The 52,708-nt window shown below is 39.8% G+C and overlaps 3 protein-coding genes across 9 annotated transcripts; 2 read left to right on the top strand and 1 right to left on the bottom strand.

The window, feature by feature from the left end:
• The first annotated feature begins 18,512 nt into the window (after window positions 1–18,512).
• On the top strand, window positions 18,513–20,901 carry UPM1 (urophorphyrin methylase 1). The gene is made up of 5 exons (XM_088953628.1): window positions 18,513–19,242; window positions 19,471–19,548; window positions 19,627–19,696; window positions 19,823–20,100; window positions 20,227–20,901. Exons 1-5 carry the CDS (start codon window positions 18,703–18,705, stop codon window positions 20,374–20,376), a joined length of 1,116 nt encoding a protein of 371 aa, XP_088809754.1. The 5' UTR covers window positions 18,513–18,702; the 3' UTR covers window positions 20,377–20,901.
• Window positions 20,902–26,292: 5,391 nt separating this feature from the next.
• Window positions 26,293–29,110, bottom strand: LOC148844702 (pentatricopeptide repeat-containing protein At3g62890-like). Its single transcript, XM_088953429.1, has 2 exons — window positions 28,015–29,110; window positions 26,293–27,896 (listed from the first exon to the last, which is right to left on the bottom strand). The coding sequence occupies exons 1-2, from the start codon at window positions 28,708–28,710 to the stop codon at window positions 26,700–26,702; spliced, it is 1,893 nt and encodes a 630-aa protein (XP_088809555.1). The 5' UTR covers window positions 28,711–29,110; the 3' UTR covers window positions 26,293–26,699.
• Window positions 29,111–31,473: 2,363 nt separating this feature from the next.
• Window positions 31,474–44,864, top strand: LOC148844701 (outer envelope pore protein 16-3, chloroplastic/mitochondrial-like). 7 transcript variants are annotated; one of them, XM_088952787.1, is made up of 4 exons: window positions 31,599–31,703; window positions 31,884–31,935; window positions 32,265–32,618; window positions 44,354–44,864. In XM_088952787.1, exons 3-4 carry the CDS (start codon window positions 32,288–32,290, stop codon window positions 44,497–44,499), a joined length of 477 nt encoding a protein of 158 aa, XP_088808913.1. In that variant the 5' UTR covers window positions 31,599–31,703; window positions 31,884–31,935; window positions 32,265–32,287; the 3' UTR covers window positions 44,500–44,864. The 7 variants fall into 7 exon arrangements, with proteins under 7 accessions (XP_088808910.1, XP_088808911.1, XP_088808912.1 ...); XM_088952789.1 differs by having other exon boundaries at window positions 32,254–32,618; XM_088952788.1 differs by having other exon boundaries at window positions 31,601–31,703; window positions 31,839–31,935.
• Window positions 44,865–52,708: the final 7,844 nt, after the last annotated feature.

Raw genomic sequence — 52,708 nt, 5'->3', positions numbered from 1 at the left:
ACCTCGGTGGCACACCCTGAGGCGAACGGGCAAACAAAAGTAACTAACAGAGCGATACTTCGCGGATTGAAAGCTCGCTTAGCCCGAGCCAAGGGGTTGTGGGTGGACGAACTGCCCAGTGTCCTTTGGGCCTACCAAACTAATATTAAGATGGGAGAGACCCCTTTCAACCTCACATATGGTATAGAATCGGTGATCCCGGTGGAAATAGAAGTGCCCACATTACGATTAGATGCTTATGATGAGGAAACGAACAATGGCGAGCTCGGTACCAACCTAGACCTGGTAAAAGAGGTACGAGACCTAGCTTACATTCGGACCGCAACTTACCAACAAAGACTAGCTCAGTACTATAATGCCCGGGTCAGAAAACAACACTTTCGCTTCGGTGACCTGGTTCTTCAGAAGGTTATGGTACCTGAGCCCGGCGTTGGTAAGCTCGGGCCGAAGTGGGAATGTCCATACCAAGTAAAACGGGTATTTGGGGAATGCACATATGAGCTCAAGACTTAGGAAGGGAAGCAGGTACCTCGAGCATGGAATATTGATAACCTAAGAAGGTATTACTTATGAACCCATGATTTTAGGGCAAAATTTCTCTAAGACTATGTGAATACCGAACTAGTCGAAAAAGACGACCTACTAGAGAGAGGACGGCGAGTCACTCCTAAGAGCCTAAGGGCTTTGGCGCCGAACTAACAAAAGACCTCAGCATTATAATTAGTCATAGTCGCCTCTTCGGCATAGGCAGAACAAAGTCCTAGTCGCCTCTTCGGCATGGGAAGACAAATCCTAGTCGCCTTTTCGGCATAGGCAGACAAATCTTAGTCGCCTTTTTGGCATAGGCAGACAAGTCTTAGACGCCTTTGAGGCATGGAGAGCTTAGGTGCAAGCCTACAATGTCTAATTCACCTCGTGTACAACAACGTAAGGTTAATCCCACCTGGAGTCAAGCTCGTTAGCTTGACACTTAGGGATAACCGACACTTAGGTAAATGAGTGACCGAGGCATAAACAGATTGGGTATGTACCTTACAATGTTTGTTCGCCCTGGCATACAATGGCAATTAGATTATTCCTACTATTGTCGAGCTCACCAACTCAGGAATAACCTATACTTAGAAAAAAGTTCACTCCTATTTGGTTTAACTCACCAGCTCGGGAGCAACCTATACTTAGAAAAAAAGTTCACTCTTATTTGGTTTAATTCGCCAGATCGGGAGTAATCTACACTTAGAAAAAATTTGCACACAAAGATTGCAAAAACACTAGTATTTCATTGATATAGAACTTCAAGTACAAAAAAAAAATTACAAATGACCAAGCTCGAAGGCTTGGAACATTGAGCATTACAAAAGAGAAAAGAGGGGGTCCAAGAAAAGAGGCTTCAATCACTTCGGGGCTCTTCATCCTTATTGGAGACTTCAGCAGAGGACCTGTCTCCATATGGTCCTCACCAGCACCGGTCTCCTCTTCCTCATCAAGCAGGTCATCATCACTCTCCGCTTCAGAGTCCGAATCTTTGGCAGCTTCGATGGCCATCTCTTGGTGATCTTCGATGTGGTTATGGCACTGAGGTTGAGATGGGGAAATTCACGTCGGGTCAACCACCTGCTAAGTTTGAATCCCTTGCGGTAACCCGTTGTCCTTGCCTTGACCAACCTTTCCCGAAGCTCCACTGAGAACTTGTATTCCTCAACAGCCTTAACATTGGCCTCCTCCATCGCCTGAAGCAGTAGCTCGGTTCGTTCCTTCACGTGGGCCTCGAGGTTCTCGACCTCCCTCTTTAATGTCGTTTCACGCTCCTCGAGCTCCTTCTTCTCTGACATAAGCAGAGTTAGTAGCTCCTTCTTAGCTCGCACGTCGTTCTTCAGCTGGTTGATTTCATTGTGAGCTAAGTTTAATTTGGGTGGGCATTTCGGGAAGACTCCTTGGCTTCAAGAGCCCGCTTCAGGTTCACCTCGGACTGATAAGCCAAGGCATGGATGGAGGGGTTCACTTGCCAAGAGAAGAAAATGAGTATCAGTATACAAAAAATCTATGTACAAGATAATTTGAAAGACAAGTTCAAGAACGTACCACCATACTGTGCGTATCCGCACGGGCCCCGAGTTGAGCGACTGGCAAGTCAGTCCAACGAGCGACCTCCTCAGTGAACACCGCATCCTTGCTCTTGAGAAGGCCAAACATTGGAGTCAAAATGCTCCAAATTGGAGCATCGCTGCCCGAAGAAGCGGCGGCCACCGGGACATAGCCTCCTCAGGCATGCGGGGCGGGGTAGGTTTGCCCAAGTCCTCCTCGACTAGATTGATCACAAGAGGCTGCTTGGGCTAAGGAACGACAACCTCAATTCTGGTTGCTTCACTCTCAACGTAAGCCTTTTTGGAGGCTCTCTTCTTCTTCTTCTTCTTCCCCTTCTTCATGCTTCCGAAGAGCTCATCGGCAAGGATGTCGTCCATGGAAGTTGTGATGAAAACGAGCTAAGTCAGATACAATACCAAAGTAAAATGAATAGAAAAAGTATAGCAAACAACAACCACCAGGAGGACTCAAGCCAGCCTGCACGAACTTCTCCTCGGTCACGAAGCCTTCGAACTTCAGGCCGAGCTCCGCCCAAGATCGGACCTCCTCTCTTGTCTTCAGGTCTAGTCTACCGTCGGGGTCTTGAATGGCTGCCCTCTAATGAGTTGGGAAGGGTCACCCCTTGGTGTTGCGGACCATTAAGTAACGCCTCTTCCAGGTTGGGACCTTATTAGGGAGCTCGTGCAACAATTTGTATCCAGGACGAGGTGACAAGTAGTAAGTTCATCTGTGCTCGAAAAGAACATAGGACAAATTTTTCTTAATGGAAAGAATTGAAGAAAATACGTCGAGGTCAAGGGGACGGTTGTAATCATGGAAAATAGAAATGGTCCCTACGATGTTACAGATAGAGTTCGATGTAGCTGATCTATGGTAATGTTAAAGAATCTAACAATCTCAATTATAAGGGGGTGAAGTGGAAGACGCAAACCACGGGCTGCTCCTTGAAGATCATGATCCCAAGGAAAGTTGCCTAAGGGGATGTTATATGCAAGGTCGTTAGGGAGTCTGTACCAGGCTACTAAGGCTAGGAGCCTTCTGCCGTCATTATCAACGGGCCGAAGTTGTCTGGAATCCGACCTCAATGTGAGGTGGAAGCCGAGTTACCAGAGGCTTCTCGCTCTCACCGAGATGAGTTCACCCTAATTGGACCAAAGACCGTATCCTGTCCCGAAGTGACCATCTCGGTAGGACAAGGATCTAAGGTCTGAGCCGAGGTACCTACATCAGCCCCAGTGGACTCACTGCTCCCATCTAAAAGACTATCTAAGCTAAGGCTAGACATATTAAAGGAAAAGACAACGTAATCAAAAGAAAAAAGCAAAGGAAGGTGGACTCACCAAAAGGAAGACCAAAGAAAAAAAGGCAACCTCGGACCCAAAAAAGGCCGATACCAAACTGGAAGACTTGAGCGTGACCTCAAAAATTGCGGATTTGCAGACTTGTGGCGAGTAAAATGGGCCCTTTGGCCCCTATTTATAGCTAGTATATCCGAGAATCAACGGTTAAGGTCAACACGATCCGACGACTCCTAAGGAAACTGGTTGCATGCCCCCTGAGGTTAAAATCGATTTAACGTGTGTTTTGACATCCGCAAAGTCTATAAACAGTGTGACGTTCGCACGTAGATGAGACGTGACCTGGGTCATTTCATGGTTGAGCTAGGTGGTTGAATAGGCCCGACCAACGGTTCGCCCTTCAAATCGTCTAGACTTTGTGTCAAATCCATCTAGACTCATCATGAACTCCCCGCACTGGGTTGGGACCCCTAGCATGAGGAGTGGGGGGCAATTGATGAAGGGTGATTTGGCACGACCTAGCAAAAAGGGGACACGTGGGCACGATCTGATCGAGGGGTGACAACTCAGCCAAGCGAACCTAGTTTGCAACATTCAGAGCTCGGGTATTCAGCCACCTCGGCCCAAAACTCACCTCGGTTTAGAGGCACCTCGACACCTAATCCAGTTCGGGACTAAAGTATCAAAGTTTTAGCTCAGAGCTAATGATCCGAAATGCTACATAACCGACTCCAAAGGCCTCCCCAACAGATCCCGAATCTCTCGAGATCACGATGAGCCAACAAATCTCGAATTTCCCAAGATCACGATGAGAACTCATCCCGGCTCCGCCTAAATCAGAGGTAAACGATAAACTTTATCAACATATTACTCCCCTTCAAAAATGGAACAAACCTTATCTCCACAGCCCGGAGATCCCGAAGCTCTTTTGTAAGGCATGAAACCTCAAGGCAAAGGTACGCGTGATTATTCTACTCACTAGCACTCAAGTTCTTAAGCATTCAATTCGCATTTACAGTATAAAGTACCGACTTAAGCATCAGAGCGACCTTGTTAGGTTAGCTACCTCAAGTTCTCTAATCCACTATTTTGCAAAACGGTCCAACTCTCCGCTCAATTGAAGTTCAGATTGCCTTTCAGCTAGAAATAGCCATATCGCTCACCATTAAGCATCAATCCTCTTCTTCTAACAACAAATATTTTATATTAACAAAAAATCGAGACAAGCAAACTTTAATTTAGAAGCATATAAAATATAAAATTAAAGAAAAACATGGAGATTACTTTGAAAATAAAACATTAATCCATTTATTCCCTTTATTGGATGCATTCTATCTCACAATACCTCCTTCAAGAATACTAAGTATCAAGGTTTCCTTCGAGGATTTTACTATACGGCACACCAAGACTTTTTAGGAGGCTTTTAGCACTACTAAGACTCGGTATGGTGTCCAAATGTTAGGGCCAAACATAGCAACACTGGTTTGGATTGGGAGTGGCAATAATATGGTGTTTCCCAGGTTTATCCAAAATAATTACTTATGTTCATGGATGAAGGGGCTAAGCAGCAAAGTAGTATGGTCATGCATCCCTTAACAACTTTTCATTAATTTGGGAAGAGGGTAATATGTTTCATAGCATATCATTTTCTCAATAATGTATTAAGGAGGGTTGTAAGAGTATTCTGCTCTTTCCCATTCATCGGAAAAGAGTTCACCGAAGCTCTTCATGGCTCATATACAAGCAGAGATCAGATTAGTACATATGCTTGATATACAGATGGTGTTAATCATATTTTGACTCTTCTTTTTTGCATGATAATAGATATCATGCTTTATTTTTTTTTTTTTAGAAAAAATAGAAAAAAGGTCATGAAAAGGTGAAGCAATTGGCAACAAAAAAAAAAAGATGATTGATTTATTCGTCCACCTCTATTGCAAAGCACAGTTCTATTAGGGTTTGAGATGCCTCTATTTTTTCTCTTGCTTACTTCTTTCTCTCAGTATATATATTGTGTTTTTGTACCTTTTTCTCTCAATATATTTGTGTTTTTTTTTTATTTAAAAACATTAAGGATAAAATCAGCCAAAAATGTTGAAATAAGATGCAAAATTAAGATACTATGTGGTTTTTAAATGTTTTATATCATCTGAACTGATTAGCATGTGTGATACAAGGAATGAGTTTTGAGTGTTTTATATCAGCTAAAATTTTTGTTAACTATTTAAGTGTTTTCTGATATAAGGAATGAGTTTTGAGTTCACTTGTGATCAATCATCCTATAGAGATCTAAAATATAGTCCAATGTTTTGTCATTAGAGAAGGAATTGTATAATTTGAGTGTCAAAGACAACTTAAAATTGGCATAGATTGTTTTACACTTGTCCTTCACACGTTTTATGTTTGTGATAATATTGGTTTTTGAATGATGGCGCTACTTCATCCATGTAGGCAAACAAACCAAACGAGAAGCGTTGTGATTATTTTGAGGATAATGGAGTCTTTGCTATCTTCCCACCAATTTCATACCGGAGGGATGAAGACCATGATTGGGCTTATTCTTGTGTATATGTATAAGTGGTCCTTAAGCGTATGTATTTGGACCCTTGTTTATGTAAATTTTAAATTTCATAGGTTGTGTTATACACTTAATAATGGGGTATCTAGTAAAGTGGACTATTTTTTACTCTATACTATTCTCTAGAAATATGGATAGTACACAGGGATAGTGCTTAGGATTGATTTATGCTTGGCTAAGATCGGTAGCTTGTTTCTTGAAGAATATGTGCTTAGGATTGATTTCCTATTAATCCTTGTAGTCTAACCTTGTCCTTAGTTTCATCAATGTGAATTGGTGAATTGTGCAACCAGGACATGGATTTAAGGTACATGGTTTGTTCTTTTCTTGGCAAGGAGGAACTCCAATAAGGACTAGGAGATTCTTGTGCAACTTTGGACTGCGGGCTCTCCATGGGCCAGGGGACCTTAGATGTACCTTCTTGTGTCCCTATCCCACCTGGTAACCTCTTTATTCCTATACCCCAAATGGAATCAGCACTAATCTGCTCACTAGTTAGTTACTTATATGGGTAAGGGATACTTGAGAAGAGAATTCCTTTAAAGAGTAATTATTACACACATGGAAGTGCAGCATATCTGGACCCTGTAGTACAAAAGGGTCAAAGAAAAGCCTAAAAGAATAATAAAAGCCATAAAGGAATTGGTATTTGTCAAAATGTTTGATTTCAGAATTTTTTTTTTTTTTCTATCAAAACAGACAAAAGACATTAGAAGAAAGAAAATGTTTGATGCAAATGCCATCCTAGTGAAAAACTAATATTAACCAAATCAATCACATTGAGATCAGTGATCAATCCATTCTCAAGTTCAATGTATCACTAGCTAAGCTAAAAGTAGAATTAACCATCTCAACTTGAGTAAGATGAAGACAATCTCGATTATAATATGTCATTGTTGAGTACAATTCCATGAAGTGCATGGCCACCAATATCTGGAATATCATCATGTCAACCTTTGTGGGTACCTTCATCAAGTTTATGAGAAGTAAAAAACCAATGTAAGGATGATATAACAAAGGGAGAAAAAGAAGAAACAATTTATAAGTCAACATCAAAACCAAATTTGTGTTACATTGATAATAATGACTGTTCGTTGTTTTAATTGATTAAATAAATCTCTTTAGGTATGTTAGGTCCACACAGGTAGGGGTTTCAATTACACTAGATTTGGTCCAATCCGATCTAGTTCAGTGTGAATTAATTACAAATGGACCAGGTCCAATTGAAACCCAGTTCAATCTACTCGATTCGTTTTAATTTATATTGATTTCAAACCAAACCCGATTCATTACTTAGAGGAATGATAAAATATCAAAGCTCACAAGCATGAGAAAAGGTTAAATCTGCATCATCTCTAATGCAAAAGGTTAAGTCAGCATCATCCAGTCCAATCCTCCCAAGTTCCCAGATAGCTTCAACCAACTTTGGGTGATGACCTTTTCCCTGATTAATTGACATATATGAACAAATAAAACACTATTAAGCAACTTTTGAAGAATGCCTTTTTTCTAATAAAACACTATTAAGCAAAAAAAAAAAAAATCCTAGACCTTTTAAAGGATGATGTAATGTTAGAAAAAAAAAAAAGTTTTGAGGATGGAAAGAAAATATAAATTCCAACCCACAACCCAAAGTCCAAAGCATGGAAAGAAAAACAATAAGTTTTGAGCAAAAGCAGTAAAACGCAGCTCTGTATTGCCTAATGTCTAAGATTCCAATAAATTGGAATAAAATAGAAAATTAAAAATGATGAGATAAAGTGCAACTAAGTATGCTATCAAATAAGGCCTAACCCAAGCTACCTATATTTAGTATCCAATAGGTGATTTGTGAATCTAAGATGTTAAAATGTATGTAATGAAATATGATTTATCAAATTGGTTTATCGGTGGAAGGTGTAACCTTTGTTAATGAAATGGGTTAACAAAGAAATCGTCGGTTGATTTACACTTGTCACCGGTTGATTCCACGCTGCCGGAGGTCGGTGAAACAGAGAAATCACCGCAGGCGGTCTGTACTCTGTAGACGGGTAGAATATCAGATTTGGGGGTGTAATAAACAGGTTAGATAGGACAATGAGGAGAACGGATACTTATCGTCGGTTGTCTCCACGTCGCCGGGCTCGCTGAAATCACTGCCGGTGGTCGCTTGCTCCTGAGATAGGGCTCGGTGAAAATGAGATGGGAAATAGGTTAAAAACGAAAGAGGGGACTCTCGATCGGGTTTTGTTTTAGATGGTGAGTTGAATTGAGCTGAAAATGAAAACGAAATGGGGTCTGAACCGAGTTGACTTACGCTAATATGCCTGTTAATGTAACGGAATTGTTAGATTGACAGAGGGCGACATGCGCACCTCTCATTGGAGGGTTAATCGCGCCCTGTAAAGCTAGGGGTCCACTGAATCCAAACTTGTGTCTTGTGGGGTAAGAGAATGTGATAAAGGTTTGTGGGTTGGAGATCCAAAGTGTGAAACCCCCACCATTTTTCCAACAGAAGAAAGAAATAACAGTTTGTCCGATGCAAAACAAATGCCATTGAGGAATGAGGGTTTTACACCATGCACATTGAGGAATGGGGGTTTTCTTCCAAGAATGATCATTTTCTCAATTGTGTGCTTCTGGAAACACATATGATGCAGCTTAGATAAGCATGGAATTCGCATAAATTTGAATTGGAGCTTATCGATTTCGGGGATTTTTAAGCTTGCTGCATAAGCTTTTTAGGCGGCCAATTTTTTATTCAACAAAATAATGATATTTAAATTAAAAGAGATTCTTTACACCTTAGACTTACCCAATCTAGCATCTCTTCCTTTCTACCAGTCATTCATCACCCAACTTGTTTTGGGTTTTCATTGATATGAATTTACATTTAGTATTTTCAAAGGTGAAAGTCTGTTTCTGTTTTTTCAAGAGCAGTGAATGAAAGCAAGTTTCAAAGTATCCACGTATCGGTATTTTTTTAAGTTTTATTTATTTTTTTTGAAATCGGTTTAGAGGGTCAGTTCAAGGCTTGATTACTCTCTGAATCAGGGTTTGACCTGATACAACCTTTGAAGGGGCGTATCAGAAAAGGATACATTCCTTTGGCTTACAAATGAATTAAAAATAATAATTGACGCAATAGATTAGTGGAATGGTTCTTCTTCACTACACTTGGCTTAGTTTTCTTTCCAAGTAGTCTTCCACTCCAGACACTTCGAAATTTAATTGAACACATTACACGATGGCATCAACTTTTTTCAACTTGGAATACTTAATTCATTGCATGCATGATGGGTTGGTCATTTGATAAAATACTTCCTTTGACCTTTAGGCTATGTTTACTTTGGTAGAAAAGTCACAGTAGAGATGGCAATTCCAGATCCTTATCCTTGTGGGAATCCGCCCAAAGGGGACTAGGATGGGATTGATTTTTTTCATGTGAGGATAAAGATGGAGAAATTTTAATTTCTGTTGGTAGGGATTGGGCAAGAATAGAAAAAAATACTTCCTGTCCCATGGGTCATGATTCTTACTCATGTGAAGATCCTTGCTTATAGTATGTATGTATATATGTATATTAATTATTTTAAAAATATAATTGAATATGTTTGAATACATTTGAAATTTTACTATGATTATAAATTTTAATTATTTTTTTTAATTTTTAAATAAAATAAAAATCAAAAACAAAATGATTGATGTCATAAAAAATCACGAAAAGTAGGAATCTCAGAGAGGATAGGGATGGGAATAACCTTGTACGAGGATGGGGAGTGACTCCAGTAAATGTACAACATTCAAACCAACTTTATTAATAAATACAATATATAAGCATATAAATTTAAATGGAATCAAATTAGATAATTCCATATCAGATAAATAAATGTGGATTCTTAGTTGATATAATTATAAATAGATTGGATTCGAATAAACCTTATTGAGATAAAGTTATGATTTGAATTTTGACAATTGGATACTGATGAAGGAAGATTTGGCCCGACCTCATAATTACGCAATGCATGGCAAAGGCAACAGCTCGGCACAACAACGCGCCTAAGGCAAGAGCACCAAAGGGAGGAACCAATGGTTCGAATTCCGTACCAGCGGTCCAAACTCCCTACTAGGAGCCCGAACTCTCCCTTTGGCCCCGAGCCACTCAAAGGATAGTAACCCGAACTGGCCTGCCCTATGGCAGTTCGGGACACTCTTCTCTGAACCGACCTGCCCTATGGCAATTCGAGACACACCTCCGAACTCAAGACTTCACCTTGCTCACCACTCCAGCACTTCGCCTCTGGGATGCCAAACTAAACAACCGTATCATGCCTGACACCGAGGAAGTTCGTATCCAGGGGCGGCGCACCTGACTGACTTGGGATCTGACGCTTGACAGCCGCACTCCAAACGACCACCTGCCACCGTCATCTCTAGTTACAAAGACGACTCTCTTTTGGTTAAGTGTTGGTTGTTCTTTCTCCCGAACTGAAATATTTTCCGAACTGATAATATGCCCGATTTTTTTCTTGCCCGGGTTATTGCACTCGCGCGACCTGTTTCAGTGTTTAACACTTTTCCGCTTCGTCTAAGTCTTTTGGCTGATTTTTCTTTGCTTGCCTAGTCCGAGGATCCTCTGTTCGCTCGACATCCTGGCCCTTTGGCTCTTGTAGCGATTTCGTCCACCTTGCTTGGCGGTTTATAGGTAGTATCGCCTTAAGTTAACGATGTTCCACGCTCGGGGTACTTGTTTGCCTTCTAAGGTTTCGAGCTCGTATGCCCCTTTGAGCGCTCTCTTTACTCTGTAGGGACCTTCCCAATTTGGTCAAATTTTGCCCACGCCGGGTTCGGGCACCATAATCTTACGGAGAACCAGGTCGCCTACTCAGAAGCTTTGCTTCTTTACTCTGGCGTTGTAGTACCGAGCTACTTGCTACTGGTAGACCGCTGTCCGGATGTGCGTGAGGTCTCTTACCTCGTCCAGTAGGTCGAGGTTTGTATGTAACTCATCTCCGTTTGTCTGATTGTCATATGCTTCTAGTCACAATGTAGGTATTTCGATTTCTGCTGGAATTACCGCTTCAGTGCCGTAGGTGAGGTTAAAGGGGGTCACTCCCGTGGCGGTTTTTTCTATAGTTCGGTGAGCCCATAGAACACTTGGTAGCTCGTCCACCCAAAACCCTTTAGCTCGGTTTAGTCGTGCTTTCAGTCTGCAGAGGATGGCTCTGTTCATTACTTCAGTCTGACTGTCTGTCTGCGGGTGTGCGACCGATGTGAAGTTCTGACGATTCCCATGTTTTGGCACCATTCTTGGAACTTGATATCCTCAAACTGTTTGCTGTTGTCGGAGATCAGTACCCGAGGTAGCCCGAAGCGACATACTATGCTATTCCAAAAGAAATTTTGTATGTTTCGCGCTATAACTGTTGCCAGGGGTTCAACTTCTATCCATTTTGTGAAGTAGTCTACTGCCACCACTAGGAACTTCCTCCCACCTGTTGCTGGCGGGAATGGCCCCAGGAGGTTGATGCCCCATTGCGCGAAGGGCCATGGGCTGGTGACGTATTTGAGGTTCGAAGCAGGCTGATGGTGGATATTGGCGTGCTTCTGACACTCGTCGCATTTTTTGATGAGCTCGACTGCTTCTACCTTCATCGTTGGCCAGTAGTATCCTTGTCGAAGTGCCTTTTGGGTGAGGGCTCTGCCCCCCAGGTGTCCGCCGTAGAGTCCTTCATGAGTGTCGCGAAGTACGAGCTCGACTTCAGCAGGTCGCAAGCAACACAGGTAGGGGAGCGTGTAGGACCATCGGTACAACCGTTCGTCTATTATGACGTATTTGGCTGCATTGCGATCCGCAGGGAGGGCTCCGTCTAGCAAGAAGCTCGCGAGTGGGTTGATCCAGCTCGGCTCTGATTCAAGGACAGGAGTGACCTCCTCTGCCCCATCGAGAATGCTAGGCCGAGGTAAGTCTTCTTTGTACACGGTTCTCATGACGTTGTGACTCGTGCTGGCTAGCCGGGACAGGGCATCGACCTCAGCGTTCTCTAACCTCGGGATTTGCCTAATGAAGTGTGAATGGAAGTTGAGCAGAGCCTCCTTTACTTTCGCCAAGTATGCGATAATAGAGAGCTCGCGTGCTTTGTATTCGCCCGTAACTTGGTTCACCACGAGTTGGGAATCGCTGCAGATAACTATGTGCTTCGCTCTTACCTTTTGCGCTAGGTTCAGCCCGGCTATCAGTGCCTCGTACTCTGCCTCGTTGTTGGATGCCACAAACTCAAAGCATAGTGCATATTCCAATTTTGTGCCACCCGGGCCACGCCCCGCTGCCCTGCTGGTTCGAGGAACTGTCTACATGAAGGATCCAGGGCTCCTCATCCCAGTTCGCGCTTGGCCTAATTAGGAGAGATGTCACACTGACTGTTACTTCACAGGGTTCAGACTCTATTGGCTTGGGAGCTCAAGGTTCATCAAAATTGGGGATCTCGGGCTCAATGGGCCCAGAGGCTTCAAGGCTGAACGTGCACTCGGCGATAAAGTCTGCTAAGGATTGGGCCTTAATAGCAGTTCGTGGCTTGTACTGGAGGTCGTACTCGCTGAGCTCGATGGCCCACTTCGTCAGCCGACCGGAAACTTCAGGCTTGAGTAAGACTTGTCTTAGAGGTTTGTCAATCAAAACGGAGACGGTGTGAGCCTGGAAATATGGGCGGAGTTTTGGAGCTTCAATTACCAGTGCGTATGCTAGTTTTTCTATCTACAGGTATCTTGCCTCTGCTCCCTGTAGAATTTTACTAACATAATAGACGGGCTGCTGGACCCGATCTACTTCTTTTATTAGTACCGAACTAACCACCTCGTCGCTCGCCGAGAGGTACAGTTCTAAGACCTCACCCTCCTCGGGCTTGACTAAGGTTGGCACAGTGGCGAGGTAGCTCTTTAGCTCATCGAACGTGATCTAGTAGTCTTGGGTCCATTCGAACCCTTTGCCTTTGATTGCCTTAAAGAAAGGCAGACAATGGTCAGCCGATTTGGACATGAAGCGGCTCAGAGCGGCTATGCGGCAATTTAGCCATTGAACCTCTTTTACCTTTCGGGGTGGTCTCATATCTAGGATAGCGTTTATTTTGTCCAGGTTGGCCTCAATACCGCACTGGTTGACAATGTACCCTAGAAACTTACCCGAGGTGACACCGAAGACACATTTGTTGGGGTTTAGTTTCATGCTAAATTGACGCAGAATTTGGAAGATAGAATCTAAGTCTTGTATTAATTTCTGTGAGAACTGTGTCTTGACGACCATGTCGTCTACATAAGGCCAGGGTCCGGGGCTAAGTTGTGTTTCTTCTGTCTAATGGGTCTGACTACAGGGTCAGTGTTAAGTTTGTGAGTTATAAGGCCAGGGTCAATACCGGGCATGTCGGCCGCGGACCATGCAAAAATATCTAAATTTTGAAGTAAAAAACTCACTAGTTCGGTTCGTAGAGGCTCTTTGACGGAGGCACCGATCTGGAGCATTCGAGCCGGATCTTTAGCCGAGGTTGGGATCATGACCATTTCCTCTGTGGGTGAAGCTCGTTCCTCACCCTGCTCTGTAGGCCGCTCCAGTTCGAGGTCGTCGACCGCCTTGGTTTTTCCCTTTAGGGCGGCAACATAACACTTGCGGGACTCAAGCTGGTCGCCCCACGGTACCCCCACACCGAAGTCCGTGGGGAACTTCATTGCCAGATAGTAGGTGGAGACTACTGCTCGCAGAATATGAGTAATTGGCCACCCTATTATGGCATTGTATGGGGAGGGGGTCGCGACCACTAGGAAATCGTGGTTGAGTCTGACCGCGGAAGGCCATGTGTCGACTTCCACACGTACTGTTATTTTCTTGAGGGGCCCGACTTCCTCTCCGCTGAAACCCACCAGAGGAGTGTTTGTGGGCTTCAACTCACTTCTCTGCAATTGTAGCTCTATCTCGTCCCGGAGATTATTACATTGTTCAGTACTATGACCGTGATCTCTATGAAAACTACAGTATAGATTTTTATTTCTCTCGTTTGGATTACTCTTTAGGCGAGGTGGTCACTTTACGTAGGGGGCGTCCTTGATTGTCATCAAGATCTCGGTCTGCCTTGTGTTTAACGGCGTGTAATCCGTCCAAACTGCTAAGGGGGCTCGGGACGGCTGGCTTGGCTTCGCCTCTCGGGCCTGGCTTCTTCTCTCGCCTGGGTTGGAGGGCTCACCTTCCCTTTTTCTTTTCTCGACCCCGCCTTCGGTTCTTTGGTTGATTTCTTCCTCTGTTCTCATGAACTTGTCCGCGAGCTTGAGGAAATTGGCCACAGTCGCTGGCTGGCTAGCCACCATGTGCCATTTGAACTCCTTGTGTGTTACCCCTCTCTTGGCCGCTGCGAGCTGTACCACGGGGTTTAATCGTGGTATCTGCAAGCATGCTTCATTGAACCGCTTGATGTAGCTCCGGATGGATTCTCCTTCCCTCTGGACTACCTCGAAGATACTTTCCTCGGTTCTGGGGCACCGCTTGCTTGTAACAAAGTGTGCGGTGAAGATCTGCACGAACTGGGCCCAGCTTCTTATTGACCCGGGGGCTAGGTTTCGGTACCAGGTGCGGGCCACCCCCTGAAGGTGGTAGTGAAGGCCACACACATGCACGATTCATTGGCCCTAGCGAGGTGCATTTGGGATTGGAAAGCATCGATGTGGTCGTTGGGGTCAAATGACCCATAATACTTGTCCAAGGGTGGGAGCTTGAAGTCAATGGGCATGGGGACTACCAGGAGTTCTGATGCGAGGGGGGAAGGAACTGAGAGAATTGGAGCAACTTTTACCTCGTCCGAGCTCATCTCTTCCTTTCCTCTGAGTTCGGGCAGAACACGAGTGGCAGTTCGGCAACTTCGTCGGCGCCTTCGTTGAGCGGGCCTGGTACTAGCGCTGCTAGCGCTGAATCGGTTCTTCGTGAGCTGGAACTCAGGCTTGGAGCGCCGAGGTGCTGACTTTGTGGGCGAGGTTCCCGACCCACCTGCGAGCTGCGAGGTGGGGGTAATTTTTCTTTCCTTTCGGCCTAGGGATGAGGCCTGACTATTAGGGGGTTCTGGAGTTGGGAAGCTTCTTCTCGGTGAGGACTTCCACCTTGAGGGGAGGCCTTAACCGGCTTCGGAACATGGTGCTGAGGTGGAAGCAGTGACTGGTTCAGGGGTAGCTAAGGGAACTGTTGCTGATAATGGTGTTGGGAGAGGTGGTGTAGTACCTGGTGCTACTGGAATTGTTGCATTTGAGCTTGCATTGCCCGCATGCATTGCATTAGGTCATCCAGCTAGTTTTGGCGGGTCGCCAATGGGATAGCAGTTGGTTCAGCGAAGGTTGCTTCAATAGGGAGTGGAAGAGGGACGTTCAAGGCAGGAAAGTTCAGTGACGCCACTGCTTGTGGCGCATTCAAGCTGGGGATCCCATCCACTGAAAGATGGATGGTGAACTATCCGATGCACACCACGGGAACATGGAGTTGTTCCCCAGTGGTGTTCGTTTCTATGCCACGTCTGGCATTGTTGGAGGAAGCCATGGGTGTTGGGAGTTTTTTGGGAGAAGAGGAGGTAAGAGAGGTAAGAGAGTTTTAGAAGGAGGCTTTTAGAAGCGTATTCCCACAGATGACGCCAATTGATGGTGCACAATCCGGCCGGTCCTAGCTGCCAACGACCTTGCCTCTGACTGAAGCAACGGGGATCCTGAAATGGAGAAGATGAGGGAACTCCAGGGGGAACCCGGTGAGATTGCTCTGAAGCTAAAGTTAACATTCTCTCAAAGGCAAGATAAAACCAGATGGCACAAAGTTTGCATACCTTGTTGTTGGGGGTAAGGGGCCTTTTATAACCACTTCGTGCACTCATTCCGAGGCTTCTATCAGGTTGGGTATGATTACCTCTGTGTTTCTGCCTGTTCGGGTGTCATCCCTTCTACTATTGTTTTCCCTAAGTGATTGTTCTTGAGGATATTATTTGATGATTCCCTCTCCAAGAGCCACTTTAGTCCCAATATACCCAAATTTCTTACAGATAATTTCATCATCGCACTTTATTGCTTTATCGGTTGAAGGTGATGGTAATATATTTTATTAAACCTAAAAGTATATTTCATAAAAAGTGAATCAAGTAGATTAATTTTAACATGATCAGTTGAATTATGAAATTAGCATGCAGCCAATGTTGTGAAGTACGATAAACGACTACTTAAAAAATGTTCTTATAGTTCTTTTAATCTTGATGGCAATGAGATTTGATCCAAAGTGTTTGATACAACTAGTCAAAAAGCTTAGCATTTAAGTTACTATCAAGATTTTCAGTTTTTGGATTTACATGAATACCTCTATGATGCACTGCTTAGACTTTTTCTTTGATGTTTTTGTTGAATGGTTGTGCATTTCCATGAGAAGGTTCAAAGGAAGCTTCCAGCATATGATATTTTTAACCTAGGTTGGGTTAAACTTGAGCCTTCAAATCTTAGATTTGTCAATGGGCTGGGTCTATTCAATAATTGAACTGATCATATCGTTTATATTGATTCTGGTTTTGTGATTTGTGTTCCAATTAATAATTGGATGGGATTGGTTTTCTCGATTCGCAATTTGTCAAGTGCGACTGCAGCACTGTTGTGAGTTGTGCGGTGGAAATTAGAGAAGGAGCTTTCCTCAGAAGCTTCATTTTAACTCTCCCATGAAGAAGAAGCGTCCTTTTTTGTGGTTCACCGTGAACCATAAGAGCTATATATGTGCATTAAATTAAGGGTCAATTATAAATAACCACTGTACTATAGGTTCAGTGCTCCTGAACTTTCGTTTGCACAATTAATTTCTAAAAAGATTCTCCTTCAGATGTTTAAAATTTATAAATCACTAAATTATCATTGTTTTATTTATTTGAACTATTTATGATTTGATTAATTTTTTAAATATAACATTGGAGTCCTCTTATTTGTTCCAATAGATATTTGTAGATTTCTGGCCCGATTCAATATTCAAATGAAATGGTAGATGTTTCTTTCTAATATATATATATAAATTTATGGCTATTTTTTTTTCTTGATTTATTGGAGAAAGGAGTAGATAATGATTTTTATATTTTAAGATGAAAGAGATACATTCATGTCATTGAAAATGAATGAAGAATTAAAAAAATATTTTATCTAATTTTGTTTGAAGGAAATGGAAGTCTTTTTTGGGTTAAGAGAAGAAAGCGAGGAAAAGAAATTAAGGAAAGTTCATGTGGTGATTTTGATAATTCCATCATCTGAGTTAATGGTCATGGGGTATCTGTGGCAAAGTGAAAGTTAAGAAAATCTTTGACCTAACAATGAAGACTTCAAAGTTACAAAATTGCCCTTACACCTTATTAGAACATTTTTCAATATAATTCAATATTCCAGATTTTCCGTTATGAACTTCACTAGACCTAAAATTTTCGTGGGATAAAATTACTTGAATTTTGTAATTAAAAGTTAAAAGTTTTTTAGGGTATTTTAATAAATATCCATTTGAATTGATAGATATAAAGGTAAAATGCATACTAGTGGCACTTCAACAACAAAAAATTGATTTCCTAATCTAAAGCGCCATTTTCTTTCACTTTAACAAATGCAAAAAATAATTGGTCTTGTTCATTTTGCATTATCCAGGTAATGCATTTCCTCGGGCAAGTGATTCTTTGGGGAAACACTGTCCGGGTACTTAAAAACACATTCCTCTTGAAAGCACCATTTGCAGCCTGGTCAGAAGGGCTCGTATTTCAACGTCGTAGCTACTGATGGCCCAACAGGGTCTCCCTTCTGCATAGATGGATTGCTCATTGGCCTGTTAGAGGATGAACCCACGTCCTGTGTGACCTGTAACTGGATCAAAAGAACCATCATAATATGGTATGGGCAGATTATTGCGATGAAGTTGATGGTCTTGAAATGATAATTGTGTAGACGTCTTACACTCGAAAAGGAAGTTGCTTGCTGTCTTAACCACCTGTAAAGGCTCTTGTCTAGTATTCTCAAATATCTATTTGTTTCTAGTTTCCATATGCAATAAATGATTATTGCAAACTTGCTTAGACTCGTTGATGCTTGTTGCTTCCCTAGGTTTTGAGCCAATCTAGGGATTGTAGAAGGATGATGTGAATGGGTGACTGTGGAATTGTAGAAGGATTTAAGCCAATCTAGGCTCCGCACCATAAAGCCCGTGCAAATGGGCATTGAAAATAGAGGTGGTGTGTGGTCTCCCCTTGACTGTTGCAAAATGCACAAAGTTTGTCTTCTAATAATCAGGGGCACTTACTTTAGTGACAAGTCCATCCCAGAGGGTCTCCCAAAGATAGACTTGGAACCGGAATGGAATTTTGAACTTTTGAAGTTTGATTTTTGGCCCACTTATAAAATCTCCGTGGCAGAACCCATTTGGCATATAGCGAGTCCCATCTTCTTATTACAGGCACGTGGTGTGTAAAAGATGACAATTCTTCAGTCTTCACCGTAAAATACGCACTTCAGATTTTCAGAATTTCAGTATTTTACCCGTTTTCCCGTCCAAGTACCTCCGCATTTCCACCAGCGAAGTGCGAACCCCACAAGGATATTCCGCCTCTCTGAACGTCCCAAAAGCCGCCTCGCCTTTTCAGTTTCTCAAAATAACACTCTCAACTCTCAGCTCTCAGGATTCATCTTCAGTCCATAAAATAAGAAAGATCCCTGCTCTGCTTTCCCTTCCTTGGAGTCGTTTGATCCAACATGGCGCTTGTCAAGCGACTCCCACATCTCTCTCCTTTCTGCTCGCCCCGTCCTAGCAAACCCAGACCCCTTAATCTACACCCCTTCTCCTCCTTATCCTTTTCCCCTTCCTCTTCTTCCTCTTCCTCCTCCTCTCCCTTTACAGAAAAACACTCCCTTGAGAGATACCAACGAGATGGATGGTTGTACAAAGACGCACCTTTCCACGCTTCTTGTTCTCTCCCAACTGATTCCAGCTCCATCCGGGAGAACGATATAGCTCTGCAACTACCCGAGCTTAAGAAGCTGCTACAAGTCCTGAGAGAGAAACGAGGGACTGAAGGTCCCAATGGAGGAAATAGAGGACCTGGAAATGTGTTCTTGGTCGGGACTGGACCTGGAGATCCGGAGCTCTTAACGCTGAAGGCATTGAGGGTGATTGAGAGTGCTGATCTTCTTTTGTATGATCGACTGGTGTCCAATGATGTACTAAATTTGGTGAAACCAGATGCTAGGCTTCTCTATGTCGGGAAGACTGCTGGGTACCATAGCCGAACTCAGGTTTGATATACAAATCCAATGCCCATTTTTTTGGACCTTCCTTAATTACGGATTGCGCGCTTTTCCTAGTTTTATTCTGGGTTTCAAAAATGAAGTTTATAATTTTTTTGCTCTCCTCTTTGTTTCTTATTATTTTTTTTTTTCTGGAGATTTTGTTTTGCTTCTTATTCGAATCGGATTTTAGGTATTGGTTTGTTCTGCATTAAATTAAAATGTTAGGTTTTGCAGATGGAGATTCATGAGTTGCTTCTGAGTTTTGCTGAATCTGGCGCCACAGTCGTGAGGCTAAAAGGAGGGGATCCATTGGTAACTTTTTGTTGTTAAATGCTATTTAGTCTCGGAGGGGGTCTCCTCTGAAATGTTGCGTGGGCTTATTATTTATAGGTATTTGGAAGGGGTGGAGAAGAAATGGATTTTTTGCAACAACAAGGGATTCAAGTGAGCGTTGTTCCAGGTACAGTAGAGTGAGATTATCTCTTCTCACGGAATTGAATTGAAACTGTTAGTTGATCACTGTAGCTGAAGCAATGGACACCAAACTGGGAATTCAAGTTTGATATCTGTCTTTATTATCGTTCAGGTATCACTGCTGCTTCAGGAATAGCAGCAGAGCTGGGAATCCCGTTGACCCATCGTGGTGTTGCAAATAGTGTTCGATTTCTGACGGGGCACTCAAGGAAAGGAGGAACTGATCCTCTTTTTGTAGCAGAGCATGCAGCTGATCCTGATTCAACTCTGGTTGTCTACATGGGCTTGGCGACTCTACCTTCTCTCACCCAAAAACTGATGCATCATGGACTACCACACAATACACCTGCTGCTGCAGTAGAGCGAGGGACTACACCTCAACAACGGATGGTGAGCAAACATGGTTACATTTTGTCTTCCTTGTCCAATTCTGTTTCTGTGCTTCTGAGTTTTCTAAAGGTGACTGCCTGAAATTTGCTAGTCATTAACTTTCCACTTTCTTTTTCCTGGGTATAGGTGTTTTCTGAATTGAATAATCTTGTTGATGAAGTTACAAAGGCGGAGCTTGTATCCCCAACATTGATCATCATCGGGAAAGTTGTGGCATTCTCACCATTTTGGTCCTCTTCTGAAGAAGAAGCACCTCTTATGGTAGAGACCAGTTAGTCACCATGTTGGAAGTTTTGTTTTAATGGATGATGCTCTTCAGTCATGAGTAAGCTCAATCCTTCAACTAGGGATAATTAGTTTTATCCCTCATTTTCAAAAAGGCCGATGCTTAGCTGCTGTTGACAACATTTGGTTGGGTTATATTTCATCTGTTTTGGCTGGGGCTGGAGAAGAATTGGTTTCATTGGTCATGTGTGTAACAAACCAAGAACTGTACTGATGAGTTATGGGGAATAGTTTGGGGCCTGTAAGGCTCTAAAACCGAAAATGGATGTGGTTTGCAAGTAGTGACAAGAGACTGGATGATCTATTTTAATAGAAGATATGGCCCTACAGGCCTAGTGGAGTGGCATTTGGTAAAGAAGTATTCTTTAAACTGGTTCCATTGTTTGGGACATATCAATTTTTTGTATGGATCCAATTACCTTTTGCTGCTTTAGTAATTTAAACTATAAATTGCTAATAAATGTTGATTTGACTCTTCCAGAAAAGGAAGAGTTTACCATTTTGAGGATTCAAAAATGGCTTTGTTTTATCTACTCTATTCTGCATTTCTGTTTTTTGTGAACTTTGCACTATTCGTTTGCAATGCAAATTGCATCTGGTTCAGACCTGTGCTTTTAAGTTGTAAGTTGTAACTATAATTTGCACTCTTGCAATCTTGCCTCTTGCAAAGTTTGCATCTTAAGCTGCATTTGGAAAGAGTACAAATACAAATATATACAGTCCAAATACATACAAAATACAAGGATTTGCATTCTACATATTTGTATTTGTACTCTTTTCAAATTGAGCCTAAAACTGACTACTGTAAAATTTGCACTACCTTCTGCCTACCTTTCTTTCCTTTCACAAGTGGGAATTGCATCATTTATACTTCACATTTTACTTCTCCCAAATAAACAACCTTTCTCCTGCTTTCGGTCTGTTTCATAGTGGGGACTTACATCATTTTACTTCACATTTTTCCTGCTTTCAACCTGTCTCATAGTGGAGACTTGCATCATTTTGTTTCCCATTTTACTGCTGTGTTTGGTTACAGTGTAATTTTATTTGCAGTAGTACAAATGCATGGGAGTGCAAATGTAAAAAATGCAAATTCTTGTTTAATTTTGTTTTGGATTTTACTTTATTCTGCTTCACGTCTTAGTTACTTCATTTACACTGCATTCAGATAAAATAAACTAAAATTTGAAACAAAAGCATGTCAAAACTTACACTCAAATCATTTGCACTGCCATGGTCTTGTATCAGTGCAAATTTATTTGCATTGCAACTAAACACAGTAGAAGCAAACTGAACAAAGTCAAATCTGAAGCAAAGTTACATTAGATCCTGATGATTTTTAGCCTTCTAAATTTGAATTTACGTTTTTCCCTGATTTTGCAATGAAAATCTTTTCTTATTTTTCCTTGCTCTCATTCCCTTGATTTTCTGTAATTGGAATATCAGGTTTCTATTGATTTCTTAGGCTCTTAGTTTTCTTCAGCAATGAGTATTTCTTTCTTTCACTATTTACCTTTTCATGCCCCTTCTCTCTCTTTCTTAATCATTAATAAAGTTTTTGGAAAAGTACGGATAGGCCCATGCAGATTTCTGAATTCCAATGCAGAGCTATAACCAATCAAAATGTCAAAAACCCCACTTTATACACCAATGTCCACTCGTGAATTGGCATAGAAATTCTGACCCTGGGTTGAACCATCATTTTCCCTAAGGCTTCGATTGGTTTGTGGGATGGGGATGAGAAAAAGAGAATATTCTAAAAATATTCATTTTTCTCTTGTTTGTTTCAAGGAAAACAAGGGGATGGGATGAGAAAAAAGTGGGATGTGAGATCCCAATTTTGTGTAATCGGAAAAACTCGAGAAAACTCAAATTCTCTTCATCCTCATCGCTGCCACCACCACTGCTGGTAATTGCCGTTGTCGGTAATTGTTGCTGCCCTTCTACCTTCTACCTTTTGCATAAGGTAACCGACAAAACATCTGTCGTTGTTGGTTTTGTTTTCATCCTCTCTCATGCATATGCTGGTAATTGCCGTTGCTGGTAATGCCACTGCTGGTTTCGTCTTCTACCTTCTGCCCTTCTACCTTTACCAGATCTGCCACTGCACATATGCATGAGGATGAAGAGGGTTTGAACTTGATGGTTTCAGGAACCCAGATTTGTCGCTGCCCTTCTACCTTTTTTTTTTATAATTGAAATAATTTTATTAAACAACAATAGACAATAGTACAAAGTCCCCAAGGAAAGGCACGAGTTGCAACATCTCCAGGCTAGTTAAGTACAAATTTCCAAATTAATAACAACTTACATAGAAGCACAAAAAAGATCTTCCTTATAAACCCCTTGTTTGGCTAAAGCACCAGCCAAAGAATTACCAGACCTACTAACCCATTTTACCTCAACTCTCATATTGCTGGTTAACCACTTTACTTTTTTGATGAGATCTTTGTAGCCCCAAATGGTGGTATCCAAGTTTAGGAGCCACCTTGTTACCAACCTGAGAGTCCCCTTCAACTAGGAGATGCTCCACCTCAAGCTGGTTGGCGATCTGAATTCCTTGTACTGCAGTAAGGATTTCTGCCCTTGTGGAATCCCCCACTCCCACCGGTCCTGAGAATAGGGAAATTATGTTGCTGTCCTTATTTCTCAAGATACCCCCTATACTTGAAGGCCCGGGGTTGCCTTAGTTGCTTCCATCAAAGTTTAGCTTGATAACACCTTCTAAAGGCGGAATCCATTTTGATAGAATTCTATCATTCTTTGTTGAAATGTTAGTTATTACTAGCCAATTCCTCTACAAATCATCAAAGGAGAAGTCATCAAAGATGTCCACAATTTTTAGCCAATGGGTTGCTCTTGTTAGGATACTATCCTTCATTTCATTTAACCCTCTTTTCTTCTCTAAGAAAATTTTTGCATTCCTTTCCTCCCAAAGAGCCCACCAAGTGGCTGCCCTGACACATTTCCACATGACCTTACCTCTTCTAGTGTGCCAAACAAAGACAGATGGGTTGAATAACATGCTTAAATCAGAAGGCATAGACCGCCTACCTCCAAATAAACAAAGGCTCCACCTCCATATAGTTGTAGCAAAGGAACAGGAGATCAACAAATGGACATAGTCCTCATTCTCGGCCTTACACAAGGAACACCAATTTGGGGAAAGACAAAGCGAGGGTCTCTTTTTCTGTAAGTTTTCCAAAGTATTGATTTTCCCATAGAAGACTTCCTGGCAGAATGCAACAATTTTTGGGGGAATAGGTCATGCCCAAACTTCTTTGACAGGGAATCCTTGGGAAATGGGGTTAGAACTGAGGGATTTTAAAAAAGAAGAGCAAGTAAAAGTACATTTGGAAGAAGAGTCCAAACCCTTTTATCAGAAGAAATGGGGTCCAAGCAAACGGATTCTAGTAAATGAATTAGCTCAATAACACAAATCGACTCACCATCCCTTAACCCTCTACGAAACCCAAAGTCCCAGTTTAAAGATAAAGGGTTTAACGGGCTCGGGAGAAAAGTTGCAATTGGCTCAAATTTGTGAAGGAAAATGGAATAGAGCGAGGGGAAACAATCTTTGAGAGGTTGAGTACGCACCCAAATATCCTCCCATAACAAAATAGCATTACCAGAACAAGCATCATACCTGATGAATCTGAGGAAGCGAGGGAGAATACCATGTATAGCCTTCCAAGGTGTAGTAAGGATAGCTTGGCGAGATATTCCAGAATCCCAACCATTTCCTGCACAACCATGAACGCTTGCCACCACCTCATGCCATAATATCTCTCTCTCTCTCTCTCTCTCTCTCTCTCTCTCTCTCTCTCTCTTTCAGGGCCATCTCCATAGCCACTTCCCTAGAAGGGCTATATTCTTCAGCACTATGTTCCCTATCCCTAAACCCCCCTTCTTCCTTTGGTCTGTTAACTATCTCCCATATGATCAAGTGGTCATTTTTCACTTCTCCTGGTTCCCATAGAAAGTCCCTCATTCTCTTCTCCAGTTTCTTAGTCTCCCTTAGAGGAATCATGAACACTGAAAGGAAGTAGGTTGGAAGGTTGGCAAGTGTAGCCTTAATTAAAGTCAGCCTACCCCCTATTGAAATGTAATTCTTTTTCCAAGCCGCCAAGCACTTGTCAAACTTCTCCACAATAGGGGCCCAGAAACTACTTTCTTTAGGGTTGGCTCCTAAGGGTAGCCCTAAGTATGTCAAAGGCCAAGAAGAAATATTGCAACCTAAGCATTCTGCAATGGATTCAATCTCCCTATTCTCCAAGTTTACTCAAGCTACACAACTTTTATCAAAGTTTACCTTCAAGTTGGAGACCCTCTCAAAAGTACTTATTAAAATCTTAAGGTTCTCCACTTTGCTCAACTCATTCCCTTCACAGAAAATAACAATATCATCAGCAAACTGAATGTGAGTTACTGGAATACCTCTCTGCTCCCTATTCTCCATTCCTTTATTTGGCCCTCCTCATTTGCTTTGGAGATCATCCTACTAAAGACATCAACAACAAGTGTAAAGAGGAAAGAGGAGAATGGATCCCCTTGTCTTAAGCCTCTATTGGTTGGAAAAAAGTCCTTAACCACCCCATTCACCAACACTGAATAACGACAAGAATTTAAGAATCCTCTTATCCAACTACACCATTTATCCCCAAATCCACGTCTTCTTGACATCTCAAACAGGAAATTCCAATCCACTAAGTCATATGCTTTCTCAAAGTCCAGCTTGCAAACAAATCCTTTCCTGCTCGATCTCCTTATCTCTTTCACACTCTCGTTTGCAATAAGAATCTGATCTGTAATTTGTCTATCCTGTATAAAGGCTCCTTATGCTTGGCTAACGAGAGAGGGGAGAACTACTTTAATCCTCCTAGAGAGCACTTTTGCCAGAATCTTATAGACGCTTGTCACCATGCTAATTGGCCAAAAATCTTTGGGGTGTCTGGCATTATTCTTTTTGGGAATTAAGGTTATAAGGAAACCGGCAACAGATGGTTTCAGGAACCCAGATCTGCCGCTACTGGTTTCGTCTTCATCCTCCCTCTGCATATGCTGGTAACGCCGCTGTTGGCAATTCCAGTTTCGCACGAGGTAACACCGTTGATGACGATCCTTGGTAGGCATTCACCGGCGATGAGGGCGGATTGAACCTCCGAGATCTCTATTTTGTGTTGGATAATTTTCCTACTATTTTTCCATCTAAAACTAAACACTTGAAAGTTAAATTTTTACACTTCCCATCTCATCCTATCTTTTCCCATCCCACCCAAATCTTCCCACAAACCAAACGGAGTCTAAAGTTTTCCTTGGGGGCGAGGGGGAGTTGGGTATTTATAATTAGGTATCAGACATGGGTTGCTCCTGAATTATGGAAAATTGGCCAAGGAAATGGGGGAAGTTCTGACTATTCAAGAGATCCGTGACATACTTGACATTTTGCCCAAGCTGATGCTATTTTAGCTGTGAATTTGGGAGGGCTAAAATTTTGGTTGAGCTGTTTTCACTGAGCTACTTCAGATAAGCCACTAAAAGAAACTTCAAAGCCCTGTTTTCTCGGTTGAAGCCTTGAAGGAAAGCAAATTCAGGCTTTTGGGAATTTTCACCAAACATTGCTTATATAACGTCCAGGCTAAAAGTCGCCATGGGAAAGCCCAACCAAACAGGCAGGCAATGAAAGCATTAAAAGCAGCTGTTACCTGTGAGTAAATATAAGGCGGTTTTCTGGAAGTAGGTTAGAATGCAATTTGTTTCACATCTGGGTGCTGTGCGATATAGAACATGATCACTAATCAAAATAAAAGATATTTCCTGTTAGGAGGATTAGAAGAGTATCTTGTTTTTGTATATATTTGCTTTCTCATTCTCTCGTGCTTGAGCCTGCGAATTATAAGAAGAATAAAAGAAGAATGTGAAGGAGTTTTATTTCTTAATCCGAATGGAATTGACTTTCCAATAGGACCAATGCGTCCAACAGTGTGAAAGAGTACAATAAAGAACCAAACCTTGAAGTGTGTATTCTGTACAAATACGAATACAACAGGGTACATCTCTTTCAATCTCCACTCTCCCACGTGCGTTGTGAAGCAGCAGAATAAACCAATGGTCAGAGTTTTTTGGAGAGTGAAAGACCTGAGTTGAACCTTTTGTTCAATGGGTGCAAAGAAGCCAGTATATGTTGGTTAAATCCTTCTGCCACTGTACGTTATACTCAGACGAGTTGGAATTCCATATGTAAACATGGGTTGGATGTGAAAAATAATTAAAAGCATCAATTTTGATCAAATGATACATTACCACTCTGCAATCTACCAGTAATCTCTGCAAGAGCATTGTCCATTCCTGAAATGGTGAAATCTAATTCGGTCTCTAACAATAATTTCTCTTTCATAAACCTTGGAAATGAACTGTATTGCCTGATGGCAATCCTGACACACGCGCAAGTTCTTCACTATACGAATTGGGGTTCCATGTTCTGTGTTGATCAACCCAAATGCAATTGCTAACTTCTCACTATGCCTTGATAGAGCAGTCTCCTTATCTTCCTCATCATCAATATCAAGCAATACTTCTCTTAGTTCTGGCACATACCCAGCAAGCTTCAATTTCATAGCCATTTCATCCAAGAATAAATAAATCTGCTTAGTTTGAGGGTGTGAACGATCTCCCACAAGGAACTGATGGAACACCCCATTCAATTCAATAGAACTGCAACCAGGAGTCTTTTTTGTGCCACCAGATTCAATTTTCTCTCTAACAGCTTTAGCTTCTTTCCATCTCCCGGATGAGGAATACATGTTTGCCAGTAGAACATGACAGCCCACATGGTAAGGATCTAATTCTTTGATTGCCTTTGCTATTCTATCTCCCATTTCTGTATCCCGATGAATCCGACAGGCTCCAAGTAACGCTCCCCATATGACAGCATCTGGAGCCATGGGCATGGCTAATATGATTTCTTCTGCCTCCTTCAGTAGCCCAGCACGGCCAAGAAGATCTACCATACATCCATAATGCTCAATTTCTGGCTCAATCCCATGGCAACTAGACATGGACTTGAAATACCATTTCCCCTCTTCAATCAACTTTCCATGGCTGCATGCATTTAACAAGGCAACAAATGTGATTTTGTTGGGAGCTATACTTTTCATCTTCATCTGTTCAAAAAGATCAATTGCTTCGTGGGAGAGTCCATGCATCGCAAACCCACCAATCATGGCATTCCAAGGCCAAACTGTTTTCCTAGTACCAGCTTCACCATGAAAAACATTGGAAGCAAGTTCTATCTCACCACACTTTGCATACATGTCGATGAGGCTAGCAAGTAACTGTTCGTTCATCTTGATCCCAACTTTGTCTATATACACATGGATCCATTTACCTTGATCCAGTGCCACCAGATTTGCGCAGGCTGCAAGAACACTTGTCAAGGTAAACTCGTTTGGTTTGGGGCCTGTTTGCAGCATCTCACGGAAGAGCTCCAAAGCCTCAATTAGGCAACCCACCTAAAGACAACTAGTGAAGTTTTCAAAGAAGTCATCACGACAACTAGCCTACCTACAACAAATATTCATTGCCAAAAATTGAAAAAAAAAAACTTTAAACGCAATAAATCCTATTTACCTGTACAAGACCTGCAATCATTGTGCTCCAAGAGACGACATCTCTTTCGGGCATTGCATCAAACAATTCTTTAGCGTGAATAACGTCTCCGGATCCTACATAGCCACCAATCATTAAATTCCAAGAAAACAAATCCCGCTGAGCACTCCAGTCAAACACCATTCTCGCATCATCCACCGACCCACAATTTGCATACATCTGGATCAAAGCATTCGTGACAAACACATTGCTTTCCAACCCAACCTTCATTGCGTAAACACGAACTTGTTGACCTTCCCGAATTCCTAATCCCTGAGAACAAGCCTTGAGAACAAAAACAAAGGTGTACTGGTTGGGTACAAGACTCGAGTCTCGGAGCATCGATCGGAAAATTAAAAGAGAGCTGCAAGAGGAATCAGTCGTGCTTGCATGAGCTTTGATCATGGTGTTGTAGATGAAGAGGTCGGGTGAAGGAATCTGATCAAAGAGCAATTGGGCATAAGGAAGAGAGGCGAAGCTTGAAAGGGTCAGGAGTTTTAGAAGTCTAGTTGCAGGGATGGGGTGTAGGATAAGGCCAGTGGTGACCAATAGGGCATGAGCTTGCTTCATTTGGTCCATGGATTTGCAGGAGTCGGTTAAAGCGAGAAGTTGGTGTTTTGAGTTTAGTGGGCTTTTGAATTTTGTAGCCGTTACGAAAGTGGAGTAACAACGCCTCATTAGTGACAGGGAAGCCAAAATTAAATCAAATCAAAAGGAAAGGCCAAAGTAGAAGAAGAAAAACCATGAAAATTGTTCGTGTTCGTTCATAGCAGACGGCTCTGTCAAACTTGGCACACACCCACCGAAAAACTGTCCCTCCAATCTAATCCACACTATTAGCCCTTATGTATCACTTGGACAAAACATCGATTACCTGTGAGCAGTTGCCTTACCTCCTCGACACAAGTCCAAGGTGGTGGCTATTCTTGTGATATTGTATCTCTGCGTTGGATTGCTGTCCTATTGACTCCCTGAGCGCTCTTGGCATCGTCTAATTCATCGCCTTGGCTCTGGCCAACTCAATTCGTTTTATGCTGGTGATGTCTCGATGAAGCGGGAAGTACTCGGGTTTCTGGTTGAGCCTACTTGGTGGTTGGAACCCAATTCATTAACATTGTTTGTAGTGCAACCAAACCCAGCCGACCCGTTGACTTATCTTGGTTGTTTCCATTCCAAGCCGTTATTTACTTCTTCAACACCTCCGGGTAGGGGTGAGTAATTGGGTCGGTTTGGTTCTAAATCACTGGAGCTGATTCCGACCCAAACCAGTTATAGGGCCCGGGGTTTTATCCTATCCAATTCAAAATAAAGGGTCAATCTTGATTGGCCTTACTGGAATCAGCTTTGCAAGATGGCAAGATTGGTTTCCTTTTCTTGGTTAGAAAATTTGACTTTTGATGTAAGCAGTGTAGGGGCACGTGTTATGCACTTGTGTAATTAAGATTCAATTGGGATTTTTGGATTTGCAAAAAATAAAAAATAAAAAAAAAAATCAACACAAGTACCCACTTTTTAGTATAAATATATTTGAACCTAGTGTATGGACTTAAATAATGAATTATATATTAATTATATTGCATTGTTTGGGTTGATTGACAATTAAATCCTATTTGCATTGAAAATGTATTTGACTAAATTATGAAAATATGTGTAAAGTTGGATCATGGATCATGTATTATTTTATTTAGCCTTAGTTTGGGAAGAGTACAAATACAGTTCTGTAAAGTGCAAATACGGATTTAGCAATACAAAATACAAGGATTTACTCATTTACACTATGCACATTTGTATTTGCAGTCTTCTCAAATTGAGCCTTAGGTGTTTTTGGGTTATGTTTTACTTTCTTTGAGACCGAATGATCGTATGGGTTTGAAATATGCAGTGTTTATGATAAAATTGTGTTATAAAAATGTAATTAGAATGCAGAATGGAACTTATTGTTTCACTTTCCAAATCTGAAGAACAAAAACAAAACTAAATAAAGGCAAAATAAAACCAAAGGGGAAGGATGTCAAATTCTTGAAATTTTGAATCCCCTTCCAACAAATTATCATGTAGGGATGCAAAAAGATCGGATCGGATTCGAATTAGAGTATATTTGAATATGACCCGACACTATTTATGTCAGGTACAAACCTGATCCAAAGATCCTACCAGATGTGATAGGACTCGATCTGAATTCGAATCCTATTGAATCTGATTTGATTTGTCTTGTTTTTTTTAAATTAATAAATTATTAAAAGAAAAAATAAAATATACTAATTTAAATAAATAAAAACAAAAATACAAGTATTTATTTAATTATTTTCATCATATATATACACATTTTTTATAAAAAATAAATAATATAACAAATTTATAAAAATATAATTATAAATAAATAATATATATATATATATATGTATTATATATATTTACATTTATAAATATATAATACATCAGATTAAATAGGGGTGAACTTGATCCGATCCGATTTCTAACTGAATCATAGGATCCGATCCAAAGGTCCTAACGTAGACCTTGGAATTGGGATCACAAAGGAAAAAACAAAAAACTTTAAAGCAGGCAAAAGCAAACCGACCCATGCTCACTCACCCTTACTATGTAAGCATAACATGTCAATAATGTGAAAGCTTAACTGGAGTCGCAAATTCCCAATGGTGAGTAGTGAGTACTGAATGGTGTGACGACATAACGCAAGCTTGAAATTAGGTTGCGGGTTGCGGGTAGGGCTGTTCATAATAAGGCCCAAACCAACCAACCGGATCGACCCAATCCGAGTTGGTCAGATTTTCATTAGCACATGTCGGGTCGGGTTGTGCAAATTTTTAAACCGATGATTTGGGTTCGTTCAGTTTTTATACAAGAAAATCGAAATCGACCTGAACCGAACCGATTTAGTTCCTAGTTCAAACATAAAGTTCCAAAACCCATCGGGCCACCTAGTTTTTGAATGGTCGCAAGAAACCTTGGATTAGTGAATAGTGATTAATGAATAGCTTTTGTGATTAGCTTTTTATTTAAATTTTATTATAGGAGATGGCTGAAATGATGTTCAATTTATGACTGTTTTTAAAAATATCAAGATTTTATCATAGGGATGAACTTAGAATCGAAACTGACCGAAACCGACCCAACTCGATTAAAACCGACCAGGTTGGTTTTGCTTAACACTGGATCGGATTCGGTCTCTATGTCAGGTAACCCGATCAGGTTGGGTCGGTTGGAAAAACTACAGTAAATCAACCCAACCCGACCCGTGAACAGCCCTAGTTGCGGGACTAAAATTCTAAAAATAGCGCATGAAAGCAAGCGGGTTTACCAGAACTCCAATTCAGATGATCAGATCCATATTTTGGTACTCGTAATTATCGGGTTTGGATCGTCGTATGCATCTACATCGTATGAGATCCGAACCACATGCAAAATCCACCTCCCACTCCGATTTCACGGGTAGTTTGGTAATTGCAAGTTTTAGGTAGGGTATTGTGCAAGGGGAAAGGGGAGAAAGGCCGTCGCTCATCGCAAAGAAATTAAGTAACGCTCTACCAGACACTCACTTCCTCCTCTCCTTTTGCTGTAAGTTTTCATCAACTATAATTCTTCTCATCTGCAGTATAGGAATGTGTGTAAATCAAGTGAAAAAGATGGCTTATCTAAGATTTCAATTCGTTAGTATCTTATCATATACAAGTTCCATGATTTTGTTGTCTGTTACTCCAATTGCTCTTTTCGGAGATAAATGCAGGGTCCATTCCTTTTATGCGATTGCTTTCTCTTTTAATCCATTTGTTCTTGGTTTCTAGGTTTCATTCAATCCATAGAATCAACTGACTTTATCCTATTTTCAGCTTCACTTGATTCGATTTATTTGATGGATGAACATTATGCATCTGGATGCAGGTGACCTTAAGCAAATTAGCAGTAGCAATGGCCTTGATGTAGTTGTTCAGATTGCTTTATTTATTTAAGTTTCCATTATCAATTATCGACTTGGATGCCCTTAATAACATATTTTGAATTTAGCCTATGATCACGGGATTTATCCTATTTGTAGTCCTAGGGTTTCTTAATTTGATGTCTGAGGTTTAACTATATCCATGTTGCAGTTTTTTGATTAGTTGCGTTTTCGGTTTCTTCAGTTATCTGTTTTATGAATCATATGTTCGTGGCTTAGGATGTTGGAATGCACCTTTTATCATCCGCATTCTTATGTTTTAGGTTGTTTGTAGTGTGATCGGTTTAGAAGAGAGCCATGGACCCTTCAGAACGTAGGTATTTAGAGGAAGAAGACAGTTCAACAATGAAGACGATTAAAGGAGCAACCACGGGTTTAGTTGCGGGCACTATTTGGGGAACGATTGTTGCTACTTGGTATGATGTGCCTCGTGTTGAAAGAAGTGTTGCGCTTCCCGGGCTTATAAGGACATTGAAAATGATGGGTAATTATGGGCTGACCTTTGCTGCAATTGGAGGAGTTTACATAGGCGTGGAGCAGTTGGTGCAGAATTACAGGATGAAGAGAGACTTTATTAATGGAGCAGTGGGTGGTTTTGTTGCTGGGTCTTCTATTTTGGGTTTCAAAGGTAAAAGTTTCTTCTCATCCTTGTTGTTTGTTTCTAGACTGTGATGCAAATTTTCATAAATCATGAAAGAACTTATTTGCAATTTGATTTCTTGCTCTAATAGTAGTTTCTCTCTCTCTCTCTCTTTTTGTTTTTTTTTTTTATAACATTCATAGTATTGAAAGAGCTTATACGCAACTTGATTTCTTGCTCTAACAATAGTTTTGAATCTTTTGATAAGATGCATAATTTGAAGCAATGTTTTAAAACACGGAGGTTTGACGTGAGGCCTAGTTCAGAACGTAAGAGGCGTAAGCCTCCCGAACACAAGGAGGCATAAGCCTTCTTAAGAGGAGTGGGGTGAGGAGGAAGAAGAGGAAGGAGGACCTCATTTTTCTTTATTTTTAATAAAAACCTTTTATATTAAGAAGAACGAAGATGCATAGCACTAGTTGAAAGGGGGTCTTTCTTTCCCCTTTTCTTTTCTTTCCTTTCCTTTCCTTTCCTTTTTCCTTTTTTTTTTTCTTTTTCTTTTCTTTTTTTTTGTCTTTTTATATGAGGTGTGCATGAGGCACATGGAGTGTACGCCTCTAGCACACCTCATAAAAAAGTGTATGAGCTGTACGCCTCTTTCACCTGAGACGTATGCCTCAGAGGTGTCAACGCCTCTGGCATACGCTTAGGACATTTTGGGGACGCCTTGCTTGGAGGCATGCCTCTAGGCATACACCTCCCACGCCTTTTAAAACACTGATTTGAAGCAATCTCCAGTTTGGATGGTTTGTCTGGTTTGACTATAACAGCACAACCCAAATTAAATTTCTCTATTATGATCTATCATATCCTCATTTTTTCTTCTATCTTTTTTGAAAACTTCAGTTTTAACCAAAATATCAACTAAGCTCGTCAAAGTGTTTTTCTTTATTTCTTATTTTGTTAATTTCTACTAATAAGCTACTTTTGGTTTTTTCTTTGTACTGCTTAAGAAGGAAAGTATTGAGTTGGTTGAAACTGTTGTTTGTCTGTTTGGTAAAGCTTAAGGTCTAAAAAACCTGGTATTGTGTTTACATAGATGGAAACCTAAGATTTTCTGTCATGAATTTGTAGTCCCAGATTTATCAATGAGAAAAAGATTATGTGACAGGAAGGAGTGATTCAGAGGGTTATAGCTACCCTTGGCTCTTGGCTGGCAGCCTGTGGATAGTTGAATCATAGTTCTATAAGATTCCATGTCATGTTTTTTATTTTTGGATTACACACACTGTTTGTATAGACCTCTACTTGGGAGTGCTATTTTTTGTGTTTTCTTAGGAATCCTTTTGTTGTTCCTAGCCTGATTGTGCATAGTTTTTCATTGCACATGACCCATACTTGTATATGCTCATTATGAGTCATCTTATGATGTTGTTTTTAATATGTTATTATACTCAAGGTTTAAAATTTTGATATCGATATGATACGCCCCGATATATCTTTGAAAAACAGATATGGGGTATGCATGGAAATTGGGTGTAATTTTTTCATGCGTGTCGGACCTGTATTGGACCGTATCGGGGGCATATTTGTAGCATATTGACAAAAAGGATATGGCCAAAAACAAAAAAAAGGGGGTAAGCAATTTTCTTTTTTCCTGAAATAAGCCTTCTTTCACCCCCAAATGACTCTAAAACTCGAAACCTCATTCCTAGAGTGCTAGATTTGCAAAAATTTGCATTAAACAAGTGTGAATTGTTAATTTTTTTGAAGGTTAAAAAAATGTGGGCTGAAGCAACAAAATTGTTAATTTTCTTGAAGATTACAGGAGGTGGGGTGGGGGGCTATCAAGAATGAAAATGTGGCTTTGAGAAGACTAGGAGTGGCAACGAGCCGAGCTTCGAGCCCAATTCATTGGCTCGATTATGAAGAGCTCTAGCCTACTAGAGCTTGGCTCTCGAGCCGGCTCGAATATATATATTTTAATATATAAAATAAATTTATAGAAAATAATATATAATAAAATTATTATAATTATTAATTATTATAATTTTTAATTTTTTAAAATATCAAATAAAAATATTTATATATATAACTTTTTATTTTTATAAAACATTTTTTCTCAAAATTGAGCTTGAGCCTAGTCGAGCTCAAGCTTATGAATTTTTGACTCGAGCCGAGCTCGAGCTCAAGGTTTTGGCTCAAACCAAGCTCGAGCCTTGTAGAACAATCTTGAGCCGAACTCAAACCTCATACTATTTGGCTCGGCTCGGCTCGAATCCACCCCTAGAGAAGACTTATCATGAGCTGTTGTGTGCTCTGTCAAAGCTATCCACCGTTGATTCTTAACCTTTGACCATGACGATGAAGTAAAGGTTCTTGCCGGCGACAAAGTGGAGGAAGATAATTGTTGTGGAAAAGAAAACATTTCTTTTGGAAGTATTTGGTGGACGTTCAATGATTACAATTGGAGAAGATAAGAGAGCTCTAGTAGTTTTGGGGAGGGAGGTGATTTGCTGGTTCAAAGGTTTTCTTGATGGAAAGGAGAGTTGACTTGTGGTAGAAAAAGATTCCTGGTGGAGAAGAAAAGTAATAACAAGGGTACCTTCATTCAGCTAACTGAGGTGTTTGGAAATGGAAAGAAGCAAGTGATTTGTATACCAGAAGCAAAAAGGAAACAAGGTTGGATTATGGTTGCAGGAGCTATAGATGATTTTGAGCAAAGGAGGTGGGGATTGGAAAGAAAAACAAGCACCCCTACCCAAGTATATAAAATGTCAGCACAAGAAATCACAACAGATAAAAGCCTAGCAATCTCACAGATTGGAGAGGGGGGGAAAGAAAAAAATAAAGGTGTGAGTGGAGCCGTTGTGTGTCCAAAGTTGGTAATAGATGGAACTTTGGAGTACTGGTGAAAAAGAAAGGTAATGAGATTCGAAGAGGAAGTGGTAGACTGGAATGGAGTATTAATTGATGTCATGAAGACGCTTCCATTGATAGAACAAGCTTTCCTGATCCCGTTTGAGAAGACGACAGCTATTTTGGATTTTGGTCGCTCTCTTGAGGTCACAACAAGAATACAAACACGAGAGGGTTGGGCCTTGTTGCAGAACTGGAACCCATCCTACAAGGAGTTGGAGTTGGAGGAAGTGGAGTCTATTCAAATAAAGCTGGTTGGGCTTTTATTCAAGTGGTAGTACTATGTGGAGGGTCGCTTGTAGTAGTGAACTTGTCTTCTCTTCAAGGGGCAAAGAAATTTGGAGCAAGCCCATTCGTCCTCGGGTTGGCAGTTTTTATTGGGAAATTTTCCTAGAAAGAATTACCACAAATGATTTACTTCAAAAAAAAGAGACCAATTCTTATTTACTTCCTAATAGGTGTACTCTATGTAAAGCTGATGGGAAAACTGGTTACCATGTTATGGTTTCTTGTAAGGTTACTAAATCTGTATGGGAGTGGGCTCTCTCCCTCTTTGGGTGTTCTTCGAATCCCCTCGAGAGTGCCCAAAGTCTATTCTCTCCTATGTTTTTCAAATGGCCTAAGAAGAGAGGGAAGATTATGTGGAGGAGCATTAGGGCAGCTCTGTGTTGGTCCTTGTGGGTAGAAAGAAACTCACGAATTTTCTCAGACATGGAAAGAACCCTGGAAGATCTATTAGACCTAATACTTTTAAGGGCTGTCCATTGGCTAAAATCTATGGAGCTGTTCTTAGACTTTTCTGTGGTTGACTTATTAAGAAATTGGAAAGAGATAGCTACCTCTGCTTTGTGTAAGAGGACTCTTAGTCCCTCCTGGTCCCCTCCTCCCTTTGGATTTATAAAACTGAATTTTGATGGCAGTAGTTTGAGGAATCCAGGGCCTTCTAGGATTGGGAGAGTATTCAGGAATGAGGAAGGGAGTGTTATTGCTTTGTTCTCAAGCCCCATTGGCGAAGGAGGCTCTCTTAGGGCTGAGATCCTTGCAACTCTAGAAGGAATACAAAGAGCAAGGGAACTAAGTATCAGACGTTTGGTACTGGAAGGTGACTCGAAGGTGGTGATTAGTTGGCTGAAGGAAGAGGACAGTGGTTTGTGGAGCTATAGCAATGAAAAGAAAAAATTCATTTGGCTGGGTAGGGATGTTGAGATACAATACAATTGGGTGAAGAGGACTACTAACTCATTTGCAGATGGGCTAGCCAAGCAGGGGGTGAATAGGGAGTCTATCTTTTGTGCTAATTTTTAACTTTCTTTCATTGTATTCTGTTGGTGGGGAGTTAAGACATTTTACCTCTCCCTGTTGTATCTAAAGTTTCACAAATCTTCACATCATTAATAAAGTTTTTTGTTACTAATAAAAAAAATCAAATACTCCTTCGAAGCCTTCCCATCTAATTAGAACTGAAGTTGGGGGTTTGGAGAGGCACCAAAAAGGAACAAGGTGCTGAAGCTTTTGTTACTAAAACTCCTGTTGTATCTACTTCTCAACCTTCTAGTAATCTTAGCAACTCTATTGGTTTAGTTTTTGATGCTAATATGTGTTTTAATGATCCTACAAACTCTTCAGCTCCCATCTTTGTCTATGATTTGCCCATGAATCTGCTAGCAGAAGGAGAGACAAGTAGGGGATTAGGAGGTGAAGTTGGTGAGAAAGGAGGGTGGGTGTGTCTGAGGCTAGGGGTGAAAGGTTGCAGAAGATTAAGGAAGTAGTAGTGACTGATAGGGGGTTGGGTACGGATGGGGAAAAAGAAATCACCAAAAGGAATCAATCCTAAGAAGGGTTGAGAGATGAGGAGGTTGGGAGGTGTTGCTACCAAGGATGGGTCGAGGGCAAAACTGTAATTACACTTTCGAGATGAGGGCTTGCTGATGTGTTTGAGGGCTGATAGAGCCGAGGGCTTGCAAGTCCGACTTGTAGAGGAAGAAGCACGTCAGAGGCCCTAGGTGTTACTTTAGGGATGGAGACTTCGATGATCAAGTTAGCAAGGGCACAATAAGTGGTCGGACGAGGCTTGAGTAGAATAGCTCATATGGGGTCACCAGGAAGCTGGAGAGCTTAGAGCAGTAAATGCCAAGATAGCTTGCCTAGGGAGTGATGCCACTTATTTATACTTGAACCTGCTTGGAGTTAGTTATGAGCAGACGACTAGGATGCAATTCAGCCTATGCCATTGGGTCTGCCATGTGCGCCTACATCAGGAGGGTTTCAGATAAGGGGAAGAAAGGAAATAAGGAGAGAGAGAGTAAAAGAAGCCAAGAAGATCAGAGCGCAAGGGACCCAGTGGTGGACTTGGCTGATAAAGTGGGGTTGAAAGTGGAAAAAATCAAAGAAAGGAAACTTCAAGACAAAGTAAGTTAAGAAAAAGGGGGCAAAAGGAGAAGAAAGCTAAATGAAGTTGAAAAACTCATCAGTGACGTGGAAAGGGATAAAGATTTTAGTGCTAGGGGAGGGAGAAGGAGAGGGGGCCTATAGGCTAGATGAGGTCTGATGTATTTGGTGTGCTCATGAAGATTATTAGTTGGAATGTAAGGGGATTAGGAAGTGCCACAAAAAGAGGAGTAATCAAAGTGGTATTGATGAAGGAGAGACCGGATTTTGTTCTAATTCAAGAATCCAAATTTCAGGGATTAGACAAGAAGTGGATAAGGAGGATGTGGGGAGAGAGGAATATTAATTGGAGCTTTGCTCCCTCATGGGGTGCATTGGGGATTATTATAACAATGTGGAGAGAAGAAGCAATTCAATGTTTGGAAGAATTAGTGGGCAGATTCTCAATTTCTATTAAGTTGAAGGGTGTGCATGACGAATTTGAATGGGTTCTCACAAATGTCTACATGCCAAACTCAAATAGAGAAAGGAAAAAATTGTGGGAGGAGCTTGGGGATATTAGGGGACTCCAGGAAGGACCTTGGTGTATAGGGGGAGGTTTCAATGTAGTAAGATTTGTGAGTGAGACAACTGGGGGTAGGCAAAGAACTACATCGAGCATGAGAAAGTTCAATTCCTTTATTGAAGCTTTTGAGCTGAGAGATATTCCTCTAGGGCAATCTTGCTATACTTGGTCAAACCTTCAAACAACTCCTACTCTATCCAAGCTTGATAGGTTTTTAGTTTCACTCGATTGGGAAGAGCATTGGCTAGGGCTAGTTGGGAGAAATCTACCTAGAATTACCTCAGACCATTGGCCCATTTGTTTGTTTGAGAAGTGATGGTGGCCCATCTCCCTTTAGATTTGAAAATATGTGGCTCACCCAGATTTTTAAAGAGAAAGTCAAGGTTTGGTGGAATAGCTTGGACAAGCCTCTAATGTGGGAAGGCCAAAAGTTCCTAAAGAATCTCCAACTGTTGGGACATAATTAAATGAGATATGATCAGTGTTCAATGAATTCTATAGATGAGGGGTGATAAGTCCAGGAATGAACTCTACATTTTTAGCATTGATCCCAAAGAAGAACAATGCCAACCAGCTAGGGGATTTCAAACCAATAAGTCTAGTCACCAGTATTTACAAGGTGATAGCAAAGGTGTTGTCTTTGACGATTAAGAAGGTGATCCCCTCACTTGTTTCTCAAGCTCAAGTGGCCTTTGTGCAGGATAGATAGATTATTGATCAAATCTTAATTGCCAATGAATGTGTGGAGGCTCAAAAGAGATTAAAGAGGAAAGGAGTGGCTATTAAACTGGACTTGGAAAAAGCCTATGATTTAGTGGATTGGAACTTCTTGATTGATATTATGAGGAGGTGTGGCTTTGGAAATTTATGGTGTAAATGGATTAAGGGATGTTTACAAACTAGTCACTATTCAGTAATAGTTAATGGGTCAGTGTATGATTTCTTTGAAGGATCCCGTGGGCTCAGGCAGGATGACCCCCTTTCTCCTTTTCTATTTACTTTGATTTCTGAAGCCCTAAGTAAATTGATTTCGAGAGAAAATTGTGTGCAACCATTCAGGGGTTGGTCAGTTGGGAGGGATAACGTTTTGGTCACTCACTTACAGTTTGCAGATGATATTCTTATTTTTTGTGATGGAGAAAGTAGGGAGGGAGTAGAAAATCCGAGGCTGGTTGTGAAACTCTTTGAGAGGATGTCTAACTTGAGGATTAATTGGTCAAATAACTTATTGGTTTGAAGAGGATGAAGTGAGATTTTTGGCAGATTCCCTAGGCTGTGAGAAAGGAGAGTGACCATTGAAATACTTGGGCTTACCCCTTGGACACAGCCCTAGTTCTGCTAGTTTTTGGTCTCTGGTGGTGGAAAGGATAGAGAAACGTTTGGCGGGGTGGAAAAGGAACTATATCTCATTGGGGGTGGGGGAGAATAACTCTAATCAAGTCTACCTTAGCAAATCTTCTAGTGTACTACAGGATGCCACAAGGGATAGTGAGGAAAATTGAAAAATCATGAGGGATTTTCTTTGGGAGCCAGGGAAAAAAAGAAGGATCATTTGGTTAGATGGGAAAAGGTGGGGAAGTTGAAGGTGGAAGGGGGCTTGGAAATTGGTAATGTTAGGTTGAAGAATCAGGCTCTGCTTTGCAAATGGCTTTGGAGGTTTCCAAATGAAAATGAGAAATTATGGCACAAAGTTGTTGCAAGCATTCATGGCATGTCGAGCAACGGATAGGATGCTGGATGTCTCCGTAGGGCTACCTTGGCTGCTCCTTGGAAGGCCATCCATGATGTTCTCCCTACCTTCCTAAATCATATTAGGTATGACTTGTCTTCTGGTAGTAAAATCAGATTTTGGGAGGATGTGTGAATTGGGAATACTTCTTTGGGTGAGAAATTTCCTTCTCTTTGTGATCTGTCTAGGTTCAAGGTTAGGCCTATTGCAGACTTCCTAAGTCATCCATCTCACTTCCAGGGTTGAATTGGAACTTTGGCTTTATCAGAAACCTTAGAGAGTCTGAAATTCTTGTAGTGTCCGAGCTGTTAGGATTGCTGAATTCATTATTCTTGGGGGAAGGTGGGTTAGACTCTAGGATTTGGGGTCCTAATTCTGACGGGTTGTTTTCTTGTAAATCTCTTCTACAATCGTTGGTTGCCACTCCCTTTTTTCATCCTTTCCCAGTCAAAGAAATTTGTGCCCTCCTACTCCCCCTAAAATCAATGCTTTTTGTTGGGAAGTATTTCATGGTTGTATTAATACCTTTGATGTACTTCGAAGGAAAGGACCAAATTGGTGCTTGTCCCCCAACTGGTGTGTCTTGTGTAAATTGAGTGGTGAGGCTGCTTTCCACCTTTAATATCTTGCCCATTTGTCAGTTTTATTCGGAATTAGTTTACTTCTCTTTTTGGGTGCAGGTGGTCTTCTCCTGACAAGTTGGAAGGTTTATTCAGCCCTAATGGTATTAGTGGTATGAAAAGGAGGGTAGGGTTCCATGGAGGTATACTAGAGCAACAATACTTTGGACTTTTGGGAGGAAAGAAATGATAGAATATTTGAAGGAAAAGAAAAATGTAAGGAAGCTTTAGTTGAAACAATAGCATTGAGGGTGGCATATTGGGTAAAAAGCTTTAAGTTGTTTTCAACTTTTAAGGTCGAAGACTTTTTTAGGGTTTGGGGACTTATTGCTGCCTCTTCATCTACGAGACAACAATTTTTTGAGGCATGGTCTCCTCCAACAGATGGTTGGAAGAAGCTCAACTTTGATGGGAGTTGTGTGGGTAATCCAAGCCCTTCAAGCATTGGGGGGCCATTAGAGATGAAAATGGAAACATTATTGCTCTGTACTCCGGTCCTGTGGAGTAGGGTGATGTGGCAAGGGCAGAGTTTCTAGTTGCAGCATATGGGGTTGAGAAGGCTAAGGAGTTCGGTATTAATAGACTGATCATCGAGGGAGACTAAAAAACTGTGGTAAAATGGTTATAGAAAGGCGAAGGGGTGACATAGCAGTTGAAGAATGATTTTTGAAGATTTAAATGGATGTCAAGGAACATGTCAATCCAGGTGGGATGGGCTAGGAGATTTGCCAACAGTTTGGCAGATAGTTTAGCAAAGCAAGGGGTTCAAAGAACATATGTTTTGGGCACATTTGTAATTTTGTCCTGGGTAGACCTGTTCACGGGTTGGGCCGGGCCGGGTTTTGCCTCTACATTAATAGAATATGTTTAGGCCCGAGCTCGAGCCCAGACCGACCATCGGGCCTAGGTCTTGAGCCCAAGTCTAGCCCTCATATAAAGCTCGAAGCTCGGGCCCGAACCCGAGCTCGGTTAGAAATTTGGAAAATAAGATTTTTTTCCTTTTAATTCAATTAAAAGCTGTTTTATTTATACTAAAGGACCTCAAAACCTAAAAAAATAATGAAAAGTCTCATTATTACTTGAAAAAAGAGAAGAAAAATAAAGAAAAATATATTCTTATTAATATAATACATTATCAAGTTGGGCTCGAGCTCGGGTCGAGCTTTTTTGAGAAAACCTGAGCTCGGCCCAAAAAAAGTTGGGCTCGAGGGCCTGAAACCTTGTCCAAGCCCGACTTAGATCGGGTTGGGCCAGGCCGGCTCGCTAGGCTACCTGGTCCATGAACTGGTCTAGTCCCGGGTCAGCTTACTAAAGCTGATTTCTTTCACAACTTCTTGTTGTATCCTAAAGTTTTTTAATTAATGAAAATTTTCAGAGTTATTGATAATTTTTTTTTGAAGATTTTTCAAAATTTGAAAAAATATGGCACAAATAGGTAAGTTTTTTCAAATTTTTATAATATCTTGTGATTTCTTTTTTTTTTCTTGAATGTTTAAATTTATGTTGATCAGTTGATCTGCATTTCTTACATTCAAAATCACAATTTTTTTGTGTTATCAGTAGATTTATGGAAATTTCATGAAGATACTTGGGGAAAATATAAATTAACAAAAAATTTGAAAATGTAATTTTTTCTTTGCCTATAAAGACTAAATATTCTTCTTCAATATTTTTTTGGATTTTTTATATTTTTAGAATTTAAAAATAAATAATAATTAATTATAATTTATCATTTGATCACAACAATTGAATATATTATAATTCTATGGATGATCCATCATATCCACAAGCCAATTGAAAATTCTTCTTTAATAATTGTTTTTTTTTATTTTTAGAATTAAAAAAAATTAATTATATTTTATCATTTGATTACAATGATTGAATATATTATAATTCTATGGATGATCTATCATATCCACGAAGCAATTGAAATTTCTTCCCTAATAACTATTTTTTGAATATATTATATCATTTTTATTTATTTTTGATCATTTTTGGAAATAGATAATAAATGATAATTATTTTAATTATAAATAATTATTAATTATATTTTCACTTAGCAGTTGTGCCAATGCATGTTTTATGGTTGGATAGGAGAGTTGGGTTTTTCCCATCCCATAAAACATTAAAACTCAAAAATTATTATTTATAAATTATAGTTAAGCATAGGATTTTTAATGAAATTATAATTAACTACAAATTATTTCTTCATAAAACCATTAGAATATATTAATTAATGTATTTACACCTCATTGAGGTCTTAAATTTTGTGTTGTTGATGTATTTTTATGATTTATTAAAGTATTTTTAGTGTTTCCAAGCGTATCTTAGTTTTTCTTCGATGTGCATGCGTATCCAAGGCATATCCCGATACATCTCTTAAAATTGCCTTTCCGATACACTTGGCGTTTCCAATACTTTGAACCTTGATTATAGTTAGGGGCCATTGCTTGGTGTAATGGTAAAATCTCTGGCTGACAAGTGTAGGAAAATGGATTCGAGTCTGAGAGCAGACTCTTTATGCAAAAAGTGTCAAAGGTTGGGTCTGTATCCAGTCCACCCTTCCCAAGACCTCAGATAGTTGTGACCAATATTGAGTAATGACCTATTTTAGTATGCAATTATACTTTCAGCATTTCTCGAAGTTTCATAAATAATTTCTATGTTTTCAAGAATTTTATATCTTTACTTAATTTGTTTAAGCTTTCCAGAATTTGAGCAAAATTTACTAAACTTTCCTGAAAATTTTCCATTCATACAATGAAAAAATGCCTAATGAAACTGAAACTTTTTACCATGAATACCATCAATCCTCTAGGACCAAATTTTCCCCAACAAACCACCACCAAAATTTAGCTTAACAAATTTTCTTTCTTATTAGGGGAAATATTGAAATCTAGTGTTAGTATGTGCATTCTTATAACTCCAGCTCTGTCTTTCAAACTCAAAAGGCCCTCTCTGACTTGGTTGACCAATTCATATAGCATCTTTGGAAGTCCATGTATTTGGTTTGGACAAGCTTTTGTATTTTGGTCTAGATGATGGAATTGTCCTATTCCAGAATTTGAGAGTCATGACATCTTGCCATTCACTAGGTTTTGTTGACCCCTAATCCTAGGTCTGGACTTGAAGGAAAGTCAAAAGGAAAATATAATTGTGTCTCATAAGTCAATGAAAATTGTTTTTTAGATCCATAGCAATATTAAATTAAGCACGACTGTATGTGAAGGAGTTTAAAGTGATTATTGTTGCTGGATAAATAAAGTAAACCAACTTTGGAGATGCATGTTTCTTAAACTTTGATTCTTGATAAATCTATAAATCATGTAGTTAATAATTTGGCTGGTGGTCTGTTCTCATTAATCTTCACTTGTTCTCAGTCAGAAGTTTATATTAGATGCAGAAAGGGGAAGAAAAATCTCAAAGAAACTAGATGTTCTATTGTGGAGCTTTTTTTTTTTTTATTTTTTTTTATTTAGGTATGAACCCGAGATAGTATCTACTTTTCATAAAAAAATCACAATCAATTATCTCAAACCTGCTATTTTCCATTTCTTTACAGGAAAGAGCATTTCTACTGCCATTTCTGCTGGTGCTGCTTTGGCCTTCACTTCTTCTGTTATTGATGCTGGTGGTCAGACAACAAGAACTGACACTGGTAAGGAGTACTACCCGTACACCACTGAGAAAAGGCCATCTGTCAATTAAGTGCATCTTTTATTTCTCCCAAAGAAGACGAGTGGTTTAATTGGTGAGCTAGCAATGCTTCTGGATTGGCCTTATGGTGCTGTTTGGAGGTGTAGTCATACTCCTGCCGTTCTAGGCAGTTCTCTGTTTTGAAGGACTGAGAAAGAAGATCAAATAAATTTGTTTTATGCCAACCTTCTTTTAGTAATAGTTTGTGATCATTCTTTCTGTATGTTGTGGGCAATTGACCTGAAATGTCCATAAATATTATGGTTAAGCTACTGAGATAGTGACCCTGAAGGAATGGCACTCGGAGTGTTTAACCTGCTCATAACACCAGCTTTTAAAGGATCGACGGATTGGTTATGTAATTGTTATGTACTTCACTAGTCGTCTTCTCTTTTCCTTGCTTTCTTTCAGTTTTTTCTTTGTTTCCTTTTCAAGGGTAAGAAAGGAGGATGGGTTTGCTAGTTCAATCGTCCGGTGAAAAACTTGAATGGAACAGAAAATTATGGAGTCTTGCAGTTGTAGCTAGGCCGGCAGCTCCAGAGTGCTTCATCTTATTTTGATCTCATGGAGGATTATTGGCTTGACCTAAATGGTAATGAACACATGGTTATCTCTAGGGTATGTGAATCTAATTAGGAGTTTGGGATTGGTCATTTCATCCTTCCTGTGCATATGGCTGGTTTGGTTCACTTGGCAACTAGCGTGATGACAAACCAGTACATGGTCTTTTCTGTTTTGTTGACTGGGTTGTTTATTATGATTTTGTATGTCTTCCTGAAACCCCTCGCTGGGGGGGGGGGGTCTATGGGAGAAATCCTAGAAGCGAGCCTCTTTGCTTTTCCATTTTTTTTGGTTCTCTTTTCATTTTCATAACGGGCCACTAGTTGTGACTTGTGAGGCTCAACTTCCCTTGCCAAAACCACCTTAGAGATGCGAGAGAGCCACGATTCTAGAAAAACCTTATTCCAATTTCTAGTCGCGTTTTCAACAACAAAACAATTGAAATATTGAATCCATCTGAAATAAGTGAAAACCCATCAACCCTAAAAAAGAATAAGAACAACCCCCTTTCTTTTGTTAATTGTGCAGCATTTCCTGTCACTGTATTCTTTCTTCTCATTTTACTGATACATTTCCTTGTACTATTGCACCTTTATTAGGGATAAGAGATGCTAGGCTGTGTTTGGTTTGAAATAGAAGGTAGGGAAAGGTGTGCGTGGACTGGAGAGATGTGTTTTCTCCTTTTTCTGACCTCAGTCGGTCCTTATTCTGAAAAGGTGCTAAGCTAAATTCACTATTCTGAAATCTCGACCCTTGTTGGTTATCTTTCCTTCCTTTTGGATCTCACTTGGGGATTGAAAAGAAGGCAATTAAACAACTACTTCGCTTTCATCTTGGATTTTGCGTTCGTTTTCAATTCTTATTTTCTTGGCATTTGTCTCACTAAGGAGGGAGTCTGACTAAGAGGGTAGGGCTCTTAGTCTCCTACCGCTGAGCCCGGGTCTCCTGCCCACGAGATTCTTGTCCATGTTAATCGCAGCCGCACATGGAGAGCATCTCATCCTTTACATAGTATTATGCATGGAGAGATGTTCCCAAATTCACGGGGGATAGTGTATTGTGGGTAGGTGTGGGCAGGAGATCCGGAGTCCCTACCCCTACATAGTATTATGCATTGGAAAACACCATCACATTTCAAAAAACAGGCGATGCCCCAATGTGTCGGTGGTTTTACACTTAACAGTTTACACCTTACACCACCTGAGCAAAGATGAGCTTTCAACACTACATTTAATTGGTTGGTTTCCTGAAGAATTAGATGGAAATTGGATAGAGATGGATCTTACTAAAATCTCCTCGGACACAATGAATGCCATGTTGGGGAGTATTTATAATAAGCGCTTATTATAAGCTAAAAGCACCCAAAAAATGCCCGATTTGGTGTCTGGTAAAAAGGGTCCTTTTTCACCAAAACAGCCCGTTTAGAAAAATCCCTTTTAAAAAAGAAAGCCCATTTTATGGCACCAAAAGATTTTTTTTTAAAAGCCCATTTGCATTTTGACATCTCTTTTTAGAACGTCACACCAAACGCTCTAACATGCTAATGTGCTTATCATAATATAATTGGTTGGTTTGCTTTAGAATTTAGAATTAGATGGAAAATAGTTGTGTTTGTTAGGACCAAAATATCACCGTGAAGTTTGTTGGGTTTCTTAATCACACCGTGAAGTTTGTTGTGAAGAGGTCGAAGTGGATTCTCAAAACACTTCTTCTTGGGCAGTTGCCATAGAGTTGGAATTTTATCTGGATGTGGACTCTGAGTTATGAACCGCTAAGTATGACAATCAGTATTGAAACCTACAACTATAATAATGGGTTGAATATGAATTATGAATATACCTCTATCATCTCCAATGTAATCAATCCCATTCGTGTTATACAAGTTATTTTCAATTTATTTTGTTCAAGATGCACGTTATTAAAGACATTTTTATTCGTTTTATCAATAATATATAATTGCCATCATTGTTAGTTTAATTTATTTATGCTATTCAATATCCAAATTTGATCCAAATCTGATAAAAATTTGATGATTAAGATTTGATTTGAATCCAGATATGTCTTATCTGTTCCGATCTTTTTGTAGTCCCGTAGTTATATCCAATTCATCACTTTCAATCCTCTCCCGTCTCTGCATAACCATCAACGCTCCATTAACTAAAATCACTCTTTACTCTCTCCGTGCTATGATTTCTTTCTTTTCTTTTTTCTTTTTTTATTTTTTTTCAGTCATGAGGCTGCTGTCGCGTGAGTTTAGATTTTTCCCCCACGTGTATTGAGAACATCTCCCGACGTTGTGGAGCGCCCCCTTATGGGGTGCAGATGTGAACTCCTGTCACGTTTATAGAGTCTCCTCGAATGAATGAATGGAGAAGGGAGAGGAAAGGAATATTTTACTTTAAGAAGAAGGGTTACTTAATTTTGAAAATATTACAAAGTTTGAAATATTACAATGATGCATCTCTATTCTTCTCTATCATTTGGAACAAAATTTTGAAAATAGGATCATCCTTCCTCCATTCAATCTACCTAAACGGTTGGTGGCTTGTGAGATGAGTGAACACGAAATAGGAGAGAAAAGAATTAGGGTATTTTTATTATATAAAATTAAAATTTAAGGGGTCAATGCATCTCCCCAATTGGGATATCCTCCTTCATAGAACACTCCTCACACCAATCTCACAGCCACATCCTGCCCTATAGTGGAAGCATCTCCAATGATAACATCCAAGTATGGGAGATGTTCCCATAGCATGCTGTGAGGTCGGTGTGTGGAGCACTTTGTGAGGAGCAGATCCGAACTTCAAACTCCCCTCATCCCCATCCCATTCCATAATATAATATACTAGTAGTACAGTCTTGTTCGGATCTTTGGATCGGATTCGGGTCACCCCTATCTGATCCGAGAAGATCCGATTTGATACATATTATATATTTATAAATATATATATATACATATATATATATATATATATGTTATTTATTTATTTATAAAAATATATATTTATATTATATTTTTATAAATTTGTTTTATTATTTATAAAAAACATGTATATATGATGAAAAAAATTAAAAAGTATTTGTATTTTTGTTTTTACTTTATTTAAATTAGTACATTTTAATTTTCCTTTAATAATTTATTAATTAAAAAAAACAAATTAGATTGGATCAAATCCAAAGATCTGACTTTTCAATAAGATTTAAATTCAAATCGAATCCTCTTTGGATTGAATCCAACATAAACAATATTGGATTGGATTCAAATCAGGGCATTTGAATCCAATTCGATCTGATCCATTTGCATCCCTTCATAGAGATGCTTGAAACAAGTGGCAGCCTCTATGCTCATGTTGTTAAAGCCACACAATTCTTCACGATTAAAGTGTTGGTGGATTGGTCAATTCGACTTCACTGCATTCCCAAAAGAAAAAACAAAAGTAGAATGACGATTCAGCTCAGGATTAAAATTTATAGGCCTAAAATACACTTGTATTGGATAGATGCGAGTTGGGAATTAATGCCAATTCATGGGCTGTCATTGATGAATTAGGTGAGGGTAATTAAACTTTGGAAATGTTGTGAATTCTGCAACGGCCATGTCCGTACTTCTCCCAAAAACAAATTTCAAAACATCCAAGTCTTGTTTCACAATACTCGGTAAGAAGACAATCACCAAATATCAAATCGCATTGTCATATACGACATGACAACGACAGACTGATGCATGGGATTGAATAGATATATGTTTGGTTCAAAGGTCCAAAGCATCAGAATTAAGAGATGCATGTCTGTATTAAGGCATGGTTGGATATAGAGTTCAGATTTTTTTCTCACAAAATTTGTCCTTATATCCATTGAGAATTATTTTATGTTTTATTTATGGCTAATGCACAACTGCAAATGCCGTAAGGGAGTGAGGACCATTTTGGATGTTCTAATGCACACTGGGCTGGGAAACTCAACTAATTCCTAAAGGAGCATAAACCAATATTAATAATAATATTAATATTATAAAATTTATATGAATTTAAATAAGTTATTACACACAAAAATAACTTTAATTATTTATATAAGCTTTAATTCCGCTTGCACCTGGGTTGGGTTTGGGGTATGTGCTACTTTGGAGAAAAAAAAATGTGCACAATGTATTGGAATTCGGCCAGAACAATCAATATGTATCAATCGAGGTGATAAATTGCGAGAGTCTACATCTTCGCCCCACAATGTCCCATAGCACATTCCTATCATGTATTGGAAATATTTTTCGATGATGACATTATTGATTCTGGTATTATCATTGGGAGATATTCTCAATATACGACGGGAATATGCTATGAGACATTATCGGTTGGTCCCTTGTGGGGCAGAGATGTAAACTCAAATTGCAAAAACTTGGGTTTGGGTTTTAACACTTGCTTTGCTAGAAAGGTTTGAAGGAGATTTAAAAGGGAATTCTTTCAAAAAAATTAAAAGAAAATGAAGCATTTAGCGGAGGAGGGAATCATTGGTCAGGACCTCTAAAAGTGGCGGTTTAGATGTAGTTTGGATTGGACCAAATTATGGTTTTGGTTTGTGGGGGAAGAAACACTTGAAGCCTTAGCTTCAATGCTGACAAGACCGTGTTTACACTGTTCACCTTGTAGCCTTTTATTGGGAATATCTCCCCATGAAAAAAAGCATATAAGAAGAAGATATTCCCAATGCATGGCTTTAAAAGATGTGAGAATGGTGTATTTACTGAAGCCGATCTCCATGTTGAACCCAATTTGAAATCCGATATGTTGGACTCTTGGATCAGTTTTGGATCGAGTCCGATTTATTGTGCTTAAACTGAAAAATGTTTAAAAAACTTAATTACTTTTTAATTTATATAATAAATTTATATAAATATAAAAGAATAAATTTATTAGTTATAAACTTTATAGAAATTGTATTATACATAAAATTATAGTTGATATAATAATAATAGAGTGGGGCAAATATAAGAAACTTATTTTATCCCCACATAAATAAATATCTTATCTTCGGCCCTATTTTATTCTATTTTTTTGATAAATTATAAATTAGTATCTTGTACTTTGGGTTAGTCTCATTTATTATCTGAGTTTCAAAACGTGCTAATATGGTACTTAAACTTTAGAAAAATTTGTTTTTTGAAAAGAATCTAAAAGTTAATCAATTCATCTTACATCGGAGTTCAAGATAGGACAGAAGATGACGATTCAGGAGCATTGGACTAGATCCTAAGGGAATGAAAATACAAGTGAGTAGGGGTGGCAATGAGCCGAGCTTTTTACGAGTTGCTCGAGCTTGGCTTGTGAAAGGTTCGGTTTTAATTGAGTTTGAGCCCAATTCACTGGCTCGATTATTAAACAAGCTGAGCTCGAGCCTATTAGAGCTCGGCTCGTGAGGCTCGCAAGCCGACTCAAATATATATATATATATATATAATTATAGAAAATAATATATATAATAAAAATATTTAATTATTAATTATTATAATTCTTAAAATTTTAAATATTAAATAAAAAATATTTATATATATAATTTTTATTTTTATAAAATATTTTTTCTCAAAATCGAGCTCGAGCCGAGCTGAGCTCAAGCTCGAGCCTTGTAGAACAATCTCGAGCTGAGCTCGAGCTTGGTAGTATTCGGCTTGGCTTGGTTCAAATCCATCCCTACAAGTGAGTGATGGAATGGAAGACACGTAGACCTGTGTGACAAAATAATGAAGAAAAAAACCTCAAAAACATTTAAAATGAAGGTGTAGATGCTTCCAAATGATTGCAAATTGAAGTGATGTAAAACTACAACATGAAAGACCTTTGCAGATAGAAATCTGCATTAGGCCTGTCCGTACTTTTCCATATGGCGGGAGAGTGACCGATAACCCTTGGGTCAGAACTTGTAGGCTCAAAGTACATTTGGGGTAGGTGCTAGCTTGAAATTGATGCCAATTCGGGGACGGGTATAAGTGCATAGAGTGTGATTTTTGGACCTTTTGAATGTTTATAGCTTTGCAGTGGGAATCAGAAATCTGCATTAGACCTGTCCGTACTTTTCCATATGGCTGGCTCATATGATACAGGTTCAGCCGATCAAACATCTCATATCCCAACTCTATTATTGCAGTAAAAGAAGACAACAAAATAAAGCAATTTCTGGCCCATGGCCCCAAGACAGTAATGTTATATATATATATATATAGCTTGGAACAGTTCATCACTTCAAGGTTCTGCTCAAATTTGTATATCCTTCTATTGTTTTTTATTTTAGAGTTTAATGCTCCGTTTATTTTTCAGAAAGGTAAATGCAATTGTTCAGGTAAGTGTATTTATTCATCTTCTTTTATTTTCTAGGTAAACATAAAAAGACATGATTAAAAGAGTTAAGTTTGTTTTAGTCAAGTGTTGACAATTTTTCCTCGGAATGAAAAAGTTACTTATCCTACTAAGAGATGGATATACATGGGGAAATGAATTTTCTGTGAACTCCACATAAATCTGAAAAAAAAAAAAACATAAATATTTAGATCAATGAGAATCAAATCCTACTAACCAACTCCCCCCTCAAAATCTGATAAAGGAAAGCGCACCAATTGTGATTTGAATAAAATCCACATACTTTATTAATAGTTGTTTTCAGAGGGGATATCCTGCAATTTTGGTTCTGCATATTTTACTGCAGTTCCGACCACATATTGGCATGTCAGCATTGTAGGTTAAGGCTCGGACTCGTGAGAGCAACTTTTTATCTACTTTTTTGATTTTGTGGCCCAAGAGTCAGAATTTTTGAAATGTGTTGGGAGAGATGAAAAATTGATCTCTTACAATCTTGCTGTCAAAAGAAAGAGGTGAAGTGGTTTCACCACGAATGAGCCTAGCTCTTCTGCCCACAGATCTGGTTTGTGAGAGGTGAAACGGCCGGATGAATGTTTGTGCAAGGGAAAAGAGGAGAGAGAATATAGGGTTTGACAGTATTTTTAATTTTAATAAAAATAATACTATTAATTTTTCACACAAGGGAAACAATTAATCACACAAGATTAACGGCAACAAATCTAATTGAATTCACATTGGCACCACACAGTACATCCCAATGAACAGAACTCCGTCTTATTGGTGGAAACGTGGAAAATGGGGTTAGATATATAAAATTGTCTTGGTACACACGGTAGAGAGACAAATTAACACTAGCACTAGTATATCTGGTGGGGGTGGGGGTTGGGGTTGGGGGTGTAATGCAGCTAGAGCTGCTTGACAGGTCCAACCCAATCCCGGTTTAACCCAATCTGATGAGTTTTTGCTTGTAAGCTTCTCTTTATACATGTTTACAGTAGTGATCAGTAGATATCAATCATGTAATTCTCTGTTGATTTTTAATTATGGTTTAAGATGTCTTGGGGTTAGATTGAATTTCATACTCTCAATCTGATGTACAGGAATTGCACCCAATTTGGTAAATATTTATCGAGATAGCACTATCGCAGAGTTTCTATCTAGTTTGTTTTTACCAAGTTAGCATCACCGAAGGATTTCTATCTTATTTCGTATTTATCAACTTAGCGTTATAGCAAGATTTTCAAATTTGTATTCAACTACGACTTTATATTTTGAAGAGATTTAGTAGGGTTATAATAAAGAGTGTTTTATTAGAT

The sequence above is a fragment of the Nelumbo lutea genome, chromosome 7, assembly GCF_056320005.1.
Source record: "Nelumbo lutea isolate HS-2025 chromosome 7, American lotus-T2T, whole genome shotgun sequence".
In the NCBI taxonomy this organism is placed as follows: Eukaryota; Viridiplantae; Streptophyta; class Magnoliopsida; order Proteales; family Nelumbonaceae; genus Nelumbo; species Nelumbo lutea.
This window is presented reverse-complemented; position numbering and strand designations above follow the sequence as displayed.

Coding starts and splice junctions, on each gene's coding strand:
- UPM1 (XM_088953628.1), top strand. CDS start 18,703: ATGGCGCTTGTCAAGCGACTCCCACATCTCTCTCCTTTCTGCTCGCCC. Junction 19,549..19,626: donor TAAAAGGAGGGGATCCATTG/GTAACTTTTTGT, acceptor TATTATTTATAG/GTATTTGGAAGGGGTGGAGA. Junction 19,697..19,822: donor TCAAGTGAGCGTTGTTCCAG/GTACAGTAGAGT, acceptor ATTATCGTTCAG/GTATCACTGCTGCTTCAGGA.
- LOC148844702 (XM_088953429.1), bottom strand. CDS start 28,710: ATGAGGCGTTGTTACTCCACTTTCGTAACGGCTACAAAATTCAAAAGC. Junction 27,897..28,014: donor TGATTGCAGGTCTTGTACAG/GTAAATAGGATT, acceptor AGTTGTCTTTAG/GTGGGTTGCCTAATTGAGGC.
- LOC148844701 (XM_088952784.1), top strand. CDS start 32,288: ATGGACCCTTCAGAACGTAGGTATTTAGAGGAAGAAGACAGTTCAACA. Junction 32,619..44,353: donor TTCTATTTTGGGTTTCAAAG/GTAAAAGTTTCT, acceptor ATTTCTTTACAG/GAAAGAGCATTTCTACTGCC.